Source organism: Beta vulgaris, chromosome 6 (assembly GCF_026745355.1).
Source record: "Beta vulgaris subsp. vulgaris cultivar EL10 chromosome 6, EL10.2, whole genome shotgun sequence".
In the NCBI taxonomy this organism is placed as follows: domain Eukaryota; kingdom Viridiplantae; phylum Streptophyta; class Magnoliopsida; order Caryophyllales; family Amaranthaceae; genus Beta; species Beta vulgaris.
In genome coordinates, this window is record NC_079207.1 from 17,705,611 (window position 1) to 17,777,699 (window position 72,089).

Sequence of the window (72,089 nt, forward strand, 5' to 3'; positions counted from 1 at the left end):
TAAATATAATAACAATCATTATTATTATAATAATAGTAATAATAATAGCAATAGCAATGACAACAGTAACAATAATAATAGTCATAATAATCATAATAATAGTAATAATAATAGTAATAATAATAGTAATAATAATAGTAATAATAATAATAATAATAATATAATAATAATAATAATAATAATAATAATAATAATAATAATTGAAAGTTTTAATAGTATATGAAAAGATAGTAAAAGTAATAATAGTAATGAAATACAAAGTAATAATAATATATTTTATATAGTTAAGTTTAGATCTGATCTGATCATAAAAAAAAAAAGTTTAGATCATATTAAATTGATAAAATATGGTGAACTAAACGTAGCCTAAGTATCATTAGGTGATAGATTCCGACCAATTTTCATCCAAGTGGGGTCTATTAATGACTCTTTCAGTTTTTCTATGTTCTCTACCTTATTATTTTTTGAATTCCTGATCGCAAATTCAAGCACTAAAATTTAATTAGGGTGTCAATCAAATTCCATAAATAAAAATCAAAATCAGGCCAGGAGATTTCTTATATGTGTTGGATTGCTCTATGTGAAGATCATCCAAGTAAAAGTAATATGCTAAAGGAGTAGTTATATGTTGGTGCTGAGTTTTTTATTCGAAATTATCCAGTGATCTATTTATAAAGTTGGATTTAATTTGCATCAAGTTTATGTATTTTGTCTTTAAGTATCATCATTGGGGGAATTTTTTTCAGAATTGTAGTTATAATCATAAATTGAACATATATCTTAGTACAACATGAAGCTAATCAAAGGTAAATTTTGCTATTTTGAAAAATTATCCATTTTTTGAGATAAATCCTAGCTAGGGGGAAAACAATGACTTGTTACACCTTGTAAGAACTCGAAATGGATCAAATTAACAACTAAAAGACTTAACCCAATCTTACTTTAATTTTTGTTGGAAAACAAAATAATTGTACACAAAAATTAAAGGGAAAGAAGGTGGGAAGGGGAAAAGAAAATTTGGACAAAATTTGTCATCTAGTGGTAATGACCTTATCTTTTCTTAACGAACATTTAGTAGTAGAAAAAAAATAAAATAAAGGAGTATCATTATTGGTGACCTTATTCCTTTTCTGATGAAAGTAATTTCATCTTTTACGAAAGTATTTTTTATCTATAATTAAAAATAATCGATAATTAAATTATCATAAAAAGAAATATAATCAATAATCATCGATAATACTCATATCCCTCCAAATATCTTCTATCTATAATAGTCTTTTAAACAAAATAATGTTTGTTGTTTACTTCCTGTGTATATTTTTTGTTGCACTAGCTATTTGTTATATTTAACATGCTCTAACACACTTCTTCAAACATTAATAACTCTAATTACATAGAAGTAAAAATTATAAAATATTTATATTTGAAATCCTCGCATTGAAATGAATCTAACAAGATCATATTTAACTAAAATAATTCTTATATGATGGTGAGAAAATATATTCAAAGTTGGTTGATCAATAGAGTCCAAAGATAAAATGTTGCAATTAAAAAGTATGAAAGAAGTCCATGCCAATGATCTATTTTAATTATTTAGTCTACCTAGCGATTCACCTACGATATTTGATATGTCAGGAACTTTCTTCAAAAGAATGAATAACACACTAACATTTTACTGATACACCATTATTAAAAATTACTCCTACTTGACAACAATTTATGATCATATATAATCAATCAATATAAATATTATCAATATCAATAAAGAATGAAGATCGGGCTAATTGGTTGGAGGTTCTCCAACCTTGTAATTAGGGTTGTTCAATGGCGCAGAGGCTCGTTAAAGGCCCTGATTCGACCCTATTTTTATAGGGTTCATCCCATCAAGCTATTATAAAGTGGGGCGGGCTATATAAAGCTTGACCCACACTGTGTTTTAAGGGGTCGGGACCTGACCTTTCTAGCGTTAGGATATTATGAGTAGATGACCATTTGACGTTTGGTTCATATAGTGGTATGGGTTTTGAATCAGAAATGAAATTAAGATTGTACAAGTTTGGAACTTGATACCTAATACCATGTGTTTGTTTTTATTTTGGAATGAAAGTTTTTCTTTTATTTGATACCTAGAGGTATTGGTATGAGCCATACCCACCTGCCCCTTTGGGTTTTTAAATCCCATGCCTTATGGGTTTGAAATCTATGAATATATTAAACAAACACTAGGTATGAATTTTGCTTATTTTAAACACATACCTTATGCCATAATCATACGAAACAAACGCTGCTTAAGTGTTTCACTTGATCCCATATCTTCCCAAATTTATATAGAGAAGCTAGTGTGTCACTAATAGTAACTTAAAATTTATTTCTATCTTCTACTTCTCCAATTGTCAATATCTATTGCTTTTCTTTCCCGTACTTGCATAGAGTAACATCTATTTGAAAAAATAAAGTAGTATACTTTTGGAGTTAGGTTTTCTATCTTACAGTTGGGGTTTGATTTCCTTTATTTTTTTTTCAATATTTCCCCTTTTTTCGGTAAACAAAGCACAACATTAAGTATCTTGGCGAAAAAGCCTAGTGTTGGAATATAAGTATGTTTTATGTGTTGGGTTATAAATAGCTAGTAGCTTGACTTGCCACATCAACTTTTTAAGCTACTACATTTTCAAGTTACAAACTAATCCAATGGTTAGCTATAACAAATTCTAACTTGGTTAACAAATAAACAAATAAAATTTATTATACACATGTCACAATTTAGGTGGAGATAGTTTACTTTATTTCAACCAAGCAGTGTAGCTTGTTTGGAAGGTTGCTCTTTCCAGCTGCAACTAATTTATTTTTCACTCCAATGGTAAGCTACCTACTTGAAATTTTAGTTAATTTGCAAGCAACTCCCTTTTCCATACCATTGGAGATGTTCTTGTATGATCTGCATAGAAGTCTCACTTCAATTGAGCAAGGATGCTTGTTCGTGTGGTTTATTAAAGAAAATGTTAGTTGCTGATCAATTAAAGAAATTGATTCATTTTCTTGCTAGGTTAAATCCTTCTTCTAATTAGGTTAAGGGTAACATTCTTAGCTTGGATCCTTTGCCTCCTGTTAACCGTGCCTATCATATTTTTCAGCAAATAGGGAAACAAAGGTCTCTAGCTCTTCATATAGTCCAGATTCCTAAAGTGAGTGATTCATATACAAAGACCAAATCATAAGTATGATTCTAGTTTTTCAGTAGAATTTCCAGAAAAGAGATAATGAGAAGGATAAGTTTGATAGATTTTGTGATAATTCTAAAATGAGAGAGCACACTATTGACTAATGCTTCAAAATCATTAGCTATCCTGAGAAATTTGCTTACATAAAAGGAAAATCAGGTTCTTCCGCTTCTTCTAAAGTTGCTTATGCATCTAATATTACTGAATCTGTTGGCAACTCACCTCTTGATTATGATATTTCTGGAGGATGTAAATTTCAATCTGGTCCTATTGATTCACAAGAGATCTCCGCAATATATAAAGGAGTGATGCAGATGATGCAACAGGCTTCTTCCACAAATACTAGTTCAGGCTCTGGAGAATTTGCTTATTCTGGTTTTACAGTTGCAGGTATGATCAATGTGTCTAATGTTCTTTCCTCTATTCATAATTTTGATAATCATTCATGGATAATTGACACTGGTGCAAGCGATCACATATCTTTAAGTACATCTTTTCCTTAACAAATTTACTTACACCTATTCAAGTTGGATTGCCTGATGGAACTGTTGAGAAGGTTATTCAAACTGGAAATATTCAGTTAATCATGATGTTTTTCTTAAACAAAGTTCTTTTCATTCTTGATTTCCATCATAAATTATTATTTATAGGTACACTCTTAGATCAAAACAATCTTGTTGCTCATTTCTACTCTTCTTATTCTCTTTTTCAGGACGTTTCAACTAACAAGTTAAAGGCCACTGGAAAAAAATTCCGAATTGTATAAATTCAGTAGCAACGAATCATCCTTTGATGTTCTTTCTTGTCATGTTAAAGCTGATTTAGCTTCTACTATTTCTCAAGTTGTTGATAATAATGTTGATAATCAGCATGATTGTTCTGTAAATACTACTGGAATGAACAAATTTTTTTGTCTTTGTTACATGCCAGACTTGGTGACCCTTCCCTAGCCAAAATCAAACATAAAATAGTTCCATATGATGGAATGAACATGATTTCTCTTATGAACCTTGTATTTTTTGCCATTTTATAGTAAAACAAAATCCTTTTGATCTTGTTCATATGGATATTTGGGGTCCTTACAAGAATCTTAGCTTATTTGGTGCATCATATTTTCTCACTATACTTGATGATCATACTAAAACAACTTGGACACATTTGATTCATAGTAAGCAACAAGTTCCTTCTGTTGTATCTGTAATTCTGAACTATGTGAAGAATTATTTCAATAATGACATTAAGCACATCAGAAGTGACAATGGTACAAAAATTGTTCAAGAAGTTTTTGCATGCAGCTTTATTGGCTAAGAAAGGTATCATCCATCAAAGGTCTATTTCTGGCAACCCTCAGCAAAATGGGAGGGTTGAAAAGAAGCATAAACATATTCTTAAAACTGCTAGGGCAATCAGGTTTCAAGGACATCTTCCTCTCAAGTTTTGGGGTGATTGTATTCTCTCTGCTACATTTTGAATCAACATGCTTCCTAGTCCTGTCTTGAATTGGAAAACTCCTAGCGAATTACTTCTTGGTAAAGCCCTTGATTATAGTGCTTTAAGAGTAATAGGATGCCTATGATGTCTTCTAGTTAGAATTGGTGATAAATTTGCTTCCAAAGCAAAGAGATATGTGCTTTTGGGTTACCCTTATGCCCAAAAAGGTTATAAACTTTATGACCTTGATAATCATAAAGTTGTTCTTAGCAGAGATGTGATTTTTCATGAGCATATTTTTTCTTTTGAAAGGAAAACACCTCTTTACCTAAGCATATTTCTTATCCACTTGTGAATCTTGCTGATGTTGATTTAGAATTTTCTTCCACATAGATTCCTCCCTCAATGAACCTATGACTTCTACAAACAATCCTTCTATTCCTACTTCTAATCAGGATGTCTCTTTTACATCCTCTCCTCCAACTCATAATTGTCTTTCTAATTCTCCACAAGCATCTCTTATTCCTTCCCCTTCTCTACATGTGGTTCCTATTATAAAATCTTGTAGAACTTCTCATTTGCCATCCAAATTACAATATTTTTTACTTTTTGCTCAGATTCAACACTCTACTAGTCTTTCTACGGTTCTTTCTACACCTGAACCTACTTCCTATCATCGAGATAAACGTGATCCTAGCTGGATTGAGGCAATAAACAAAGAATCATCTGTCTTAGATAAAAATCAAACCTGGGAGCTAACTACTCTACCTTCAGGGAAGACAACAATTGGGTGTAAATGGGATTATAAGGTGAAGTTGAGGCCTGATGGAAGTATTGAGAGGCACAACCCAGGCTTATTGCTAGGGGTGATAAACATATCAAGGGCAAAGATTTCAAGCACACCTTCAGTCTAGTTGCAAAGTGTACATCTATGAGGACTATTATAGATCTAGCTTCTGCTCACAATTGGCATTTACTTCAATTAGATGTAAATAATGCCTTTTTACATGGTTTTATTGATGTAGAACTATATATGACACCTTCATTTGGTTACGTAGCATAGCTTAATCAGATATGCAAGCTAAAAATATCCTTATATGGCCTACGACAAGCTTCTAGGCAAAAGGAACCTAGAATTGAGCGAGTTTCTGGTCTGTTTTGGCTTCATTCAATCTAAACGTGATTATTTCATGTTTACTAAACAAGATGGCAATCACTTCACCATAATTTTTGCTTATGTTGATGATTTACTTCTCACTGGATCTGATTTGGAAACAGTATAGAACAATAAAAAGGCTTTAGATAGTGCTTTTACTATCAAGAACCTAGGTGAGCTGAAATACTTTCTAGGTATTGAGGTTTCTAGAACTTCTGTGGGCATTCTTCTTAACTAGCATTTTTTGCACCCTATGCATGAGTGTCCTCTTAGTTTTTTTTTTATTTTCTCAATTAGTTATTAATCTTTGTTATAAAAAAATTGATTTGAAAATATATTTATAATTATTATTAATTTTTTAAATATATTTTTCTTTTATCAATACTTCATTGGTTTTTTTATTTATTTGTTCATCATTATTCGAATATATTATTGAGAGAAAGAAATATACTGTAGAAGAAAGTTTGTGCTCAAATAAAGTGGAAAAATTTGTGTATCGGGTTCAATCGTCGAAAAGAGTTTGATTTACATAATAGAGATTACTAAAGAATAATCAACATTTAGGATTTGAAATATTATAAGTATAATTATTAATATGAAATCCAATTTTTATTTTTTCTTCTAATTATGTCAATCAAGTTATATTGTCATTTTAATTTTTTTAATAGAGTCTTTCATACATAGGTTAAAAAAAGGAAATCATTCTCCTTAATTAAATATTTAATTGAAATTTCAAATTCAATTCCGTTATTAACTTATTCAATATATATGGCAAGTAGGAGAAAAAAAAGATTATTTAATATATATGACAATTTAAATTCATTAAGGGTATTTCAGACTTTTTAAAAGGGGACACTATCTTCCTCCCCCCTTCACTTATATAATACTAGCCTTCATATGCACGCGATGCGTGCGTTAATTTCAAAATTTGTTATTCTATTAGATACTCCATTCGTACTTTATTTATGATTAAACTTAAATATGAAAAATTCAACAGCTAGATGAATTTAGATATATTAATTCGGTAATGTAAAAAAATAAAAAAGGCTGTGAGTGATTGTTAACATTAATTTTTTGTGAATGAATATTGAACAGAAAGAACAAAAATAATGAGTTAGTTTAACTGAATTAAAGAGTATCAAAGGTAGTGAATGTTCAGACTTTTCATATGCACGTTATGTATGCCATCTTTTTTTATAAGGTATAAATATTTTGTCCATTTAATTTTTGATTGAAGTATTTGATGCATACACCATTTTAAACTTGTTTTAAATGGCAAGTTGGAATGAGAATTTTTAAATGATTTGCTTTTGTAATTTTTTTCATTCCATTAATTAGATTATTAAGGGTATTTTAGTCACTTCAAAAGAGGACACCACACCTCCTCCCTTGGCTTATATAATAGAGATAATATAGATCAAAGGAAGTATGTGGTTGATATGCTGAAAGATATAAAGATGGAACATTCCAAAACTGCTGCATTTCCTTTTCCTAAGGCGTTAATTCTCAATGATCATGATGGTCACAGACTGAAAGATCTAGAGACATGATAAGGCCCGATATCTATGTTGTGCAACAATTGAGTCAATTCTTATGTGATCGAAGAACTCCTCATATGAATGCAGCAATGCATGTCCTTAGATACTTGAAAGGGACACTTGATTTTAGGTTGTTTTACGATCATAGATAATATTGATCTCCAACTGAAAGCTTATGGTGATGCTGACTGGGGGTAATAATTGTCTGGCATCTGGTAGATCTTTTACTAGATATTGTGTGTTCCTTGGTAACTCTTTGATCTCATAGAAAACCAAGAAACAGAACATAGTGTCTAAAAGCTCAGCTGAAGTAGAATACAAGAGTATGAGTCACAATATAAATAAGGTTGTTTGTCTTGAAGGTTTATCAAGATCTTCAAGTGTTTGTTTCTCAACCAATTAATTTATTTTGTGACAATACCTCTACTTAACACATAGCTGAGAATCATGTCCCTACATGAAAGGACTAAGCAAATCAAGTTACATGTGCATTATGTCAGGGAGAATGTTCAAGCGGGTTTCATCAAAATACATCATGTTTCTTCTATTTTACAACCTGTAAATATTATGACCAAGGCTCTAGCAGCTGATCAATATAAGTTTATTTCTCTCAAGCTATGATTACTTCCTTCCACCTGATCCACCTTCCAGCTTGCAGGGGGAGTATATGTTAATTTATAATTTCAGTTAGTTAGTTTAGCTTTCTGTTATAAGTTTGTTACAAGTTGGTATTAGTTAGTTGTTTCTAATTTGTATTAGGTAAGCTGGAGTTTCTCTCCCTTCCTTTTCCTCTCTTATATAAATATCTTAGATCATAGTTCTGTAAGACAAACTGAACATTTTATGAAATTTTAGTTTCTTCATTCTCATATTCATGAGAATTCTTCTCTCAAATCAGAACATCATTCGTGTTCTTCTTATATACGAACAATACAAAAATATATGATAAATTCATATAAGATACAATAGTCCTAACTATGGATAATAGGTTTTAATGATCAGTTTAACATAATCCATACTAAAGATTATTAAAAAGAAAAGTCCTAAATTGAAAATATGGTAATGAATTTTTCCATTTAAAGAAATATTTGATAATTTTATGGTCACTGCTCTAATTGCGGTATTTCATAAAAAAAAAAAACTGATCACATATTCCGTGATCCAAACTTAAGGCACTTTTATTTTGGACAAATATTAGGCTTTAAATGATTGTTAGAAGCCCTCTGCCCACTTCTGTACATGCATGCTTACCCTCTGTGCCTGAAATTCAAAGTATTAAACTCCAAATCATTCATTATTTTGTGGAATATAAAGAAAAGACTAGATATATTTCCACGCTCTTTTTTTTTTAATAAAAAAATTCAGGATCCTTTTAACGTGAAATCCTTTAAATTGATAGTATGTTAGAAACTTGTCGATAATTAAATTGGTTGAAACAATTATAGAATGTGATTACCTCTTTGTCCCAATCAGATCGAATAGTGATGATAGTTAATATTACTGTTTGAACTGCAGTACCGCCAAAAATCATTCCTGCCCAAATGCCCTAGAATCATTCCAAGAAATTTTAGGTTAATGAATTATTGGTCAATGGTTACTAAACATGAATCAATCTTCAAAAGAATCAAGAGTCAACTAAATACAAGAGTGGGAAATTACCATAACACCTTGATTAAATTTCCAGCCCATCAGAAAGCCAAGAGGTAGACCGAGTAAATAGTAGCATCCGAGATTAATGTAAGCCACAGTGCTTTGCCACCCTGATCCCACTGCAACACCTACAACCAACGCACACAAAAAAAGCTAACAATCTTAATTACTTCTTCCATTGCAAAATAGATGACACGGTTTGAGTTTTACACTATTCAAACACTCTTTTTTGAACATGTTTTGGGATTTTAATTATTCAGACACTATTTTTTGAACATTTATTGTGAAAATCATGTAGATTCATCTTGGTATATACTTCTACAACATCAACTTTTTATGATTTTTACATGTAGAAATTCGAGATATTAATATTTACAGTTATGCATTAGCAAGCGTGCTTGGAGAATTGCGTAATATTTTGAAACAGAGAAAGTATTTTTATTTTTTTTTGTCAAAGGAAGCACGCATGTTATTCATATATATTATAGGATTTGATTAACATATGTATATGATGACATGACACCACATCATTTGACAAGAGAAAGATTTACGTATTGCAGATAATAAAATATTGTACGGACAATGTAAGGCTTTTTAATGATATACTAATTGTGACTTTCTATACTTTTGATATAAATACTAGGATTCGTGGCCGGTAATTTGTTAGTAATCATGAAACATATGATAATATAATTAGAGCAATAATAATTTACAAGTAGGGTTCAAAAAGAGGTTGGAGAGAAACTATACGATTGCTTATGAGATAGTTACATCAAAATAATTGAAACACAAAGGGTAGAGTTCCATTCAAATTCAATAAAAAGGATAGAGAGATTACCGGAGAGAACAGGTTGGACACTGTTAAGGAGAATCGAGAAGGCCAGAAGTACTGAAAGTTTGTTAACCTCTCCAACAACTAGTTGACTGGTCGAAAAAATAAAAGCTAATCTGTCGTGAAACATCAAAACCAGTATCCAGAAGAATATCCCAATTATTATGGATGTCATGACTGCTACAGTGGTTGCGAATTTGGCTCCTCTTCCATTTCCTGCTCCGAGCTCATTTGCTACCCTAACTCTGTTTAATATTCACACCTCCAATACCATCATTAGATTAATATAAAATCTGAGTAATTATCGTACTCTCTCCTTTCCTTATCATTGTTTTTACTTGGCATCTTGACACTCTTTAGAATTACATAGTTCTTCTAAAACACTCTCAATATAAATGATTAGTAAATACTTCCTCTATTTCTTAATAGATGCCTCATATTGACTACATGGGCACACTTGTCGATGTACGTATTTGACCATCAATATTTAATTATATATCATATAAAAGTATGAAGAAATAATATTGTGAAAACATGCATTGAGACTAAACTATCAGCAACTAATATCATAACATTTACCTTTATAAATAAGTAATTAAAGATGGTCAAAGTTGATATACAAATAGTGTAAACAAGTCAATATGATGATCCAATAAGAAATGAAGGACGTACATGGCGATTTAAAATTATTAGAGTATGGAGTTTTTTACTTTGACATATAATATGAAAAATTGATAGGAATAATCTAAAATATGACTTTTTCTACTAACATTCCCAACTATGGGTTTTTTCAAAGTAATCTCAATTATATATAGTGTTCTTTTCATCCCATGACTTTATAGTTGGGATTTTATTGGGAAGACAACATTTATAGTTGGGATTATTGTACGATAATGCATAGCTGAGATTATTAAAAAACAAAATGACAATAGTTGAGATTATTCCTATAATTTTTTCTTTGGTGATAATACAAAGTATTCCCTAAAAGAAATTATAATTTAAATTGACTCTTACTCTTGTATAATATCTTCCCTAAATAATTTATAGTACGTTCTCTTCAACTTATTTTTCATGAATTTATTTTGTTTTGTAAGCAGATGATTTAAACCTTTTCTAAACTTTTCTTCATCATTCAGAACTTTCTGCATTTTTTATCTTTTCCTATATTCATAAACTTTTTACAACTCTTGTCTACTTTTCATTAACTGTTACTTTGTTCTAAAACTTTTCTAAAAATACGTAAATATAAGAGGAAGAGAATATACTTTCAAGTAAGTGCATATATAGTACAGTTTTTCACCAAATACTCCCGAGTTTTCTATGTATTCACGAGGTACCCTCGCACTTTTCAAAATACACGGGGTACCCCGTAGTTTCATAACAATACATCCAAATACCCTGAATGACTATGGACAATTAACTCTGTTAACTGTCGTTAGTCATTAACCCTTATTTTGTTGTTTTCAACCTTAATTAACCACTAATCCTAACTCTAAACCTTTGCCCTATCTATAACCCTAACCACCTTTATACCACCCCTCCCCACCCTGCCACCACCCCTAGCAGCCCCCACCCCCATCGACTTTCGCAACCCTCCCTCAGCCAATTTCCGCATCCCACATCAGGTGGCTGCGTTTCAAAACAGAATCAATTTCCGCAGCATGAGTAGAGGAGAGAGAGAAAAAAGCAGCGTTAGTTAACCGCCGAGGGTCGGGTGAGGGGAGCCAAATTCAGAGAATGGGGGAGGGACCGAGTTGCAGACGACGACGAGCTCAGCTGTGGAATTGAGGGGCGGGAATTCGACAGGGGAGAGGGAGGGTGGGGGGAATTCGACGGGGGTGGGGGGAAGTGCTGTGGGAACTACGAGAGGGTGCGGCAGCGGCGGGATGGTGGGGGAGGGGGAACTGCTAGGGTGGGGTGGGGGGAGCGTGGTGGGAGGGAGGGTAAAAGGGTGGGTTAGGGTTTAGGTTTAAAGGTTAAGATTAGTGTTTAGGGTTAGGGTTAATTACGGTTTTAATCAGATAATTACTATTAATGACTATTGACGGTTAACGTCGTTAGCTATTAAGGGGATTTGGGTGTATTATGTTGAAACTGGGTGGTATCAAGTGTATTTTCAAAAGTGCGAGGGTATCCGGTAAATTTTTTGAAAACTCGGGGGTATTTGATTAAAAAAACGTATATAGTAGTATAAAGTATAACTATTACTGAGAGTGAGATGGTGGGCTAGTGAAAGCGCTCTCTAATGAAAACTTCATAATCTATTATTGTGATATAATGTGAGATGGTGACATATTCCCCCCTTATCATGTGATATGGTGAACTGATAAGTGAGATGGTGGACTAATGAAAGCTCTCTCCAATTATGAAGGGGGGTACGGGAGAAAGTAATAGATTTAGGATATTAGCTAGGGATATTTCAGATATTTTGGAAGTCGATGTTTAGTGAGTAAGACTTGCATTTAGTTAGAAAAAATCGATGGAACACTTTAGCCTTCTTGTGCTATTTATATAATAACTTTACATGCACGCGATTCGTGCTTAATTTCAAAACTTATTATTCTATTATATACCAACAATTATATTATAATTATAATTACACTTAAAATGATAAAAGATTACTAGTTACATACATTTAGATATATTAATTCGGTAATGTGTAAAACTAAAAAAGGTTCTGAGTAAATTTATATGTTATTCTTTTGTGAATGAATTTTGAACAAAAAGAATAGACATAATGAGTTGGTTTGACTGAATTGAATAGTATAGAAGGTAGTGAGTGTTTCGAGCTTTCAGGTAGACGTCATGTATACCATATTTCTTATATATATAAAAAAATGTCTAAGTATTCTATTAATTTAATTTTTGATTGAAATATCTGATGGATAAATCATTTTCAAATTATTTAAAAAGGAAGTTGAAATGAAAAAAAGTTCTTTAATTTTTTTTTATTTCATTAAATTATTAAAGGTAATATAATATTTTGAAAGGGAGACTCCATCTTTCTTCCCCTTCCCTATATGAGAGAGATAATAAAAGATATAGTAATATGAAGACTTGTTATATTTGTCTCGTTATACATTTTTAAAGTATTATTTGTAAATATGTTTTTAATTATTTATATTCAAACAAAAGTTTAATAGTAAAAAATATGTGTTCACAAATGTGCCAAATTCATTACTTAAAAATGAAGGAATTATATGTTCACAAGCTATTTAAATCAATTTGATTCACATTGAAGTCGACTTATATCGTGGTCCACTATCAAGCATCAATCAATTCATTATAGTAATTTTAGTCCTTGTGGATAATGGTTTGGGAGGTGCGGCAGGTGCCAATCTACTGGGTATGTCCCACTTTTCTATCAGAAGTTCTACAAGGACTTAAAAAGTAGAGTGGATAGTGTTCAATCACTTCAATGGAAGAAGATGATCTGCAAGAACGCAGTTGTGACTTGGCTAGCCATCTTGGGTATGCCTAGGACCTGTGATAATTTGTTGAAAATAGTGTCACTTGTCACCCTATGTGTTGCTTCTATGGATTTCATAATGAGTTAGTTGCACACCTTTTCTTTGATTGTGTGTTCACTGCTGTTGTCTGGACTAAAATACTCCTATGGTTGAAGATAGATCATGAGACTGATAATTGGATGCATCTCCAGATTACTCATCAGCTGAAGTCTAAATCAAGAAAACAATATTTGGTGCAGAATGGCTGTCTATTACTGTGCATCAGTTGTTAGAGAGAAATGAGAGGATTTTCCAGCATACTCAGTATAGTATTGATGTCCTTGTTAGGATAATCAAGTTACCGGTGTTATGGTGTATTGTTGAACTTTAAATTTGTTGCACATGTGAGTTATCTCACATTGGAGAAAGAGGAAAGAAAGTACCATAATATAAGCTAAATGAGCTACTCATACTACTACAAATTGGTTTTAATATGAAACTTCCTTTAGACTTGTATATGGACCAAACTCTCTTTCTTGTACATGTATACTAGGAGTTATCAATTACCTCGTTTGGCAAATATTTGTCCCTTGTTCTGTTGTTTCTTTCAACCTGTTTGGTTGTGTTGCTTTGGTTGCATGACCTGTTGGTCAGTGCTTTGGTTGTATGATGTTTGGGCTTTTGGCTTTTCCTGCCTTTTGGTATAAATTTTTTCTATTTACAAAATAATAATTTTAGTGACATTAATATATGAGTCCAAATGTCCATTTGTTTGGAATGGTTCAAGTTTAGTTCTAGCTAAGTCCAATTTTGAAAAGTTAATATCGAACCAGGCAAAAGATATAGGCAAAAGAAATTGAAGATTAAATTTGAACATTCAAAATTAAATTTTCATAAAATTACTTTATTAATTCAAGAATATTATCTATAAAAAATTCATCAAAAAAATAGTAGTTCTATTAGGAAAGATATGTTATGTATAGTTTCCTTCTTGAATTAGGGGTGTGTTTACCCTACTTTTTGTAACTTATGTATATACGTTTGTGAATAATAAAAAGTTCAAGTCGTTTACTCCCAATAATTCTCTCCCTTTGCATAATCTTAACATGGCATCAAGAGCAACTCTAATAGGGTTTCCATTTTTTTCCGATCCCTTGTGCAAATTCTTGACGTGATCTTGAATTTGTTGTGGGTGTGCGATTGTGTTGATCGTCTGTTTAAGTACCCATTTCTTGCTTGATGTTTGGTGTCAGTTGATTCCAATTCCTGCTCGTGTTCTACTGCGCCGTTGTGATTTCTTTATTAGGGGAGAAGCTAATGCCTAGCGCTACGAACTTTTTTCGGCGTATCATGTTCATCCCTCGGAAGATACAGGTGCTATTATTACTCCTATTGTTTTAAAGGGTGATAATTATGATCAATGGTTTAATTCAATTACTAATAATCTTCGTGCGAAGAATAAACTTGGTTTTGTTAATAGTTTGATTGTTAAACCCGCTTCCAAGTCTCCTGATTTGGAACAATGGGGGATTGTGAACTCTACTCTTGTTGCTTGGATATTTAATACTCTTTTTGAACCTATTCGTGCAACTGTAACTTTTCCTGATCATGTAAAGACTTTGTGGGATGATTTGTGTGATCGTTATTCTCTTCGTACTGGTTCTCCTGTGCATGAATTAAAGAGTAAAATATATGATTGCAAGCAACGTGGTCGTTCGATGTCTATTTATTATGGCGAGTTGTGTAGATTGTAGTCTAAGCTCCTGCTTGTTCGTGTTCTGCTGCGAAAGAATATCAAACTTTGCTATATAATGAATGTTTGCACAAGTTTGTGATCAATCTTGATCCTGTGCAATTCAAGACCGAGGTGTCTACTTTATTGATTATGGATCCTTTACCCTCTCTTGCCTATGCTCATGGTAAGATTTTGGCTTCTGAACGCTATACTTCAATTACTACGGCGCCTGATTCACGCCCCAAAGCTGTCAGGTTTATTGTTGCTGCCTGCTGGCGAGTCTAAAGGTCGTGCTGATGGCAGTGTCGGGGTTGTCATTTCTATAGAGGTCCTAGTGATGATAGGGTTTGTTCTCGTTGTGGCGTGAAGGGTCATATAAAAGATTTTTGCTTTGAGCTTTATGGTTTCCCTGATTGGAAGTCTGGAGGCCGTGGTAGTTTTGTTGGTAATGTGAGTAGCAACCATAGTGGTGGAGGTTCAAGTGACGTCACTAAATTTGACCGTGCTAGTATGCCTACCTTGAGTGATACTTAATTTTCTACTCGTATGACTGCCGTCAATCTCAAGGATGCCTCTTCTTCTTCCTCTTTAAATCCTCATGGTAAGATGACTTACAATGATTGGATTATTGATATCGGTGCTTCCAATCACATGTCCAGTAATATTACTTTATTCTTTGATATTCGTGATATTTCATCATCACCGGTGGGATTACCTAATGGTAAAAGCACCACTACTACTAAGGAAGGGCGTGCTCGGTTGAGTGATACTTTGATTTTGGATGATGTTTTATATGTTCCTGCACTAGTGGAAAAAATTGCAAGGGCTGCAGTGCAAGGGTTGCATTGTTTTATAAGAAACGCAACCCTTAATAGTGAAAGGTTGCAGTTAATAACCCAAGCATCGCACCCCTTCGTATATGAAGGGTTGCGGTCAATGCAAAAACCGCAACCCTTTTAGTGAAGGGATGCGATTAGCCAAAAACCGTAGCCCTATAAGTAGTGAAGGGTTGCGGTTTTTGGGCTAATTGCAACCCTTTATCATTAATTCGCGGGCTTTTTTTGTTTTGATAGGTGGGCTTTTAAATGGTTCAACTTAGCGCTAAGTTAAACAAATCTCACAAAGCAGTCAGCGCATCTCCCTCATTCTCTCTCCTCCCTTTCCTCTCCTCCTTCATCGTTCTTCTCCTCACCTTCTTCGTCGTTTGTCTCCTCACCACCACAAACCAGTCATCGTGTCTCTCCTCTCATCCCCATTTCTTCGCAGGTGAGGGTTCGCAATGAGGCAATAGTTGACTTTCTCTCTCCTCTCATTTCTTCACCGGTTGTCACCTAAATCATTCGAATTTTCTCACGTCTGAGTGAGAGTGATTTATTAATACCTCGCTTTGATTTTTATGCCTTTTTTTGGGGTTTTAGAGCTCGAATTTTTTGAACCACTATTGACTTGCTTTGTGCGTTTTCCAACGAGGTTGTCAGTGGTTCGTGCTAATCTCCATATCAGCCTTGGTCTCGAAATTCGCCAATGTTCAGTCAGTTTCCAGTGGACGAAATGCCGGCGATGATTTGTGGTAAGGCTTTTTTTTATTCCATCGAATTTTCAGCAATATTAGACACTGAATTTTTTCGGCGATAAGGAGTTGAGCGTTGCCTTCGCCGTCGCTACATCAGATCTAGAGTTTGATCTAGTTTTTATCATTTTTTTTTGTAATTTATTTGTTACTTGTGATATTTGAGGTTTACTTAAGCGTTTTATTTTGTATTTTAGGTTTTTTATTTTATTTAATTTGTGGAATCAATTTAATGTTCTTGTTGATTCGTTAATTTATAATTTCGTTTTGTTTGTTGTTTCGACTGTAAATTTCATTTTGTTTTGTTTATAATTTATAGTTTTGATTTGTTTGATTAGTTAAGCGTTGTAAATTTCTTGATAGTTAGGAGTAAAAATGCAAAAAAAAAAAAGATTTCTTAGAATTTTTTTTGGGTCAAAAGAGTTGTGGTTATGATCAAAACCGCGACCCTTTGTACAAAGAAGGGTTGCAATTTAGGCCCAAAACTGCAGCCCTTCCATATCGGAAGAGTTGCGGTTTTGAGACTAAACTGCAGCCCTCCGTTGTGAAGGGCTGCTACAGAAAGGGCTGTTGGCCAAAAATGCAACCCTTACTGTTGTTTTGACCGCAGCCTTTGCGTTTCTCTTCACTAGTGCTGCTCTTAATTGTGATTTAGTGTCTGTTTCTCAATTGTTAAAGGAACAATTGTTAATTGTTCTTTTTAATAACAAGCTATGTGTCATTCACGACCAAAGTTTGAGGAGTCTGATTGGAGCTGGGAAGATGAGTAATAGGGTCTATCTATTTCGGCCCGTTCGTCATATTCAAGCAAATAAGACAACAGTTGCCGAGTCACCAAAGTTATGGCATAAGCGTTTGGGTCATCCATCTATGAAAGTTGTGTTTTCTCTTCCTGAAGTAGCTACTAGTACTAGTGATTTAAGAAACCTTTATGACGATGATTGTCAAGTGTGTTTTTACTATTGTCTGCGCATTGTGGTGCTCATTATTTTTTTTACTATTGTCGATGATTGTTCTCGTGTTATATGGGTGTATCTTATGTTAGGCAAGTATGAAGTTGGTCAACTGATTCGTGATTTTTGTGCCATGGTCAAAACTGAATTTAATAAGAGTGTTAATAAGATTTTGCGTAGTGATAATGGTCAAGAATTTTTGTGTTTAAAATCATTTTTATGCGCAAAATGGTATTTTACATCAAACCTCATGCGTTGATAGTCCACAATAAAATGGTCGGGTTGAGCGAAAATATCAATATATTCTGAATATGGCTCGAGCATTACGTTTCCAAGCTCACTTGCCTATTGAGTTTAGGGGTTTGTGTGTTTTATCTGCTGTGCAGCTTATAAATAGGACCCCTACTCCTCTTTTAGAAGGTAAAACTCCGTATGAGATCTTATTTGGGAGTTTATGTTATGCTGCTCATAGATCTCGTGTCAAAGATAAGTTTGTTCCCCGTTCCCGACGATTTATTTTTATGGGTTATCCGCATGGTCAAAAAGGCTCGCGTGTTTCTGATTTGGATACGTATGATTTTTTGTTAGTCGTGATGTGCAATTCTTTGAGCATACCTTTCCCGTTGCGAAGTTGGACGCTAGTAGTGATGAGGTGCGGGTTGAGAATGTGCCTCCTCTCATATTTGAAGATGAGGCTGCTGATTTTTTTACCTCGAACTGTTCTGCATGGGGGGCGTCAGGGGTCCGGGCAGCAGCCAGACAACCGCAATTAGGCTATGGACAGTCGTGCCCAGTCTGCTTCTCCTCCTGATGAGCGCCGCAAGCTGGCGGTGCACTAGCCCAACAGCCACGGCCAGGCTGCAAACCAGCTTGCCACACCGCCAGGTAGGCATGGTTGCGATAGTTTGGTATATGTTGATGGTGATACGCATGTTGACATTGCTCCTCCTCATATTAGTGATGGTTCTCGGATTGTTGTTGGGGATATATGGAATTTGTTACTCCCTTGCAATTAAGGGAGAGTAAGGTGGTTCAAGGTGCTACAGAAATTCTTCGTCGGGGTCATCGTGTTCGCAGGCCAAATTCAAAATTCAATGACTATGTTACTCACACAGTTGCTCACAAGATCGACCCCCTACTACATATCTAGCTTTGCCTTTTCAATCACGACGCTCCTCAGGTACACAGTTTAATGGCGATTGGCAATGAAGGAGGAGATCGATGCTCTAGAACGCAATGGTACGTGGACTTTGGGGATTTGTCGCCTGGTAAGAAAAATATTGAAAGTGGTTGGGTGTAAAAAATTAAATATACATCTAGTGCTGAAATTGAGCGCCTTAAAGGTCGTCTAGTTGTGCATGGTAATCGACAGGTTCCAGGAATTGATTATCATGAGACGTGTTCTCCCATTGCGAAGATAGGGACAGTTCGTATTTTCTTAGCCGTTGCTGTAGCATGAGGTTAGGAATTGCATCAGATGGATATTTGTAATGCTTTTCTCCACCTTCCACCTGGGTATGATAGTCCGGTTCCTAGAAAAGTTTGCAAACTACGTAAGTCATTGTATGGCTTACGTCAAGCACCACGGCAGTGGTTTGCTAAACTATCTACAGTTCTTCGTGATTTTGGTTTTGTTCAGTCTTATGTTGATTATTCTCTCTTCACTTACACCAAACGGAGTGCATCCTTGCATGTTCTTGTTTATGTCGACGATTTGATAGTTACAGGTTCTTCTCATGAGGTAATTTATGCTTTTGAACAGTATTTGTGTACTTGCTTTCATATGAAAGACTTTGGCTTACTGAAATATTTGTTAGGCATTGAAGTTGCTAGGGGAAAGGATGGTTTATTCCACTCTCAACGCAAGTATGCCTTAGACGTTTTGAGTGAGACAGATAGGAATATTGGGATGTAAGCCAATTGATGCTCTGATGGAGCAAAACCAAAAACTTGCTCATGTTGAGGGTCGCCCGTTTGCGCGCGCATCATGATTAGTATAGGTGGCTTGCTGGTCGGTTGGTGTATTTATCAGTTACTCGTCATGAGCTCAGTTATTCTATTCATATTTTGTCCTAGTTTGTGATTAATCTGCCGGTCGATCATTGGGATGCTGCTATTCGTGTTCTTCGATATATTTAATGGAGTCGAGGACAAGATATTTTGTTACCTATTGTGAACGATATGTGTCTCACTACCTTTTGTGATAGTGATTAGCGCTTGTCCTCTGACTCGTATACGTAGGTCTTTGACTGGCTATTTGTGCTTCTTGGTCTTTCTCCTATTTCTTGGAAACTAAGAAGCAACCTACTATTTCTTGCTCTTTTGCAGAAGCTGAGTACCGTGCCATGGCAGTGACGACTTGTGAGCTTAAATTGTTAAAGTATTTGCTTTGTTCTCTTGGTGTTTTGCACTCTGGCTTGACGAGATTATTTTGTGATAGTCATTTTGCTCTTCATATTACCCAAAATCATGTTTTCCATGATCGCACAAAACGTATAGAGGTGGATTGTCATTTTGTCATGGATGAGTTATAGAATGGTAATATTTCTACCGCCTATGTTCCAACAGGTCATCAGTTAGCTGATGTTTTGACAAAGGTGGTTGGTCGTCAACAATTTCATTATTTTGCGCAAGTTGGGCATTTGTGATTTGCGTACTCCGACTTAAGGGGAAGTATTAGGAAAGCAATGTTATGTATAGTTTCCTTATTGTATTAGGGGTGTGTTTACCCTACTTGGTGTAACCTATATATATAGGTTTGTGAATAATAAAAGGTTCAAGCTGTTTACTCCTAATAATTCTTTCCCTTTGATCTTAACACGTTGTATATAGAAATTATGTTCTATATAATATCTTAGAAGATTAAGATAGGAAATTTTTTTAAGAGAAATTGACATATGTCTTCTCTGTTTCTGCTTTAGTGCATTGTAATTATAGATACTAGACAGATTAATTTTTTGCCAAATCGAGGTATTCTTTCTTTAATAGCAAAGGGAGCTAGAGAAAGTGAGAGTGGGACTACGAGAGAAACCAAGACACCAACTTACCCAGCACCAACAAAGAAAGCTAAAGGTATCATCATCTCCCATCCGTTGATGTTCATGCTGACAAAGCCGAAAGAAACACAAAAAACAAATGAGGTAAGGAGAAATACTCAAGAAAGATTACCTTCATCAAAAGATAAATAGTTCAATACTCAATTAGACTCAATTAAGTATCCATTAAACTTTCAGTCTTAATTTTACACCATCTTACAGTTCTAAACCATATATATTATATTCCCCAGATAAGAACTGTAGAACTGCATGCCAATTTACATAAAATTTATGGTAAGTATCGGTACCTCAACTTACAAAATTTTGAGTGCAGGTGCCAGGTATTCAAAGGTAAGACAAACTCCGTTGTCTGGATCATTCACTCGAGGAAGCAGAGGGGTAGATGAGGGTATGCAAGGAGCCCAACAGCATAGGGCCCCCAAAATTATAAGGGCCCAAAATATTTTTTGAAAATTTTACTTCATATTGGAAGAAATCACCCTTGTTTCCAACCCTTAATAAATTTGTCAATGATAAATCTTTAGATTTTCAACTTTCTATATTTAGAACTCTAACCTTCCATTTTTATTTTTTATAAAATTAGGGGCCCAATTTTCATGTTAGAACCGGGGCCCCAAAATCTGCAAGACGACCCTGCGAGGAAGACAACGCAAAAGAAAAGATTACGAGAAAGAAGGCAATAAGCGCAATTGTAAGGCGACGAAGACCAATTGAACAAGGGGCTCTCGAGTCCAATCCTAGGTGTAAAAGACAATATAGGAAAAAGATCAACAAAGGTGACATCCCTCATGTCTGATCCAAAAGGAAAAGCAATGCTCCTCTCTCATCGGACCTCCCGTATCATGTTAGGAAAAAATATGTTAATTTTGTTTGTTATTGTTTTAATGTTTGTGATTGTCAGTGTCTTAGTCCAATTGAGGGATCGACAAGCATGTGTTTCGAGCACAAATGTCATGATCTCCTAAAATATTCTTAGGCTGTAGTCCGTTTTTTTCATTAATGCACGTTTTTTCAATGTTAAAAAAAAAAATTTAAGACAGAGAATATAAAGAGTATGAATATACTCGAAAAAGAAAAGTCATACCATATGGAAACAGCATCTAGGGCGATCTGTGCATTCTTCATATTTCCAGTCAGAAGTATCAGTATTTTGTAGTACCAGTTTTCCAAGCTATTCCAAATTAAATCATATATACTTAGAGATATAGATAAACACTGTCAAAAAAATTCATTCACTTCTGATTAACATTAGTACATTACAACTTTATAAAACAATACCAAGAAAAATAATAATTGAGATTTCATCTCAAGTTATGGGTGCCATCCCATATGACTTTATCAAGTAAGGTAATTAATATCTATTTAATTTTACCCACGAAGATTATACAAAGAGAATAAGAGATATAAAATTTTGTTTAATTTTCTACTTTGAGTAGATTCATATAATTGTATTACGACCAGTCGTTGTTAGCTCTCTTGCCTTGCTTTTTCGGGGGGTCCATTCTATTTGATTCGCTCATTTTGGAATGTTGTAGGTTGTAAATGATTTTTACTATGATATACTCCCTCCATTTCTTTTTAATCTATACATTTTCCTTTTTAGTTTATTTCTTTTTAATTTACACACTGTTGTTTTTTCTATTTTTGGTAACATATCACATCTATTTTCTACTCTTTTTCCACCCATGTCATTCACTTTTTGATATTTTAACCCACTCTTCAGTTTCTCTCTCTCTCTTTTCAGTTTCTCTCTCCACCTTTTCAGTTTTTCTCTCATACTTTTATACTTCCTCCTTAGTTCTCTCCAAAAGTGAAGCGAGTAAATTAAAACAAAACGGAGGGAGTACATTTTAATTCTTCCTTATCAAAATAATAAGAATAATTAACATATACATCTTCACCTTTAGATAAAAGCCTTTTTTTTTTGAGAAGTTTAGATAAAGGCTATTTGTTGAGGTTAAGTTCGATTATGTATTCCGCTCCGTTACATATGTATATATAAACATATATATGGAGGTGGCATCCGCTAAAAACCAATATATTAACTGTGTGGCACATTACAATATTTACTAATAGTCTTCAAACGAAATGCATGAATTGCATAATATTTCCAATATTAGGACTTTATGTCTGTATATAATTTTCTATGCTTTAATAATAAAAGATTGGCAATACTAGATGGCAAAAAATAAACAAAACTGATAAGGTACTGGAACTACTAGTCATATAGGTTTGTAAAGTTAGAAATTTTAACTTATCAATTTCAGCCATTTTGAAACATATGAAATTTATTTTAGGTACTACCCATATAAAACTAATTATTATAGTAACTAAAATATGTTAGCAACTTATTATTTAAGGTAACTAAAAGTAATGTCTATCACACATGCACAAAGCACTTTACAAAAGGTCCTGTTTGACAATTAGAGTTTATAGTTTAGCTGTTAGAGTTTAGAGTTTAGAGTTTATTGTTTAAGTTTTTAACCTTTTTTTCAGCAGATTTAACTGCTGATTTGACAACTTTTTTGTATAAATATCTTTGACAACAATTAACTGATTGCTAAATGATTATTGCCATATGTTTGTTTGAAATGACATTTATAGACAATTTGATACATATTTATAGTATTATTATTACAGGCAAAAAAGTCATTGAACATTCTTTTACCAAATCCTCTAAAGAAAAAGCTCATATTACGAGATTTTTCATTTTTAGAGTTTTTATTCCAAAACTCTCTTTGAGACACACGCCTTTTATAGTTTTTGATTAGTCAAAATTCTAAAAGTGATCTAAAACTTTATTTTTATTCCAAAACTCTAATTGCCAACCACCTAAAGATTTTATCATTAAAATGGATAGAGAATTACCAAAGCATGACTCCTGAAGCGGCAGATAATTTGAAAAACTCCCAAAGACCAGAAAAGGCCTCAATGGATAAACCATTCCAAGTAAGTGGACATCCACCAAAAGCAGTATAACCATACATTCCTAATACCAACACCCACCATCCACAGTTCTGCGTGATGGCAACTCCGATGATTCCGAACTTAAGCACGGAAACCAACAACCAGGCCACGGTTAAGTGCACCACCAGCGCTATGACTGAGACACATGCCACGACACCAGCCTTGAGCTGGCATTGCAGGAACCTTTGTAGTGGGAACTGAAAGGCAAAGCTGAAATGAACCGGCAGCATCCAAAGAGCCGCCGTGCCAGCTAACTCGGCGACATCATCTGCTTGGCCTAGGAGCTTCATTAGAGGAGAGGCAAATATATACAAGGGTAAAAGTAGGATGCAACATATGAATAATACAATCCATGACCTTTGCATGTAAATTCCCAACATGTGGTATTTCTTTGCTCCATATGCTTGCCCACATAGTGTCTCCAAAGCACTCGCCATTCCTAACTGTGTAGCAACACAAAGAAGTTACGGGGCCTACCAAAAAATTTTAGCCACTCGAATTGTTCTATATCTAAAGATCAGATAAGCAAAATTGGCTTAACATCACAGATTATGGTGCCAGTACAACCAACGCTACCAACTTTTTGACTAGTAATTAAAACACTACAGAGTATTGGCCTTGATACAGCAAAGTGTCTTAAATGACGTTTAAGCTAACCTTTTCCGACACATGCTCATTTGACTTAGGCTTCTTATTAAGAAAAAAAATAGGATAAATGAAAGGAAAAAGAGGAAATTGAAAAGAAAATTATTACGGATTCCACGCTGCCAGCAAAAAAGGTGAGTTTGAACATCATTTACGATACTTGCTGCACCCAAAACAACAGTTTGTGGCATTTTGGCTATTAGTCAAAGTTGGTAGCTGGTGCTAGGTGCACTGGCGCTATAGTTTGTGGTGTTAAGGCCGATTTTGCCAACATTCAAAGATAAAGGAAATATTTAAAATTCAATTCTGTATACATGTAATGAATGTTATTTATTTTTTAACATCAACAAAATTCACATTAATTTTATAATATAATTCAAGTTTATACTCCCTCCATTTCTTTTCTTTTTTCCGATCGAGTTTAGAGTGTATTGATCGTCGGTAAATAAAGCTTAAGCCTATAAGATCTGATTCGTTCCAAATATATACTATTAACTTCTATAACTTTTACTATTACGTAACTAAAGATATACCTTATGTATATACATTAAAATTGTCTAAAAATCAAACAATAGAATTTCGAAATGAAATGAGTATATGCTAAAATTTATTACTGGATCTTATATTACTACCTTCATTTTATTCCTAAAAACATTAGCTACACACTTTGCTTTCATATAACAAAAGACAAATCCCCTAAATTAAAAGAGAGAAAAACAAAATCGTAAGAGTTATGTTTGAAAAATACAAAATTAAAATAAAATATTTGAGGAGAGAGAATATGTAGTAGAGATGAATTGAAAATGTGGAGAAAAAGATATAGAAAATGTTAGCGATTAGAGTTTTTCCTATACGAGACCGACTATGTCTACTTTTATATTAAAATTAGACCTTTTTTTGTAATAATTTTTGTAACAATTATAGATAAAATAAAAAAATATACATTATAAAGAAACTACCTAAAAAACAAAAGCCAATTCAATAAAAAGAAACAAAGGTAGTATTTGAGAGTACCATGAGACCAAAATCAAAGCCAACAACGATATTGCAACTGATGGACATGGCAGCAAGCTCAAGGTCACCAAGATGACCGGCGAATGCTTGGGTTGCAATCAACAAACTGTAGGAAGCAACTCGGCTAATGATAGATGGGCCGACGACATGCCATAACTTGTTGGATTCAGCCCATACTCTTTTAACAAGAGTAGTATGTTCAACAAAACCATCACCATTTCGATCTCCATAATTAGTAATGTATCTATCTTGCAACAACTGCTTTGTTGATGGAGGAGCTCCATTATCTGAATGATTGTAGCTCTCCAACAATGGAACCTTTTGGTTTTCCAATTTCTTGGAACTAGTGTCACTAGACATAACTTTTATGATCTTACAAAATTGCTTATCTTCAAGGGAAGAGAGAGGAGGAAGGTTGTGGAAGGAAGATAATTAGAGAGAACAAAACTAAAACGTGCGTAATATATAATTCTGCAATGTTGCAGAAACTGCATTTTTTTTTTAGGGGACCACCTCACGGAAGAAAGTGAAATGATCCAATTCAAAGAAAATTATATGCCATATGCCACGAATAATAATAATAATAATAATAATAATAATAATATTAATACCAATAACAATAACAATAATAATATCAACAAAAATAATAATGATAATTACAATAAAAATAAGGAAAAATTGACAAAAATAAGTCAACCTTTACCCGGTCTTCCACATTTAAGTCAACCTTTTGAAAATCCAGTGATAATACAACCTTTGCAGCATTTAAGCCAAATTTAGGTCAGATTACCTATAACTTGTTCGTAACCGGTGAAAAATATTTTGATTTTTTTTCCCTTTTTTCTTTAATTAATCTCCTCCTTCTTTCTTCTAATCTCCTCTCCATCTCTCTCTCCTCCTCCCACTTCATTCGACATCACCACCACTTCTTAATCTCCTCCCTCTTTGTCTCTTCTCCTCCCACTTCATTCACCGACACCACCACCAACCACTGTCATCAATTTATTCTCTCTCTTCTACCACAACCACCACCATTACTGACTTCTCCTTTGTAATTTCGGCTTGGTGCAGTGGGTGGAAAACGGTGGTTTCCGGCTAGGGGTTTGGGTGGTTATGGTAGATTCCAAATTTGGGTTTGTGTTGGATTTTGGGGGTTTTGGGCGGGTTTGGATGGTTTCCGTCTAGGGGTTTTAGGGTTTAGGGTGGTTTTGGGATGGTTGACAATGGTGGTGGGACTGAATTGACAGTATGGTGGGGCTGGGTTTGGTGCTGGTGGGGGCTGGGTTAGTAGTGGTGATGGTGGGGTTGGGTTAATAGTGGTGGTGCGACTGGGTTGGTGTTAGTGGGGTTAGGTTAAATGGTGGTGGGGCTAGGTTAGTGGTGTTGGGGTTGGGTTATATGGTTGGCGGTGGTTGGTGGTGGGGTTGGGTTAATGGTGGTAAGTGGTGAGGTTGGGTTAGTGGTGTTAATTAATCATAGGAAAAAAAGGAAAAAAAAAAAATTATTTATAATAAACCTGCTGCAACCTGTGCTAGCAGGTAACAGGAGTCCCCTGTCCTAATATTGGTTTAAATGATATAAAGGTTGTATTAACTCTGGATTATCAAATGGTTGGCTTAAATGTGGAAGACCGAGTAAAGGTTGGCTTATTTTTGTCAATTTTTCCTAAAATTAATAAGAAATTATTATTATTATAAAAACAATAATAGAATATAACGACAATAGAAATATAAAAAATAAAAAATTAATTTTATTGTAATTATAATATTAATGACAATGACAATATTAATAGTAATATTCAAAATAAAAATAATAATTAAAATATTAAATAAAATTGAACTGAAATTAACTGAATTGAAATTAAATTAATTGAACTGAAATTAACCAGAAATGAACATTTAATTAAAATGGGATGAAATTAACTAAAAATAATCAAGAGGGCTTTGAAGTATATAACAAACTTGAGTTACGCATAACTTTGAATATTTGACTTTATAGCGATATTATTCAATTGCAATTAGAAGTTAGAAAGCTATATTTCCCTTATATCTGCACTTATATATTATGTATTTTCACTTTTTAGAAATTGAATAATATTGTTTTGTTCAGCATGAATTTTTGTTAGAAAGGAGTGGCAAAAAATTTCTAATATTCTTTTTTTCGGAGTTACATCACTTTTTCATTAGTGTTACATCACTTGTTCATTAAAGTTATAGCGCGTAAAATCCATTTTCATTTCTCATGTCAGTATACATTCTCATATGAACTCACATCTATATATACTAGCAATTTATGTACGCGATGCGTGCCTCGCTTTTTTGAACATAATTTATAAAATTTTTTTGGGCATAAAAAAAGGAAAAATTTGAACATTAGACATGTTGTTTGGGCTAGCTAATTTTGTTGATTAAGCCTATATCACTTAACCAAACCCGTCTTTTATTATCTACTTTATTTCTACTTTCTTTAAGATTTTTTAAATTAAAACTAATGAGCGATAAAAGAATATTATGCAGATTCATTAAGTATTTCTTTTATTTTTATCAACAAAGTATTTTATTTTAATTAAATCATTTCACTTTATTGATTGATTGTATTTTCCTTTTTGGTTTATTACTTGATTGTGTATTGATTGATCCAATATTTGATTAATATAATGTTCTTTGTTAATTTTTTTATGCTATATTTCAGTTTGATTTTCTTTCATTTTTATTTTGGTATGAGTAGTGGATTTACCAAGGGGTAATTAAGTAAATTTACTGGGGGACACCATAGCTCACCCCTTCCCTTATATAATAGAGATGTAGAAGTGACGGCCTGTTCTTTTCGGCATAAAACAGCTGAACTGAACTGAACTGAACTGAACTGATTAGAGCTGAACTGAACTGAACTGAACGTATTGGAGCTGAGCTGAACTGAACTGAACTGAACTGAATTGAACTGAATGGAACTGAATTGAATTGAACTGAATTGAATTAAATTAAATTAAATTGAATTAAACTGAATGTAATAAATATATAAATGATATTTTAAACAATAATAATATGAATATTAAATAATAATTATAATGATAAGTAATAATAATGAATAATAATAGTATTTTGGATATTTTTAAATGATAGTTATAAATAAAAAATATTAATAATTATAAATTAATAGTAATAATAATAATTAATGATAATAATGATAATTAATAATAATTATTTTATATTATTTGTATTAATATATTAATACTTGATGATGATATATAATAACAATAATATCTAAGAAGTAAATTAATATTACTATTTTAATAATTAGATTTAATAATATAAAAATATTTAGTAATAAAAATAATGATTGGATTGGACCGCGAAAATTACATCATAAACCGTCTTGATGCGATTTGATTGGTTATGGGCTAAAAAAAGTGGGTTTATTTGTGCTTTGACCTAAACCATGTTCCTCCTAATAATAATAGTAATAATAATGAGTAAAGCTATAACAAACAAAATAATATATAGAAACAACAACAATAATAATAATACTTAATAGTAATGATATATATTTAAATAATAATAATAATAATAATAATAATAATAATAATAGTAATGATAATAATAATAATATTAATAATAGTAATAATAATAATAATAATAATAATAATAATAATAATAATAAAAGTAATTAGTAAAATAAATTATACCAATATAATAATAATATTTAACAAAATGGTTATAAAAGAATGGAGTTGAACTGAACTGAACTGAACTGAACTGAACTGATCTGAACTGATCTGAACTGAACTGAACTGAACTGAACTGAACTGATTGGAGCTGAACTGAACTAAACTGAAAATAAGCTGGGGAGAACAGGCCCTGAGTTCATATGAGAAATTTGTCACAAAGACCCTGAGACTCGTCACGATGCGACAATAGTTTAGGGTTAAGTCCTGCAGTAGAAACGATGTAAGAGTAGTGTTAACGACACGACATGAACTTAAAAAGACCGAAAATAAACATACCTTCGGTATTCCAGCTGCTAACCAAAGATGTCCCAGCTTCCCCTAGCGACGACCTCTTCACAAACACAAACCTGTTTTTCCAACCTCTGTCATTCGACTGGACTCCCCCGACCAGAGGTTCGAACCTCGCCTTCGCATGTAGGGTTATTCTATTTTTTGCCTTGAACCTAATTTCATAGTGTAACAGTAGGTCGTGGAGGGTGAAGGCTTCTTCCCACGACGCCGTCACCCTGTCGATGACGCTCAGAATCCGCCAGACCTGAGCATAATTTGCCCAGGACTGATCTGGTAAATCTGCATCACGTCCCTTGCTAAGGGGGTGAAGGAAGTCTTAGACCTATCTTGAAAAGGTACTCGTAGAGCACCACCCATTTGGGGGGACATAATTCTGGTGGTTCGTCAGACTCAGCGTTCCTAATGACAGTACTTTCGGGCAAATTCCCTAAGTCTAAAAACCTTAATAGATCTTCTTCTGACATCGTTGACAGTTCATGTTCATTTTCTACCCTTTGTTCTACAGTTTTCTCTTTCCCTCTCGATTTTTCTTGGTTTTTTACGAATGTTCTAATACTGCGTCCGCTAGGAGCCATAAGTGCAAGGAAGAAAAGAACTACGAATTAAAGAAATTGATGAGCGGAGAAGTATGCGAATTACCTGGAATCACTGTTCGGTTTTCCGGCGGAGAGAATAAGGAAAATTATAGAAACTACCTTACTTAAAGAGAGAGAAAGATTTGAAGGAGTTGAAATAAAAGTTAGAATCCTTAACCCCCCAAGATATTTATGCCATCAAGAGTAATCATGACATTGTGCCAACGGTTAGAATTAAAACGGCTATTTAAAAAAGAAAACTACCTTTTGTATTTTGAGACCATTGGGCTACCAAATATAACCGCCTAAAACGGATCTTCCTTCCTTCCTTGTGTCTCCTTGAGGAATTTTTTCTATAAATTGACAAAAGCGAGATTCTTCATGTGATTTTTGATATCTTGATAACTTGGAAAGAATTTCATTTGATTTATTGATTTCTCTTAACAATTGTCTCATGGGTTTTGTGTTACCCCGATTCAACAATTGGGGGAAAACTGTTATGGATGAATTTTTTAACAGGATGACATTTGACGCAATGACGTGATGACTCGATGACATGATGCCATCTGACATGATGACGAAGTAACTATGACTTAAAGACGCAGCAAAGAACGCGAGATTGGGGCAGAGCATTAAGTGGTATCGGTTTAGCTAAATAAGGAAGGAGTGTAATGAGCCGTTGAGGAGCAAGGATCATGACGTTGGAGCGTGAATGAGAAACATCTCCCATGATTGAAGGACCAAAATTGATGTAATAATTAGTGAATTTATTATGTATTCGTTGAGAAAAAGCCAAGGAAAGAAAAAAAGGCGTACAAAAGAGGGTAGAGGATCATTAGTGATTTTGTACGCAACATTATCAAAAGAACACTTGAGAGAAAAATACTTTTGTAACGTCAGTCACTCACTAAGAAAGACAGTGAGTCATAGTAGATTGGTTGATCTCCATCCACCCGCGGTTTTTACCCATCTTCATTGGGGTTTTCCGCGTCACCATTTTTGTGTGTTCATCCCCTTTGATCCCCGTTGCATTCGTTTGTAGCATTGACTTAAACATAATCTGGTTGAATCGTCCCAAACTTTAATTTCGTCGTAAGTGATAAATTTTAGCATAAATAGTTGTGGGTGGGGGGATTCGGGTTTGTTGGATCTCTGGGTGAGTGCCCTATGCGAGGGCAGCCCAAAGGAAATTCAACTTACCAAAGGGTTCTCGAAAGAGGGGCCCAAAAAAATTATAAGAACACAACTAGTATATTTTGCCCGGGCGATGCCCCGAACAGTTATATTTATCAAATATATTATTACTCATAAGTTTAATACTTCCTCTATTCCAAATTAAATGCAACAATTTGGATGACACATTCTCCTAGGCCAAATCTCTTAGGGTGAGATTAAGAAAAAAATAAGGGCTTGTGACTAAGTTAATAAGGAGAGAAAAAGTGGGATCACATAAAAAGTAAGGGAATATGACTAAGTTACTAAGGCTTAATTAGTTTAGTAAAGGTATATTCGTAATTCGACACTCAAAATCTTTACCAAGAATAGAAAGAAGTAAAATGTTGCATTTAATTTGAAATTGTCGTTTTTAGAAATTGTTGCATTTAATTTAGAACGGATGAAGTAATTGATTTTATTAGCTTTTATAATTTTATTTCTAGTGTGAAATTTAAAAATGAACGTTATAGCATGATAAATTGTTTTAAAAACTTTTCAAGAAATTGGGGATAAAAATAACAATGTCAATGAAATTGGGGATCAATTATATTATTACTAAGTTTCATAATTGATTTTATTAGCTTTTGATTATATTTTTCTTTCTAGTACGAAATTGGAAAATCAACGTTATGGCATAACAAATTGTATTAGGGATCAAAAGGGTTTGTCTATGTCTTCATAGTTACATTGTAAGACTTTATTATGTTTTACTTTGAAACATTAAACATTAACGTTGTTGTAAATTGGTGGTTAAACTCTCTCATTTTATTTCAAATGTCATGTGTTCGACTCCTAGTAGCTTGTCACCGTTCCTTTTATAAGAACACCTTTTAATATATTTATATAAATATATCCTACATAATATTGTATTCTACCATCATATGAAAATCAGGTTAATTGGTGTAAATCATTCAAGCAATAATTTGGTTATCCCGGTGAAGTTTTAGGCTTAATTAATAGATGTTCATTTTCTAAATACCAAATTATGGCCTTAAGTTTTTTTGATACCAATTTGATAAAGGCCATGTTTTTAACACCAATATGATAAACTGTTTCTACCAGACAACAAGGGTTGGGACGTTAGGAAACTCTACAACCTTTTCATTCCATCTGATGCCCGGCTTATTCAACGAATAGAGTTGCCCTCTCGACCCGACGTACCAGATAGGATCTATTGGCCTTTGGCTCGTTCAGGGGAATATACTACAAAATCAGGGTATGGCCTACTCATTCAACAACAGCAACAAGAAAATCATAGCATGACTCTCCCAAACTACTCGGAATTTTTTCGTCACATTTGGGGGTTGAACATCATGCCTAAATGGAAACTATTCATCTGGAAAGTGTGGCATAATTGTTTGGCCACATCTTCTAATCTTCATAGACGGGGTGTAACAGACACCAACCAGTGTTCAATTTGCTTGCATGATGACAAAGACGACCAACACCTCTTCAGGTTTTGCCCCCTCGCTCTAGAGGCCTGGCACAGTTTTGGACTTCAAATTCCGTCGTCGGACGACCCTTCTATGTCGCTGGCTTCTTGGATCGTGTTTTGGCTCGAAAAATATATAAAAGAAGACGGTTATAGGGGACTACGAGTGCCAATGTTCATTGGCACACTCTGGGCTATTTGGAAGACAAGAAATGATCAAGTGTTTCGTCAGATTAGAGCAACACTTGAGGGGTTTCATGTTTACGTTACGGAAAGTAGGCACCATCACGATCATTTCCTTGCAAATAATAACCCGCTAAGCAAACCTCCTCCAGCTCCAAACTGTTTCTCTCCCCCGGGGTTCCTCATGGTGGATCTTGGCCAGGAGGAGTTGGAAGAGGTGGATCTTATTATACAAATAGACGGGTCTTGGGACCGATCCAATGGTCATGGTGGCGCTTCATGGGTTGCCACACACCACATGAATCATATCCATAGCTCCGGTAAATTTCTGCATGCTTCTTCAGCACTACACACTGAAGTTATGGCATGTCTCTCCGCACTTTGGTGGGTCATCCCCACAAGCTTCTCCAGTATTCTGATTATGACAGACTCAACACTACTAATACAAAACCTGGAGCCCGGTGCAACAGCAGATATCTCAATTCTCCACATGGTCTCTGATATACGTGCGACCTCGGGCTATCTTCGAAGCTGCCGCATTATGAAAGGTAGTCGGGCTCAGGTTCGTCAAGCCCACGAGATCGCAAACCAATGTCGCATGCATAGGGTAAATATAGGGTAATTTCTTTTGTGGTCTTTAGTTTTCTTGCTCCTGTATGTTTCTTCGATGTCAAAAAAAAAAAAAAAAAAAAAAAAAAAAAAAAAAAATTATGATAAACTGTTGATGTAATACGCCTACTCGGTTAGTATACGAATGAGGTTTCCGCTAAAGTTGTATTAATCTTTAATTAGTAATGAAGCTTGATCGGTTACAGTTCTGACAATTGAATTGCTTACAAGATCTCCAAGAGCCTCATTGTTGGCCTAAAAGAAATAATTGTATAACAAAACTTTAATGTTGCATTGTAATTTGTAAATATGTTTATATGCCCTCTGCCCACTTCTGGACGTGCACGCTTGCTCTCTGAGCCTGTAATTCATAGCATTAGAAGTTCCAAGTTATAATTCATAATCTTGTAAGAGATAAAAAAAAAACATATACCCTCTTCACAGAATAAGTAAAAGTAGTGAGCATTTTAAAATACTTGCAAATTGCAAACATATAGATTTGACAAATCATATACAAGACCAATTAAGATAATTTAGACCCCAATAAGAGGAAAACTAGTTTGCTAAGGGATGGAATTATGCGATTGATATGTCTATTTACTTTATCTATCATAGTTTAAATTGTGTTCTAATAAACTTGATTGCGAGTAACTTGAAACATAAAAAGTATTTAATTAACGAAAAAAACCACAAAATATGTGAAGTTATTTGAAAATAGGCAGGCAATACCAATAGCATCATGTGTCAAGGGTTACTCTTTACTTTGTTGGGGTTCTTATAGACTAACAATTACCACTTAACCTAAGAGTTTTTATTTCATTACCTCTTTCTCCCAATCACATCGAATTGTGATGATAGCTAATATCACTGTTTGAACTGCAGTTCCGCCAAAAATCATGCCACTCCAAATTCCCTGTAATCAATTAATTAAATGTTAGGTAAATTATAAGATTAGACAAATCACCTAAAAGTGAGATAGAGAAAAAGAATATAAGGAAATCATTACCATAACGCCTAGATCAAATTTCCAACCCATCAAAAAGCCAAGAGGTACACCAAGCAAATAGTAGCATCCCAAATTAATAAATGCCACAGTGCTTTGCCACCCTGATCCCACCGCAACACCTACATCCAAAATCCACAACTGTTAAAATTGAAATCATATTACTTCTAACTCCTAACTCCTAACTCCTATTTCATAATAATTGTTTTGAAAAGTCCAAATCCTTCTATCTCGGCCCACAATATTTAATTTTTAAATTCTTTTAGGCCTTGTTTGGTTGACAAAATAAATCATGGGAAGTGCAAATTCCTAGGAAGTAGAAGTATATGAAGTTGTTTGGTTGACAAAACCATGGGAATTTGCACTTCCTAGGAAGTTCTACTTCCTCCAAAATGGAGGAAGTTACTTACCTAGGTCCCCCTAGGTAAGTAGAGCTTTCCATAGGAAGTTCTACTTCCCATTATCAACCAAACACAATTTTACACTTCCTAGGAATTTCAAATACATGGAAAAAATAACTTCCTAGGAAGTATGACTTCCTATATACAACCAAATAAGGCCTTAAAATGGGAATCAAATCGTTTGCAGTTTGCACGTTTCGTTTAAAATGAAAGGTGTCCATGAGATAGATCATTCAATTTTAGATTCGATTATATTCACGTTTAGGCGAAAAGGTTGAATCAAATTTAAAGAGGATACATGTGGGCCTACTATGGTCTATGCCTCTATGGTTAATACTTTTCGAGGCCTTGTTTGTTGTACATATAAATTGTGAGACATGGGAAGGTACAAGATAAAATAACCACCTTATTAGTTTCGACTACTCTTCTAATACCCAATTATCTTTTGGATAAAAATCTCTTTTGGGTTTACAAGTGTCCAACTTCTCCTGCTCCTTGGACAACCCATTTTTCATGTCATCAAACTTTAACAGATTTACCATCTATCCACTACTATTATTGTCATGTGTATTGTGATTGTCGACATTTCATTCTTCAAGTAAGTACCCAATCACCATATTACTGTGTCTATTTTTGACAAAATATCAACCCAATATAATTCAGTTTAAATTTAATCAGTTCTCTCACAGTTTCAATTAAGTTATATTCAGTTCAAACAAATTAAGTTCAATTTAAAAAAATTAAGTTTAGTTCAAAAAAAATTAAGTTCAATTCAAATAAATTAAATTAAATTGAGTTTAGTTTAATTCATTCTAAAAGACCATAGCCTTAGTCATCTTAAATTAATCTTAGCCTAAGTGGAAAGAAAAACACAATATCCTATTAGTGGTGTTTCAATATTTCAACACTCCTAGTAGTTAGTTGTCCTTGTGGGCTTTTTTTCAAAAAAAAAAAAAAAAAATATTTTTCAGACTCCTAGTATGATTCTCTCTACTCTATATTAATACTTCCTTCAATCTGTTTTAAATAAAACGTTTGTTTTTTACGCAATCCAACGTGCTTCTTTAATCATTAATATCTTTAGTTGTGCACACGTAAAAAATATATAAAAAGTTATAATTTGATAGTATGCATCGACAAATCTAACAAGACCTCGCTTGACAAGGTTTTTCTTTATATAATGACAATAAATTTGAGTCAAAATTGGTCAACAAAAAGTGTCATTTGACCCAAAGTTTCATTTAAAACAGAACGGATGAATATATTATTCTTTAATGTTTTAGGAAAATCGTCCAATTACTTAAAATAGTGATAATCATAAAAGGTCAGTGGTAATTGCTATATATTCGCATTTTGAATTATTAGAAAGATTATAAGAAATAGCAACTATAGCAAATGTTGTTTCATTAAAAACACAGCAATATTTGAAATGGTTAATTTGAATAACGTAAGAGCTATATATCTAAACAGTAGGAATACTAATATTAACTGAGTGTTGAGACTTAAGAGATTACCGGATAGAACAGGTTGTACACTATTGAGGAGAATGGTGAAGGCCAAGAGGACAGAGAGTTTCTTAACCTCCTCAATAACAGGCGGGCTTGTGGAAAAAATAAATGATATTTTCTGGTGAAATATCAAAACTAGCAGCCAAAAGAATAGCCCAATTGCAATAGACGTCATTACTGCTATTATGGTTGCAAATTTTGCTCCTCTTCCATTCCCTGCTCCTAGCTCATTTGCCACCCGAACTCTGCTCATATTTTTCACACCATCATTAATATGTTTCATCAAACGATAAAAAACAGAGGAAGTATGTTATTAATAAATTTACCAAATCAAACACAAGCAACAAGTTAGATCACAAATTATTTACGTAGTTTTCTTTAACTTTTAAGTGTTTTGTACCTTTTCAACTATTACAGTTTCCATATATGACTTTGTTATACAATAATTATTTTATCTATTTGGAAGTTCTACTGTTCAATTAATCACATTTTTCAAACAAATAGAGCATACCTTTAGTAACGTTTTGATCTTTATGCAAGTATTTACAAGATGTTGCAGTTATCAAGAAACAAAAGAATACTGTATATATATAATCGGAACCTATAAGAGAATCTTCAGAAATCACGTATACTTAAAGTCTTTAACATATGCTGAAAACACATTAGACAATGCAAAAGAGGAAACAGAAGAGTACACCAACTTACCCGGCGCCAGCAAAAAATGCGAAAGGAATCATCATCTCCCATCCGTTGATGCTCATGCTGACAAACCAAGAGGTTACAAAACAAAACAATTGTTAAAAAGACGAAACAAGACAAACTAGCTAGTCACGAGTTACGACTTGATAGTTGATACTATCAAACAAACAACTAACCCTTGTATTGATATTTGATAGGTAGGCTTCATTAATTAAGAGTAATTAATTAGCTGTTTCATTTATTCCAAAAATGACGTCCTCTTGTAACAAGTTAATAACTCCATATAAAAGTACATTATATTTTACTCCTCTTAGAAATAGGACTGGCAAAAACTGACCCAACCTGATAACCCGACCTGAAACTGACCTGAAAATTCTGGGTTTGGGTTGAGATTTTCGACCTAAAAAAAATGGGTCGACCCAACCCGACCTGAAAATATAATGGGTTAGGTTCAGGTTGACCTTTTCAACCTGAAAATAACCCGCAATGACCTGATTTAAAAATAACTTATATTATGTTAAGTTAGCCCTTAGCCGGTTAGGTTATAATATTGGGCCAAGCCCAACTCACTTCAACCTGAAAATTCCGACTTTGAATGTTGAAACTTAAATATGTTACATGTACATTCCCTTTTTGAATTTAGTTGGCAGTTTTTTTATCATTGGATATTTAGATTTTTATTTCAGGTCATTTTGGGTTGGTTTCGGGTCAATCCGAAAAATATAAGGTCGGGTTTGGGTTGAGATTTTCAACCTGAAATAAAATTAGGTCGGATTTGGGTTAAGGGTAAGTGACCTGAAATACAAATCAGGTCAACCTGAAACTGACCCAACCCGACCTGATTGCCAGCCCTACCTAGAAAGTTGAGATTAGAAAGACAAACCTCAATTATAGTATACGAGTACAATAACAAAAAAGAAAGGCATACCATATGGATAAAGCATCTAGGGCTATTTCTGCATTCTTGAGATTTCCGGTCATCAGTATCAATATTCTGTAGTACCAGTTCTCCAAGCTGTTCATAAGATGTAATCATAAGTACAAAAACTTAACATGTTTGATATAAGCGTGTGATCAATCATGCTTTTCTTCTTTGGGATTTATCGACTAAAATATTTTGTCTTGAATCAGAGCTCAAGTCCCAACCAGCCCCGATAAATGATCCACCCCTAAATATCTATGAATATTCAAATTACCAACTTGCACTTATCAAAAACTTAGTTGCATTTTCAAAGACATAATTGTTCACTTGGGATAGTCTTTTTAATGTTAGTTACCTAGTTGTAGACAAATAGCATAACTCGTAATTATATTAAAATCTAACTAGTAATACTACAACTTTACAAATCTACTAGCATATTTTGTCTTCCCTTGGTAAAAATAAATAAATATAATGCTAGCATATTTTTATTAAATAAGCCAAGGGAGGAAGTGTGATTTACTCTTTTAAAATAAGTATAATATCCTCTAATAATTTAAAACAACGTTTTCTTTTCATTAAAAATTAAAATATGAGATTCAATGCAACTTGCCATATGAGTAAGTAAAAAATGGAATTGCAATCAGCATCAATAATTTGACAAAATAGTTGACACAATCAATTCAAGAAATTAACTAGAATCTTCAATCAAAAAAGTTAGGGATATATAATGACAACATAATACTTCGTATTTACAAAGTTCAAACAACATGGTTTATTAACATTTATAATCATTAAAGAACTATACTAAAGTCGCTGATAAGTAATTATTAAACCGTCGACCAAATTTTTCAGTGACAGTATTGAATAGTTAAAAACCAATCATTTTTAATTTAAAAAGGTAATAACATCTACAGAAGAAGCACAATAATTTACATCACTACTAAAATAATTTTAAATAAAAAAAAATATGTCCATTCTGTATAACTACATAAGATTTTTGGGGTGCGTGTATATGCAACTAGTAACTGGAGTATATAATTGAGGCGACAAGACTAATTGATGTGCATCATTTCAAAATCAAATTATTGGATAATAGTATATGTAAAGGGATAATATTATATTGTAAAGGGTAGAAGGGTCCTTTTATAGTCATAGGTCTGTATTATAAACACTATATATATTGAATGCCAGGTTAACCTACAACAGGTTAACACAATTATTCCCACACTTGTACATGGTATCAAGAGCCTAAGTTTTTCTAAACAGAAAAACACAAAAAAAAAAAAAAAAAAAAAACACAACAAAATTCCCAACCACCGATTTTTGTTCACCGGAATTTTGATTCTGAAGCTTTTGTTTTCACGCTAAACGACAAACACAAACCAAAAGCACGTTTTTTTTTTCTCTTTCACGTAAAAGAATTAATTTTTTTTTTCCTTCTTCTTTTACGTAACTTCTTTCCTGGCCATGGATTTCCCCACAGCCTCTTCCGCTGCCTCTGCTGCTCCGGCGCCGCCACCGCCGGCCATATCCTCTGCCGCGCCACCGTTCTCGTCGCCGTCAGTCTTTGCCGCGACGACAGCAGCATCTTACGGCCTGCAGCTCAGCGCTGCCACTTCCTTCTCGCGGCCAGTTTTCACCGCCGGGCCCTCTGCCGCCACATACTCCGGCCTTGACGCCGCCTCACCGGGAACCTCCTCCCGCACACCTCTGAGATTTCCGCCTGGTTTTATGGTGCCCCAGCCACCACCGCCGTTGTTCTCGGCGTCCTCCTAACCACCAATCATTGGTTTTCATCAACTTTCGGCTCCGAATCTTAGTAATTTGGTAACGATAACTCTCTCTTCACCTGAAGATTATTTATTATGGAAAACCCAAATTACTTGTTTATTACTTTCTCATAATCTGCTTGGTATGGTTGATGGTTCTGCTATTATTCCCCCTGCAACTGTTCTTGATGAACATGGTGTTTCTATTCCTAATAATCAGTTCTATGAATATTTGCGTGTGGATCACAAATAAAATCTTGGATTTTTGCCACACTTTCTAGGGATTTTGTAGATGTGCATGATTTATCTACTTCTGTGGAAATTTGGACTAGATTACAGACTAGATTTATGCATGCTAGTATGGCCGATCAATGGAATTAAAGGGACGTCTTACTCGTATTAAAAAGACTACTTCCCAGACCATGGATGGATATTTACGTGAGATTAAGGTGATTGCTGATTCCCTTACTGCTATTCAGTGTCCTGTGTCGAACCAGGATTTAGTGCAGTATACACTTTTTGGTTTAGATCGTGATTCTGATACGATCATATAGTTACTACTCTCCTGCATTATCCATTCCCATTAGTTTTGATGATTTGCGTCCCAAGTTTACTGCATGAACAAAGATTGATAAATTCTAAGGATATCTGATCATCGTCCATCATCTTACTTGCCGTTAAATCTACTGGTACTGGTTCAAGTTCCTCCTCCCAGACTAATTCTGGAGGGAGAAATCGGGGAAGGAATAACAGAAACAGAGGTGGTAATAATAATCGTGGGGGAAACAATGCTCGGAATAATAATGGTGGGAATGGTGGAACAATAATAATCGTGGCCTGGAGGAAACAACAACAACAATGGTAATCGGGGACGCTCAAATGGTATAAGTAAATTTTCTAACTTGTCATCCTATAGTATGCCTGGCTAGATTATATTACTAATAATTTGTCGTCTGCAGGGAGTAATTCATCAAATAGTAACAATGTTACCTCTACCCCTACTTCCGATACATGTGGTTTGTGTTGGTTTCCAGGTCACCAAGCTGCCTACTGCCCCAGCGTTTAATCATAGCTTTGTTCCCTCCTCCTCAGAAAGTGTCACTCGAGCCTTAGCTGCACTGTCTGTTGGTGGTGAAGCTAATGACTCAGTCTGGTACCCGGATTCGGGAGCTGCTTCTCACATGACTCCTCAGGATGGTACGTTCTCTATTAAAACTCCTTATACTGGGTCTAGTTCTGTTGTAGTTGGTAATGGTACCTTACTCCCAATAAAAGTACTGGACATTTAACTTTAAAAACGCAAGTCGTCCCCTCCGTTTATCATCTGTCTGTCATGTCCCTAATTTAAAACATAATTTATTATCAGTTAACAAGTTGTGTCATGAAAATGATTGTGTTGTGAGTTTTGATAAAAATTCTGTTTATGTTAAGGACCAGATAACGGGGGAAGTTCTGCTTCAGGGAACCAGTAAACAAGGTGTCTACCCTCTTCAGCCCACATTGTCCCTCCTGAGCCTTCAGTTCCTGCTTTCCTAGCCATTAAGGAGTCGGGTGACGTGTGGCATGCTCGCCTGGGTCATACATCTTCTAGCATTATAGGAAAATTATGTTCAAATAAATATATCACATGTACCTCTAAATTTCATGATGATTGTGTAGGCTGTAAGCTAGGAAAATACACCGTTTACCTTTTGATTCTGTTGAATATCTTTCTACATATCCATTATATAAAATTCATAGTGATCTTTGGCAATCTCCTGTTTTGTCAAATCAATTATTTCGCTATTATGTTGTGTTTGTTGATGATTTTTCGCGCTATTCCTGGATTTATCCTTTACGTCGAAAATCGGAAGCTTATTCAAAATTCCTTATGTTTCAAAAGATGGTTGAAAATCTTTTTAATTGCAAAATTAAAATATTTCAAAGTGATGGGAAGGGAATTTGACAATTCTCCTCTTCTTCAACATTTTTCTGACAATGGTATTATTTTTCAAAAATCTTGTCCCCACACTCCAGCTCAAAACGGTGTTGCAGAACGCAAACATCGTCATATCATTGAAATGGCTCGTACTATGATTATTCATTCTGACTTTCCTGCGGAATTTTGGGTTGATGCATCATATACTGCCACTTACACTATCAATCGATTACCCAGCTCGGTTTTAGGGGGTGTTTCACCTTTTGAAAAATTATTTCATCGTCCTCCTTCCTATCAATTTTTGAAAACATTTGGATGTGAATGCTTTCCTTTGTTTCTGGACTCTAAAAATCACAAACTGCAACCTAAATCTAAAACTGTGTTTTTATTGGATATGCATTGGAATATAAAGGGTATCGATGTTTTGATCCTACTACCAAGAAAGTCTACACTAGTCGTCATGTTCTTTTCCATGAACATAAGTTTCCCTATCGTGCTCTTGTGCGTGCTCAACCCACCACTCCTTATACGTCGCCTCAAGTATTAGCCATAGATTGGACTCCCACGAATGTTGTGTCTAGCATCCCTGTGCCCCCTTTGGGCCACTCGAGTCTTCCTCGCTGCCCAACCCAACCCGTAGGGTGTCCTCTCTCGCCCTCGGATGCTCGTGCTCGAGCTGCTCCCTCCCGCCCCCCTGCTGTCTCCCCCGTTCCTGCAGGCCCAGCGGTGCTGCGCGCTGACCCAGCCGTCTCCCCTGCAGCTCCAGAAACTCCCATCGCTGGCGCTACAGTCGCGTCTCCCTCGCCCATCGAGTCGTCTGCCTCCCACGCTGGGTGACCAGCGCACGTTGGCATGCCTAGCGACACCTCTAGCTCGCCTACGCCCCTTGATCCCTCACCTCCCGTGTCACCGAGTCCTGTGTCCCCCCTGTCACCCCTCCTCCCTCGTCGTCCGTAGCTAACCATCATCCGATGGTTACGCGTCTCAAAGTTGGTGTGTCGAAGCCTAAAATATTCATGAACTTAAAAACTGATATAACTGAGTCTGAACCTACTAATTTTAAACAAGCGTCTAAAGACTCACGTTGGCGTCAAGCTATGTTAGATGAATATAATGCTTTGATTAAAAATGACACATGGGAGTTGGTACCTCGCAACTATGATAAGAATTTGCTTGGTTGTAAGTGGGTCTACAAGATTAAATATCATTCTGACGGTTCTGTGGAGCGGTTCAAGGCCAGACTTGTTGTTTTTGGCAATCATCAGCAGGCAGGTATTGATTACTTTGAAACCTTTAGTCTTGTTGTTAAACCTACTACTGTTCGCTTGGTTCTTACTATTGCTGTTTCTCTTAAATGGTCTATTCGTCAGTTAGATGTCAAAAATGCTTTTCTTCATGGGTTTCTCAATGAAGAGGTTTATATGCGTCAACCTCCGGGTTTTATTCATCCATCTAAACCTACTCATATATTGTCGTCTTCGTAAGTCCATTTATGGTTTGAAACAAGCTCCTCGAGCTTGGTTCTCCAGGTTTAGCAACTTTCTTTTATCTATTGGCTTCAAGTGCAGCAGTTGTGACACTTCTATGTTCACTCTCAAATTTCGTGGTCATCTCATTATTCTGCTCTTATATGTAGATGACATTGTCCTTACTGGTAGTAGTCCTCCTCTTGTTGCCAAATTCATCTCTGTTCTTTCTTCTCAATTTGCTATGAAGGATTTAGGGGATCTTCATTATTTCTTAGGTGTACAGGTTGTGCGTACTCCCTCTGGTTTATTTTTGTCCCAGCATAAGTATGTTTCTGATTTACTTCGTAAATTTCATCTGCATACTGTTAAACCAGTTACCACTCCTGTTGTCTCTAGAGTAACATTGTCTCTGCTTGATGGAGAACTTCTTGCTGATCCCACAGATTATCGTAGTATGGTTGGTGCATTGCAGTACTTAACTATGACTCGTCCTGATATTGCTTATGCTGTTAATATAGTGTCTCAGTTTATGCATGCTCCTCGTACTACTCACCTTCATGCTGTGAAATGAATTTTCAGATATCAGCAGGGCACTCTGGATTACGGATTATATTTATATAGCAGCAGTTCTCCTACTGTTGTTATTGCCTATTCTGATGCAGATTGGGCAGGATGTCCTGACACACGGCGTTCTACTACTGGATATGCTGTTTTTCTTGGGAAGAATTTAATTTCCTGGCGTTCTAAAAAGCAACCTACTGTCTCCAAATCCTCCACTGAAGCTGAATATAGGGCAGTTGCCTACACAGCTGCAGAAACTATTTGGCTCAAGCAACTTCTTGCTGACATTGGCCATTTTCTCCGTCGTCCTGTGATTGTCTATTGCGACAATGTCTCTGCTACTTATCTCACTGCTAATCCAGTTCATCATGATCGTAGCAAACATATCGATGTTGACTATCACTTTGTTCGAGAAATGGTTGCCAAGGGAGGTCTTATTGTTCGACATGTTCCTACACAGTCTCAGGTTCCAGACATCTTTACTAAAGGCCTATCTACTGACTTGTTTACTAAACATCGTACCAATCTATCCGTTGTTTCACCCCGTAAAGATTGAGGGGTGTATTGGATAATATTATATGTAAAGGGATAATATTATATTGTAAAGGGTAGAAGGGTCCTTTCATAGTCATAGGTCTGTATTATAAACACTATATATATTGAATGCCAGGTTAACCTACAACAGGTTAACACAATTATTCCCACACTTGTACACAAATGTTTAACACATTAGCTCTAATTATGTGCATTTAATACTCATTTAGTGATATGTGACATTGAGTGAGACCCTCGACAATAGTTATGAGACAAGTGGGTGTTCAACATAATGGTGAGACTCTGTCAAAAAAAACATAATGGTGAGACATTTTACATGAAATTGTTTTTCTCTATATATATATATAATATTTATAAAGATTATTGACTCGATAATAGTGAAAATATAGAGTATATTTTCCATAAATGTGTAAAATTTAATCAAATTGCTTTTATATAGGGAGTACAATATGTTAGATATCTAATAGGTTCTGAAAAGTTCAATTTATTAGAAAGTATGATATCTTACATATATTGTTCCGACGCTAAAAATGACGAGATCTCCTCTAATATAATTGTATCCATAGGTGGACCTTGACTATTACTATTATACTAAATATATAGATGAGAGTAATCAAATCACAATTATATACTAGCAGTTTATATAAGCAATTTCAATAATTTTCAAAAAACTAATAGTGGTGTCATGATTAGGGATATTAATAAGACAATTCAATATAAGCCTGTATTTGGGGTTGCTAGGCCGGACCTGTAACACTTGCACTTGAGCTCAAGTAGAGTCTCGAGTTTGGCAAGCTCAAAATTTCAAGTTCAACTTAGCTTTAAACCTAACTGGAGTTTGGAGACTTTGTTATAACTAGATAGTGAGTGTCCCAAATGATGCCCGGCTTGTTACTTTTCGTAACTTTTTGTCAAGTGTGGAAAACTGACGTAATGACATGATAAATGATTGCATGATTTTTGAAAAATAATGAAAACAATTGCTTAATTCTTTCTACAAGGAATTTGATTAAGAGTTTATGTGTATAATATTCTCTTGTTATTATCATATAAAGGTTAAGTATCCAACTACTTGTACAAATCTTTTAATTAGATATAATTATAAGACCTTATGATATTTTATTTTGAAATACTAAACAATGGTGTTATGGTGAATTGATGGTTAAGCTTTCACTTTTCGTTGCAAAAGTCACATGTTCGATACCTTGTACAACATTATTTTTTTAATTGAGGGTTTTACTTGAAAATAAAGCATTTGCATTACAGCTTTAGAGGAGAGTGTCACGTGGCATACAAACTTCCTTATGAACATCTTTTAATATATTAGTATAGATATTCTAGTAGAATAATTGCTTATTGTTGCGGTTGAATTGTTGCGATTTTATCCATACGCAACAATAAACCACATCAAAAGAAAAGAAAAAATCGAAAATCAACCTATTGCTGCGGGAACCGCAACTACAGAAGTCAGAGAAATTTTCAAAATGTTCCGAGTAAAGTTCCAAAAACTATTCTATCGATCAAAGAAACTGCTCAAAAATTATTGAACTAAGGTTAATTTGTGTCTTTTATTTGTGGGTTTTGTAACTTGTCATTTTTTTGTGGGTTTGTTTTTTGGGTGGATATTGCTAACCTATTTTTTTTTGTAATGGAAGGGTTTCTTCAAATACGCTTGCCGTCAAATATGCTCGCCGCTCTTGGTGTTCATCAGAACGGCTTGTTGTTCAAGAAAATCGAGAACACTGTCCAACATCACCCATGTTAAATTTTTTTTACTTTTTTATTTTTTTATTTTCTTTGAGTTAAATACCTTAGATTCGATAAATATGATGGGTTGTTTATTGAGATTATGGCTATTGTATTTTCTTTTGTAATTTGAATATTGTGTTCAATTTTATTTTGATTGATGATTTTCAATTTATATTGTTGTACAATTTAGGGTAGCTTTTCACTTTTATTTCCTATCTTGTATTGATAATTTTGTATGGCTTTGCGTTTTTTCATTCATATAAAAAGGCAAAAAAATATATATGATGACCTATACATATTGCTACGGGTTCTTGTAACAACCGTAGCAATCGATCAACTTATTATTGTGATTCATACCCAAAACAGCAGTAATATGGTGTATTTTTTTTTAAAAAAATACACTATATATATTGCTGCGGTTTTGGTTATGAACCACAGCAATGGGTTGATCTATTGTTGCGGTCAAAAATCGCAGCAATAAGTAATTACTTATTGATGCTCCCTTAATTATTGCACGACCATAACCGCTACAATAGGCCACTCAATGGCCGTCGTAATTAGCATTTATTCTACCAGTGACATTCTCATAATTGAATTTTTGCTAGTTATTTGAGCTTGTTACAAGTACTATGTACAATTTTACTATTAGATTTTAAACTTGTTTGTGAACTTCTCAAGTTAAATTTTCATTATGCTCAGCTTGACCTTGAAAATTTCAAGTCAACATCGCATAATTTACGAACTAGATAGGTTCATTAACATTCCTGATTATCATACGACTTCCTATCAACACAAACTTCTATTTTTTTATAAGAGGCAAAAGTAAACTAGAAAAAGGGTGAAATTGAACATTCAAGAAAATTTAGAGAAAAAGGCTAGTCGACAAAAGAATTTGTCACACTCAAAATGATTTATGGAACAAAAAATTTAAGTGGGGTAAAGGCGTAAAGCTATCTACCCACTTTAGAAGAAAATATGAGGTAATAGCATTTATATAGTCAGTAACAATATTTGTGAGTGCGACGTCAAAATAAAAATATAAAAAAAAAAGGATATTTGTGAGTGTGATATTCGAAGAGTGGAGTGCAATAACTATACTCCCAATAAAATAGCATAAGTTGCACTATACTCACAATATATTTGCTATTTTGCACTATGCTCACAATATATTCTGAGTATATGATAAATGAATTAAAGTTGGATAGAAGATTAAAAAAGAAGTTACCAGAGCATGACCCCGGAAGCAGTGGAAAGCTTGACAAAGTCCCAAAGACCAGAAAAGGCCTCCATAGAGAAACCAGTCCAAGTGAGAGGACAACCACCAAAGGCAGTATAACCATACAGCCCAAAAACCACGACCCACCATCCAAAGTTCTGGGTGACGGCAACACCAATTATACCGCATTTCAGCACCGAAACAAACAACCAAGATACGAATAAGTGCACCACCAGAGCTACTACTGAGACCCATGCCACAACGTTAGCCTTAAGCTGGCATTGTAGGAACCTTTGTAGTGGGAACTGAAAGGCGAAGCTGAAGTGAAGCGGCAACAACCACAAGGCCACCACTCCAGCCATATCGGAAACGTCGTCCGGTTGGCCTAAAAACTTCATCAATGGGCCGGCAAATATGTACAAGGGTAAAAGTAGGATGCAGCATACGAATAATACTATCCATGATCTTTGCATGTATATTCCCAACATGTGGTATTTCTTTGCGCCATATGCCTGCCCACATAAGGTCTCCAGAGCACTTGCCATCCCCAACTACATAAATGACGTAATTTTGTTAGTCATCAAAATCCTCACTAGCTATGGCTCTCAACTTAAATTTGGGAAAAGAAACAAAAATTCCTAATTTGACGGGTAACATATAAAACTTATCTTTTCACATCTAACATAAGACACGTACGAACATTCTCGAGTTCAAACTAAACGACAATCAATTTAGTTGGTTAGATGGTACATATAATCTGTTTCAAATCTCTTTTAAATCATTGCTGACTAACTATAGCTCTCTATAATTTATAGAAAAGAAGAAAATAGTTGTTCTACCTATCAAGAACACATAAATTAAATTTCATAGTCAAAGAAATATTATTTAGTAAATAACATATCAAATTAGCATTCATCATAGAGAATCTAAGGTGTTGTTTTGGCCGTGAGTTTGCTGTAAACAATAATCAATCAACATACTATGGATTGACGACCCACCATCTTAATTATTATTAAAATTGTAATTTACCATTAAAAAGAAAGTCTATATATACATCACAAATTTTTACTAATTATCTTAACATAATTTCATTTAGTAGCATTCTTATTGATCCAAATATGTTAATTATAGTGCTTATTTGGCTGACATAAAAAGTGAAAATTCAAAAAATTAAAGTATTTTTTTTACTTCATAAGAAGTTGCACGTACATTCCATAAAATAGAGGAAATAACTTAACTAAGAGGTAAGTAAGTAGCACTTCCCATCACAAAAACTACTTCCATACTCAATGAAGTATTTCTTTGGCATTGTATCTTTTTAAGAAGCTATACTTCATATACTAAACCAAATCACAACTAATCAATTATAGAACCTCAATTCAATTTATACTCTCTTTATCCCTTGATGATCATTATGCTTCCTTTCTTCGTCTATATCTAAATGATCTAGACCCTATTCCTAACTTGGGATAAACATTTCTTACTTTATATACCAACGATTGTTTTTGAGTTCGAGCCCAAGAAATATAACATCACTTGTTGGAAGAGCTTTTCCCATGCTAGCCATGTCCAAGCTAAGCTTGAATCAAAATTAGTCGAAGTCTAGTAACCCACTATATCATTGCGAAATTTCTCACTTTTACCCCTTTAAGACACACCAAAGTAAAACTAAAAGCGGAAAACATAAGTGGGATTTCCCCACTCTTTCTTACTATATTTGCATCAATTCCTTGTTAACCAAAAACATAAAAAGACCAAGGTAATGATAATTAGCTAGAGTACCATGAGACCGAAGTCGAAGCCAACGATAACATTGCAACCGATTGAGACAGCAGCAAGCTCAAGGTCACCGAGATGGCCAGCGAAAGCTTGGGTTATAACCAACATAGTATATGACGCAATTCGGCTGATGATCGAAGGGCCGACGATGTGCCATAACTTCTTGGATTCAACCCAACTTCTTCTTATAAGAGTGCCATTTTCAACCAAATTATCATCTACATAATTAGGAGTTGTATGTTGTAGTACTAATTGTTTTGATGGTTGAACAACACCATTATCTGAATGATTATTGTAGTTCTTCAAAAAGGGAACGCTTTTTTCGTCGAAACTTTTGGAGCTATTGTCATTAGACATAGTAACTCTTTTCACTATAAACTCCAAGTTTCTAATTCTAGAGGACTGAGAGATGAGGGGTGGTAGAGATATAGACTAAATGAATTGAGAGGACGAGAGAATTACGTATTGAACTTCTTTTAAAAAGGATATATTTTAGCATATATGAAGTTAGAAGTATGAGCCAAGTTGTAAAATTTTAATGTTTTTCTTAAGAAAGGTACATAGGACAGTGACCAGAGTGCAGACCCCATTTGCTTAAAATAAGGCTCTAAACTATTAAAATTGATAAGAAAAGGCAAATCCCTATTGTACTTGCTTATCAATCTGTTTTAGCTGTGATATAGTCGTAACACAGATGTGAGTATCTCATATTGATAAAGAAAAACAGACATGTTCATTTTATAAGGTAAATGAGTTCCTCTTTTATTACCATATATTCCCTTCGTTGTTAAATAGAATATCCATTTTTTTCGGGGACAAGTATTAAGAAAAAATCAGGAAATGAGGTTGGCTCAAGTGGTGAGCATTCCCATCTTTCCTAACAATGTCTAAGGTTCAATTCCTACCCAAGCATTTGCTTGAGATTCAAGGGGGGAGGGGGGTCGGAGGTTTCTGGCTTGTAATGGGTCTCTGGGTGGGGGCCCCCTGTACGAGGGCAGCCTAGAGGAATTCGACTTACCAATTTTTTTCAAAAAAAAGTATTAAGAAAAAATCATATGTAAAACCTTAGCGGCCAGTTTGATAGTCGTTAATAAATTGCGGTAATGGGAATGAATTTTAAGTGAGGGAAGCACCCTTAAAATTTCCATGAGGAGGCATTTTTTCTCCATGGGAAAACAATCTCACCCGTAAACTTGGGTTTTTGTCTCCAAGGGGAAGCAATTTTCATTACCACTCATTACCACCTACAAGGTGGTATTGGATGGGAATGAAAATTCAAGAAGGAAAGTTGACACTTTAGGATAAATTAGCATTACTACAGGAATGGACAATGATATTCTTGACAAATTTGCACACAAATTCATTCCCATTACCATCATTTATAACTAACTACCAAACGGGTCGTAGTTGTATTAAATCATAATTAAATACAAAAGTTGATATACTTTTTGCAAATTGTTTATTAAGAAGAGATAAGAGCACTCTTAACAATGAAAAAAAAATGGTTCATGAGGATGAACCTTTTTTTTTTTTGCTTAATCATAAACTGGTAAAAAGATTCGTGCATGGGCCATATGGGAAAGTGGGTGATATTATAAAAGTTGAAAATAAAATAATATTTTAATTGGTGGACTCATACCAAATAAGGAAATGAGAAACTTATTGGGACAAATATAAATGGATAAATGGGCACTCTATTTAGGGACGGAGGGAGTAGTTTTAAGGTGAAACTTCTTTGGACTTGTTTCTAATTTTTTAATTAGCTCCTCCGTCTCCATTTATAGTTCAGGTTTTATTTTCAGCACGGGAAATGGAAAGAATATTATGGGACACCCAAAATGAAAAACGAGAACTATAAAATGAGATCGAGAGATTATACACTATTTTAAAGTGTCATGGGACAGAGGAGTATACTGAGGTGACATGACCCACTTTTGAAGCGGGTTATGTAAAATGACGTCACATGACCCATATATTAAAATAGGACGTAGGGAGTATACGTTATTCAAAATTTTACATGAAAACTTGTAAGTTGTAACAACATCACCCACATTTAATATTTTTCCATACTTTTTACATGAAAAGTTGTCATCAAATTTAATATTTGTACGCTCCAATGCATATGTTTATCTTTTCAATGCAAGTATTACAAATAATTAAATCAAATTATAATTTCCATAATTTTTGTACAAAATGGGAAACAACTACTAAAAATTGGGACAGCTGGAGTGGTATTCATAAATCGCAGTAGTTTGCTTCTTCTAACTTTCAATTAGTGATTGGATGTCAAAAACAAAAATACTACTATAAGATGAATATTGTTCGATAAAACAACTTTTTGGGATAATAAAAGAGAAAAAAAAATGAATTATGTTTTATCTTTGAAAGCTATTCTTACCTGTTTTTTCAATTTAACTTTGCCTGTCAGAATTAATTTGATTTATTAGACATTGTTATTACTTATTAGACCTTAATTTGTGAATATAAATATAAAATCTTATTTTATTGAACTAAAACTTATCTGAACTTTTAGACCTTAATTAGTATTTATAAAAATTGAAAATAAGTTGAACAAAATTAGATCTTAATGACTTAATACTACCTCTAACTAAATAATCTTAAAGACAAATTGTTCACATCTTCAAAACATTCCTTTAACCACTCATTATCAAACGATATCTGTTGTAGAATTTTACAGATACCGGAGTTTTACACCTGTAAATAAAAGTTATATCAAAACGTTCTTTCCATGAATATAATTTATAAGCCAGAAGGAGTAGTACTTATTCCAACCTTTCTGTTCTATAAATATATGGATGAGAATATTAGTGAAAGTAGGCGAACGTCATGGATGATGAATGTGCTAATTGATTTTATGTGTGAGTCGAAAATGGGTAGCTGGACTTGGTAGTACTAGTCGCGGTGTCTGTGTTGCATGCAAACTTGTGGTTTTCCATCTTACATGTCCCTACGTTTGTACTCCTGTGACTTTTGTCTTTGTTAATTCATCGATATCTCATTACGGTTCACAATAATTCATGCCCCAATCTTCCTGATGCTTTTTTTTAATCACTGGGCTAAAAGAATTTTGTTTGCTTTTGCCTACTTCTCTTGTCATTTTATGCGTGCTTTTATCTTCTATATTTTTGGGTTTATGTGGAGTATATAATTAATAAGATTTCCTTCTAGGGTAATCCAAAGCTAGCTGCACCTGCAGCGTTTCATCTTTCTGTTTCATTGTATATTTGCATTTGGATCGGAGTTCTCAAAGGATCAACATTGCCATTAATTTTTTATTAAATGGTTAATATTGCTCAACCTCTACGACTCTACCTTATAAAGTTATTTTACAACTCTAGAAGACCCAAATACATTATAAATATATATTTCTTTATTTGTATTTAGTAGTTTAACTTTTATATTATTTATATTATTCACTTTGTTTCTTTTACCTATCTACAATCCTTATTAAAAGAATAAGTTCAAATAATTAAGTTCAGATTAGCAAACATGCATAAGCACAAATAAGTTTGCTAACAATAAGTTCAAATAAGTTTAGACAAGGCCTAATAAGTTTATATATATTCAGATAAGTAAAAATAAGTTCAAAAGAACAAACTCTAAGTAGTATCGTCTATAAGGCGTCATTAGATTGGTTTCTATGTATATTTTCATTATATTACCATTTCATAATTTTTTACTATTTAATTATTGAAATACTAGTGGTCAAAGTTGTGTATAGGCAAATGTAGAAGTCAAAGTAGAACAACTAAATAAAAATAGAGCGAGGGAACACAGTTCATGTGTAAGCCGATTAATACTTGCTTTATTTTTAAAATAATATTCTCTTTATTTCTCATTAGTTAATTTATTCTTCTTTAACTTTTTCAATTGGAATACGAGTATTTTTGGCCATTTATATATTTTATCAAAGAGAATAAAAAATGATATCTAGAAAATATATTTTGAAATTTACTTTGTTTCTCAATGGTTACAATCTATTGACACATTTACTTTTGTTAAAGTATACTTTGACTATTAATAAAATCAAAATCAATAATAGATAAATAGTGCAAAAGTCAAGATATTGCAAGTATACGATTATTGGGAAACATAAGAATTTTGTTATAACTTTTATCATAATTACATGTTTTTTTATATATTTGTATGAAAATATAGCAATATAAATTATTATGCGATCTGCGACAAAAGTTTGAAGGTTAAAATTAATAACAAAACAGATATTCGATAAGAGGAGAAGTTAGTGAAACCTTCACTCAAGGGTATGGTTGTATCTGACTATAAGGCTAAGCCTAAATATGCGTTCTCTTCACCTTAATCTTTCTAAACATAGTTGAACTAAACTTGTTCTCTTCAACGTATATATCCTGATCAAATATTGACTTTTTTGAAATTTGTAAGCTTTTCTTAACTTTCTGAATTTGAAAAAAAAAACATTTCTTAACTACTTCTACTTTTCCATTATTTCAGGTCTCTTATTAATTTTTGTGAACATAGTACTCACTCCCATTTCTTTTCAACTTACATATTTTTTTTGGTCTGTTTCTTTTAAATCTACATGTTGTTTCTTTTCTATTTTTGATGACATTTCTAATCTGCCTTTTTCTCTTTTTCGACCAATTAATATCATTTACTTTATAATATTTTAACCCACTTTTTACTTTTTCTCTCTCATTTTTCAGTTTCTCTTATCACCTTTTCAGCTCATAAAATAGAAAGTATGTAGATTAAAAGTGAACGAAAGTTGTACATAGTTGGGGATGGAGTAAAAGAAATTTTGTATGTATGAATAGATGTTAGAGCATGCTCCCCAACTAGTTCTCAAACTAGCTCTCCAAGGAGAGAGAAAACATGGAGAGCCACCTGTGTCTTGGATGTCTCTCCATGGAGACACTTTGTAAAGTGGCTCTTGGGGGGAGATACCATTTGGGTTGAAGGAGAGATGACTCTCCAATATGTGGAGCCCATATACTATTGCAATTACGTAAATTTTCTTCTTGCAAACATTTATTGATCTTTTCTATAAAAATTTTTTTTAAAAAAGATGTTAATAATTTCTATCCTAAAAACTATATTTTTTTCTTTATCTATAAAGCGAGCCTAATATTGGATATATTTGATAAACAAAATCTACTATCTTTTTTTAATTTATGACATTAAATATTAGCATTAAAAATTTAAAGTTTAAAAAACCACAATGCATAATCATGAAAAAGATAATTTTTTTGTAATTATATTTAGTTTACATGAATAAAATTATTTATATAACTAGGGCCCCCCACCACCCCACCAATAGCATACCACGGAGGAGGTAAGTCGCGACATTTGCCTCATCTGGGAGAGGAGATTATGTTATTTATTTATATAACTTTGATCATAGCATGAAATCGGGTTCACTTATTGATATGGAGACCACAAATAATGAAAAGTTGAATGGAGAGCTCTTTGAAGAGTTTTATTGTTGTTGGATATTTTTAAATATAGTTCTTGAGAGTAGCTTGAAGAAAGAGAATAGATGAGAGAAAGTGAAGAGCTAGTTGGAGAATCAAGTGTAAGTTCTATTGACTATCAATCTAGCAAGGAATAGAAAACAACAATAGAACAACGAATAACAAAGCAATAAAAGACAAACAAGAACTTTTACTTGGAAACTCAAGAACTGGGAGAAAAACCACGAATCTGCACTAGGAATCGATGAATGTTCAAGAAAGATTACAAAAGCACTCCAAGAACTCTCTCTCTAGCTTTTTTTTCTCTTGAATACGAGAATATTAATGTAGAGTATAATTATATGCGTTTCCACGTCATTAAAGCCAAAATAGGCCACTGCCTGATCGGGTCGGGCGAGAACCCCCGATCGGGCGACTAATTCCCAACCTAAAATGCACGCAGGCCCGATCGGGCGAGGAATGCCCGAGTCGTAGTTTGCTCCATCGCCCGATCGGGCGAACACGCCTGATCGGGCGAACACGCCTGATCGAGCGAACACGCCTGATCGCATCGGATGTCTGCTACCACTAGTAGAATAAATGCTTATTGATGCGGTCATTAAGTGGCTTATTGCAGCGGTTTTGACTGCGCAACAATTAAGGGGCCAGCAATAGGTAATTAATATAGTGCTGCGGTTTTTGGGAAAAACAGCAGCAATATTAGTATTTTATATCAGAATAATAGTGGCATATTGCTGCGGGTCCTAGGGAAAACCGCAGCAATATGTTGTATTAAATAATAAAAAATACGCATATTGCTGCGGTTTCTTCCTAAAACCGCAGCAATAGACGTCGGGCAGGTAAAATAATTTTTTTTTGTAAAATTCTCGAGGCTTAAATTTTTTGTGGTTATAGTACTATTATTATAATATGTTACATAGCTACAACAATTCACTATTACAAACACCCAATATAAAAGAAAAACTAAAATGAAAAGACTAAGAAACAAATTAAAACTAAAAAAAATTAAGAAACTACCAAATTGAGAAGCTGTATGAAAAAACTAAGAAACATGAAAATCTGAAAATCGAAAAAAAAATCTGAAAAAACTACTAATGAAACTGTAACTACAAAATCAAACAAAAAAGCATAAAAATATATTACAACATCTGAAAATCGAAAGAAAAAAAAAAAACATCACCAAACCTGAGGAAAACAAACAACCGTCGACCAAATGATAACCAAAAAAACGAAAAAAAACGACAAAAAAGGAAAGAAAAAAGCAAAGAAGAACTCGTCAGAGGCGGCTTGTCGCTTGCGGTCGACGAAGAAATCTGGATGACGGGAGCCGGTGCGCTTGGCGGTTTCGTCGCGTCGCTCCGTTCTAAGGATGGCGGGAGCAGTCGAGGCCGGTGGACGACGAAGAAGAACGCCGATGGTCTCACGTTGAGTGGTGACGGTCGAGAGGAGATGAGAGAGAAGAGAGGTTGAGAGAGAGAGAAGGTTGAGGGGCTGAGAGACGAGAGGCTGAGTGTCTCGCGTGTGAGCCGTGAGGTTGGGAGGCTGTGAGGTTGAGAGAGGGAGAGTAAGGGAAAAAACCCTATTGATGTGTTTTATATATTTTTTTAATGATATTGCTGCGGTTTTTGGCAAGAACCGCAGCAATATATTAAAATATTAATTTTTGTTATTTTTTTAATATATTGCTGCTGTTTTTGACAAAAACCGCAGCAATATGTCTGGTCAAATAGTCAATTTTTTTTTCAAAATTTTTTCTGTTGATATCATATTGCTGCGGTTTTAGGCAGAAACCGCAGCAATATCTTTATTTTATATTTTATGTTTCTTTTTACGTGATATTGCTTCGTATGGGTAAAACCACAACAATAGCACCGCGACAATAAGTAATTATTCTACTAGTGTATGAACCAACTGCTGCTAACATAGTCTCGGGCCCGATCGGGAGGCCACCACACGACCCAATCGGGAGACGCTCTTTAACAACCATTTGACGTCTTTTCCTCTACACACCCATACACTTCCTTGAGCCCCATATTGACAATATACCCAACAATCTCCCACTTGCAAATAGGTGCAAGTGAAGAAACCTCATACCTTCATCATCCTCTCATTCATCTCAACTCCTAATGCACTACTTTCCTTAACAATCACCGAAGGCGAACTAAGGTCCTGCACAACCTTAGTTTGTCACAACTCACACTCTTAGTGAGCATATCTGCTGGGTTCTTAGCACCCAACACTTTCTCCAAATACAACACATTCTCCTCTACTAAACTCGTGATGTAGTGAAAGTGCCGACGAATGTGCTTAGTCCTACAATGATACATGGATTCTTAGCCAAATACACCGCAGTTTGACTATCACTTTAATGCCCATATCCTCAAGAAAACCAATAATTCATTCCATCTCCTTACCTACCTTCGACATATAGCCACATACTCAGACTCTATAGTGGACAAAGAGATACACTACTATAACTTGGACATCCAACTCACAGAAGTACCACCGACAGTAGAGACATATCCAGACATACTTTTGCTTGTATTGATATCTCCACTGAGATCATCATCAACATAATCCTCAAGCTTTACTCCTCTGCCAGAAGCAAAGCCTCATACCTGAAGTGCCCTTCAAGTACCTTAGTAATCACTTTACGGCATCCCAATGTTTTTCACCTGGATTAGAAACCAATCTACTAACAACTCCCACTGCAAAAGTAATGGCTGGCCGTGTGCACACCATGGCATACATCAAGCTACCAACAGCTGAAGCATAGGGAACAGTGGCCATCCGCTCCATTTCTGCTTCTATAGTTGGTGAATGCTCCCTTATGAATTTGAGATCGCTAGGAAGCGGCGAGTTTCTGGGTTTTGCATCTCCCACATTAAACCTCTTCACCGCATTAAGAATATATTCTTCCTAAGACAACTTCAACATACCAGTAGACTTGTCCCAGAAAATCTTCATGCCTAAGATTTGTGTAGATTCATCCAAATCCTTCATCTCAAATACATGTGACAGCTTTCCATTTCACACTATGAAAATAACAACAATGATCGCTATCAGCTCTTTTGAACCCATTGCTACACATGAACGTGTCAAACTTTATGTACCACTGTCTTGGAGCCTGCTTCAATCCATATAAGCTCCTCTTGAGCTTGCACACTAAGTTCTCCTGTCCCCGAACTTTAAAGTCACCCGGTTGCTTCATGTAGATCTCCTCATCCAGATCACCATGTAGAAACACAGTATTAACATCCATCTATTCTAGCTAGGAACAAATTTTCAGCAGCAACAATAGCCAACCAGATACGAATAGTAGTCAACTCCACAATAGGAGAAAAAATTTCATTGTAATTTATGCCTCCTATTTTAGGAACCCGTTTACTACCAATCTCGCTTTATACCTGACACTTCCATCAGGCTCTTTTTTCAGTCTAAAGATCCACTTGTTGCTCAGTGCTCTCATACCTGCAAGTAATGCAGACAACTCCCATGTCTTCTTTTCCAGGGACTGCATCTCATCTTTCATGAGTAGCTCCCACTTAGATGAGTCAGTAGAATTTATTGCTTCCTTCTTGTATGATTCTGGTTCACCTGCATGAGTTAGTAGCAAATAGAACATAGAAGGTGAATATCGATTAAGTGTTCTGGGCACCCTTGCGGATTTTCTCAAGTCAATTTGAGAGACTATTCTCCCTGTACTAGAATTGGAGCCTCTTGGTGGTGTGATAACAACACCCTCTTAATTACTTGGCTGTGAGATATCTGACTTATCTAAATCAGACCCTGCAGGAGTGTGAGCTTCATCTCTAAGTTGCTAAACCCCTACTGGAACAATGAATCTCTTACATCAATGGCTACAATCTTCACATACTTCTTCTCCTGAAACTCCCACTATCTCAGTACTCTCAGATTTATCACCATAAACATCCTTATACAACTTACAACTACTACAAAAAAGCCTAAAGAGACCCCCTAGAATCTCATTTAGAGACCACATGAGAGGTGGTCGGTCTTCATCTCATAAGTCTCTCAGGATAAATAACCACTTATTGCGGGTGGTTTTTTAATTTGATATAAGAGACCGCTTCCTTAAAATAAGTGGTTATTTATGAATTCAAATAGGGAAAAAAAGAAGGATAAGGCGCCACATTTTACAGATATGTGGTCTTTTTTTATCTTACAAAGAAATCATTTATAATATGTAGGTGGTCTTTTTAATCATTCCCGAAAATACCACTTGAAAGGAAAAGGTGGTCTCTTTAACCTTATTTTTTTTAAAAGGGGTAAGATTTCAATATTATACCTGTGGCTTTCCCAATCTGTTTTACCTGCTCCGTGTGTGTCTTTCACAATCTACAAGTAATTTACATATAGAACATATATGCCCTTGTATTGAGATAATTCAAATAACTTTATAATTGGAATACCTTTTCATTCATTCAATATCATTCACTATAAAATCACATGCATATCAATATAATCTTAAAAGACTCCGAAAATTCAACTAAGTTATAAAAAAAATAATTGAGCACCTAGTCCGTTTCTTCCAATTCATGTGCACAAATTCCATGTTTTTCACACAAATTTGAAGCAGATTACAGTTGATGCCACAAACATAATGTGCTATCAGTTGATGTAGAAGCAAGCTCATTAGCAGACAAGAATTTAACATATGAAAAAACTTTTCTATGACCAGAGAAGACATGAACATGCTGGGTAATACTTCTCAAGTGTCTCAATATAAGAAGCTGAATCATCATCTTCACATGTCACAAAGGTAACATTCTCATGTGAATATTACTACCAAACTCAAAAATCTACTATGAAATAGAAGATGAACAAAAATACAGCAAAACTCACTTGTCGAACTCAGACACCAAGATGGGATAAGTGTGGTAGCTCTTGCAGAAATATCACACCAACTATATTAGTCCCTATAGTCATCACCTGCCAAATATCCCTAATGTTCCCCATACAATTCAGGATCTTCAATTCTATGTGCTAAACACATTCAGAGATCTTTCACACCTCTTCATCTCCATAAGCTTTGCAAACCACGAGAATTACGGGCCCTGTTACAGATGAAGGAAGTGACCCAGGTATTATGTTGTCAAACTGAGTTAGAAATTATAACACAGAAGGAGATCCACTGTTATTTAAATATAACAGTATTAAATGCTAAACCCAATTTTAGGGAAAATGTTACGCTACAATATAAATGAAAGATCTTTAAGGTATAGTGATTCTAAAGTATAAGAGTTGAGCTCTATTTGAGGATAACAACTACCCTAAATGTCCAAAAAAAGGGTTAATGGTTCCCCATCCCTCCCTCCATCCTTGTACCACCATTATCTCATAATCTCATCCCCTTAATCACCCCTATACAGATATATGCTCCTTTGTTTTCCTCAATTTCCTGCCTCGGTACCCCTTTTTGCATTGGCCCATCTAAGCTCGCAACTGTAAATTTTCAAAAGAGATACAACAAAGAGTAGTTGTGTAATAGGTTGACACCGTATAGAAGAATGACTGAAAATCTGACTCAGGTGCTAGCAGGGTATGGTAAATATACGACATTGCCTTAGGCCCTTCATTCCACCCATAGGTATTTGCGTCTACAGTTTCAAAATCCCTCTAAATCCATGCTAGAGGTAATACAAAAAATAGCCTTTTCACTAGACAATTAACTCTACAAATCATATATACATCAAATTGAGAAGATAAGCATACAAAATAACCTATGATTAGATTTTCCTGCATAAAGATATGATCTTTATGTGATGAAACACACTAAAAAGTAGCATAAAGACATAAGCTTAAGGTTAAAAGGGGCAGCAATGCGAGTACACCAATATTTTTCAACTGTGTTTTTCAACTCCTACTTCTTCTCCGTTGATCAAAATCATAATAATTTTAGTAAGAAAATGAAAGAGATGATGAGAGAGTTTTGAAGAAGAACTACCAATATTTAAGAGGATTAAATGTTTTTACCTGTATGTACTGTAGTTGTTTCGGTTATGAAACGGTGACGGGATAAAGGTTTGTCCGTCAGTACCGAGGGCTGCCCGGGAGTGGTGATCTGCACAAGAACAAACATGAGCTACTCTCGGGATGGTTGTGAGGAAACCCGTTCCGACGCTCAAGTCCGCTAGTGTCCGATAAGGATTAGAGAGAGAGAGAGTTTAGAGAGAGATAAGCTATTTTTAGTATGCGAGAGAATGTACTGCAAAAATAGTACTATTGGGCGATTTATAGATGTACTATTTGCCTAGCAGGATAAGTAATCATTCGACACATGTATGGCTGTAATGAATCTGTCAGAGGGAAGATTCCCTTTATTTTGTCCTCTTCGATGGCCGCGACGGCAGTCCCGGTCTCATATTGAGGAGCATCAGTTTCCTTCTCATGAGTTTGCGTCCTGGACATTTGTTGTCGGTCATGATAAATGTCCGCCAACAGACTTGGGTAATACCATACAACTAGCCCCCAGCATTGTTGACGGTCGTGACCGTCAGCGGTGTTTCTTTTGATACGTCGACAAATTTTGCATGCCTTTTTTATCACGCCCTTGATGTTGCCACGTTTTGACATGGGATGAGGTGTGAATTTCAAAAAGTGTAATCATTACTGCTTATGGAATCCCGCTCGTTTTTCCCCTTTTTACTAGGGTGTGCTACGTGGTGACACTTGGCGTCAATGCGTGGTAGCAGTTCATGAGTTTTTTTTTAATCGCCACCGCTCGTTTTGATATTTAAAAGCGAAATTTTCTTTTATTTATTTTCCATTCAACTTATTCGTCTTCTTTAACCTTTTTCTCTTGTTTTTCCATTTCTTCGAGAAAGGCCATTTTCTTGCATTTCCTTCCTTCGTTTCGAAGGATTTCCATAAATTTCGGCTCTTTTTTCCCGGGTTTTACCCGAGGTGTTGGTTTCACTTTGACACTTTCTTCGGCGAGTCCTTGGTTCACCTACTGCATTTCAGGGAGCTTTCTTGGTACTGTGTGGAATTTGCTTCGTCTTTTCTAGCCATTTTCCGACGAAATTCTCTTAGGTACCCTTTCGAAATCTTTTGGTTTTTCGCTACTTTTTCTTTCTTAGAACTATGTCAGACCATTCAGATAGTCAGAAAACTTTGAGTAGCAAATTTATGTCCGAAAGGGAACCTTCTTCTCCCTCGCTTGATAGCGCACAAAGTTCGTCTAGTTATAGGCTTAGGGATGGGCGCACTCGTCTATAAGCTGACCAGCCCCTTACGGCCGACATGGCAAAAGAACTTCGATCAAAATTTTTTATTGACCGCTCTACCCCTGAGCAAGAAAACTTGACTAGTCAATATTTGTCCACTAGGATGAGTGGGGATAATCAGACGCTTAGGGACTTAAGGCACCAGATTCTATCACGTAGGGTCGTCAAGATCCCTCCCCTTATGCCATTCCCGGCCTTGATGTCCACCCTTTGAGGGAACATGCTTGGTTAGATGGTCTAGCCGACGCCGTGGTGGTACCGGACGCTAGCTTTTACGACCGACTTGCCCGTGATTTTGGCCCCTCTCATCCTCTTCTTGTTGATTTAGGTTCAGACAACGATTCTATCTCCAGGATGGATGAGGACGACACTATCCCTTCTACTTCCGGCGCGAGGCAGCTGTTCGCCGTACCGAGATCATCATTGGCGAGAGTTCCAATATGCCTCCTTTTTCCCGTCCAGAGCCTATTCCTGATCGGGATGATGTTCTTCATTGTGGGATATGGCTTCCCTTAGATTATAGCAACGGTCCTAAGAGCATCGTTATTTGCAAAACTTGGCGGGCTGCCGCTTTGGAGCTAAATTATTGCAAGGTTGTTGAGGAATTGTATGCTCTCCCGTCCGACTATAAACTTGTAATTCTGGCCGAGGGGTCGAAGGGATTGATTGTACGGCAGGGCACATAGATGTTTACGCCAATCACTTCGAATTTGGGTTGGCTTCCCACTAGATCTTGTTTTGGTGAATATTCTTTTCGGAGACCTTAACTCTTTCGTCAGCTCCATTGGCTGCGACGGAATGGTTCTGCTGAGAAGGGCTGGGTCTTTGATGACGGCCAAAGATAAAATGATCGTTTATCCAAAGATGACTGAGTTTAAAGGATGGCAGGCAGCTTTCTACTGGTTGACGGTCCCTGCCAACTTCCCTCTTTGCCAACACTTTACAAACCCGTACCCCAGGATGGAGGACGTGCCCTCCTATGGTTTGTCTGAGACTGAGCAAGAGGCCTTCGACTATTTGGAGTCTGAACTGGTGGTTGGGGGCGAAGAAGAGTCTGAGACACGAATTCCCTGCACTTGGCTTCCACATGCCAATCTCGGGAACGAGCCTTTGTCTACCCTCTTCTTATGCCGAACCCACCCAGAAGGTGTGTAGCCTGACTTTTGGTTCGACATAATTCTTTGTGAATGTTTAATTATTTTGTTGTTCTTTACCCTTGACATTGATCTGTTTTTATTCTTCTTTTTTATAGGTGCCGACAGCATGGATCTCGGGGAGTTGGGTTTGGACGAGAACTTGAAATCTATGTCGAAAACTCCAGAAGAGCCAATCTTCGATTATGACACCATTCACGGCCTCACTAGGGGTCCGCAAGGTGCTGACCGCAAAGCCGGTCACGGTGGTCATACAGTTGGCCGAGTTACTCGCCGCACACACAAGGCCGTACTCCTGGCCGGGGGGATCATACTCCCTCCCGATCCGCTGTTCAAGTCCCGATCAATAGGGGCGGTGGCAGCACCAACCGTAGGCATCCTCGGGAGCCTGAGGCTGAAGGCCACAGAAACGTTAAACTGTAGAAGTTACTTCTACCGAGGTGCCTGCTACCGGCGTTGAAGATCCAATTAGTTCTCCCGTCCAGGTGTGCCCACCACTGTCATCCCCCGGATGTCTCCTCTTGATGCTACTATAAGTAGCATTGGGACGACACTGGGGTCCGGCTCCTCCATGCGCCAGAGGATCTACGAGATCCTTAGTGTTGCGAGTTTTCTCTCGGATGTGGGCTTGGAAATTTACTCTCGGGTCCGAGAAAGGATTGAGACGAAGGAGGTACTTCTCTCTGCCACTGTTAAGGCCGCCTTCTCTCGCACCCCAACTACTCCCGGTCAGTTGTACCGGCCAAATTGGGATGGGAGGGAGGACGGGTCCCTTTATGCAGACATTCCTGCTAACGCCGGCACCCTAGGGTATCACCTTCTCAAAGGGTTCCAACTGCCTATAGACTATCCAGCTGATAAGTTGGTGGCGCCTGCGGCTCAATTGGCCCATACTTGGCAATGGTAATTGACTTCTTCTTTCGTTTTCTTTTTTTTTTAATTAATTTTTCCTCTCCTTTTCTCTTTTGCAGGCCAATAACTTTGTTGTGGAGCTGACAATGTAGTATGTTGAGTATCAGCGCGTGGCCGAGAGCGCTGAGCTAGTTGCAAGAGATCTTGAGGCTGCTCGCGATGCCGCTGTTTCTCAGGCCAAACAGTTGCAAACGGAATTAAAATCTGAGAAAACGGCCAAGTTCGAGGCTGACAAGGAGTTGGCGGGCCTGCGTTTGTAAGCTACACAGCTAGAGGAGGTCGAGCAGAAGATAGAGGAGCTGGAGCTTGCACTGAAGGCTGTCAAGGACGAGATGGCTATTGCCGTGGAGAATGCAAAGGCCGATGTCGGTCGTCTTGCCCTAGCAGAATTCAGGAAATCTGGATGACGGGAACCGGTGCGCTTGGCGGTTTCGTCGCGTCGCTCCGTTCTAAGGATGGCGGGAGCAGTCGAGGCCGGTGGACGACGAAGAAGAACGCCGATGGTCTCACGTTGAGTGGTGACGGTCGAGAGGAGATGAGAGAGAAGAGAGGTTGAGAGAGAGAGAAGGTTGAGGGGCTGAGAGACGAGAGGCTGAGTGTCTCGCGTGTGAGCCGTGAGGTTGGGAGGCTGTGAGGTTGAGAGAGGGAGAGTAAGGGAAAAAACCCTATTGATGTGTTTTTATATTTTTTTAATGATATTGCTGCGGTTTTTGGCAAGAACCGCAGCAATATATTAAAATATTAATTTTTGTTATTTTTTTAATATATTGCTGCTGTTTTTGACAAAAACCGCAGCAATATGTCTGGTCAAATAGTCAATTTTTTTTTCAAAATTTTTTCTGTTGATATCATATTGCTGCGGTTTTAGGCAGAAACCGCAGCAATATCTTTATTTTATATTTTATGTTTCTTTTTACGTGATATTGCTTCGTATGGGTAAAACCACAACAATAGCACCGCGACAATAAGTAATTATTCTACTAGTGTATGAACCAACTGCTGCTAACATAGTCTCGGGCCCGATCGGGGCCACCACACGACCCAATCGGGAGACGCTCTTTAACAACCATTTGACGTCTTTTCCTCTACACACCCATACACTTCCTTGAGCCCCATATTGACAATATACCCAACAATCTCCCACTTGCAAATAGGTGCAAGTGAAGAAAACCTCATACCTTCATCATCCTCTCATTCATCTCAACTCCTAATGCACTACTTTCCTTAACAATCACCGAAGGCGAACTAAGGTCCTGCACAACCTTAGTTTGTCACAACTCACACTCTTAGTGAGCATATCTGCTGGGTTCTTAGCACCCAACACTTTCTCCAAATACAACACATTCTCCTCTACTAAACTCGTGATGTAGTGAAAGTGCCGACGAATGTGCTTAGTCCTACAATGATACATGGGATTCTTAGCCAAATACACCGCAGTTTGACTATCACTTTAATGCCCATATCCTCAAGAAAACCAATAATTCATTCCATCTCCTTACCTACCTTCGACATATAGCCACATACTCAGACTCTATAGTGGACAAAGAGATACACTACTATAACTTGGACATCCAACTCACAGAAGTACCACCGACAGTAGAGACATATCCAGACATACTTTTGCTTGTATTGATATCTCCACTGAGATCATCATCAACATAATCCTCAAGCTTTACTCCACTCTGCCAGAAGCAAAGCCTCATACCTGAAGTGCCCTTCAAGTACCTTAGTAATCACTTTACGGCATCCCAATGTTTTTCACCTGGATTAGAAACCAATCTACTAACAACTCCCACTGCAAAAGTAATGGCTGGCCGTGTGCACACCATGGCATACATCAAGCTACCAACAGCTGAAGCATAGGGAACAGTGGCCATCCGCTCCATTTCTGCTTCTATAGTTGGTGAATGCTCCCTTATGAATTTGAGATCGCTAGGAAGCGGCGAGTTTCTGGGTTTTGCATCTCCCACATTAAACCTCTTCACCGCATTAAGAATATATTCTTCCTAAGACAACTTCAAACATACCAGTAGACTTGTCCCAGAAAATCTTCATGCCTAAGATTTGTGTAGATTCATCCAAATCCTTCATCTCAAATACATGTGACAGCTTTCCATTTCACACTATGAAAATAACAACAATGATCGCTATCAGCTCTTTTGAACCCATTGCTACTCATGAACGTGTCAAACTTTATGTACCACTGTCTTGGAGCCTGCTTCAATCCATATAAGCTCCTCTTGAGCTTGCACACTAAGTTCTCCTGTCCCCGAACTTTAAAGTCACCCGGTTGCTTCATGTAGATCTCCTCATCCAGATCACCATGTAGAAACACAGTATTAACATCCATCTATTCTAGCTAGGAACAAATTTTCAGCAGCAACAATAGCCAACCAGATACGAATAGTAGTCAACTCCACAATAGGAGAAAAAATTTCATTGTAATTTATGCCATCCTATTTTAGGAACCCGTTTACTACCAATCTCGCTTTATACCTGACACTTCCATCAGGCTCTTTTTTCAGTCTAAAGATCCACTTGTTGCTCAGTGCTCTCATACCTGCAAGTAATGCAGACAACTCCCATGTCTTCTTTTCCAGGGACTGCATCTCATCTTTCATGAGTAGCTCCCACTTAGATGAGTCAGTAGAATTTATTGCTTCCTTCTTGTATGATTCTGGTTCACCTGCATGAGTTAGTAGCAAATAGAACATAGAAGGTGAATATCGATTAAGTGTTCTGGGCACCCTTGCGGATTTTCTCAAGTCAATTTGAGAGACTATTCTCCCTGTACTAGAATTGGAGCCTCTTGGTGGTGTGATAACAACACCCTCTTAATTACTTGGCTGTGAGATATCTGACTTATCTAAATCAGACCCTGCAGGAGTGTGAGCTTCATCTCTAAGTTGCTAAACCCCTACTGGAACAATGAATCTCTTACATCAATGGCTACAATCTTCACATACTTCTTCTCCAGAACTCCCACTATCTCAGTACTCTCAGATTTATCACCATAAACATCCTTATACAACTTACAACTACTACAAAAAAGCCTAAAGAGACCCCCTAGAATCTCATTTAGAGACCACATGAGAGGTGGTCGGTCTTCATCTCATAAGTCTCTCAGGATAAATAACCACTTATTGCGGGTGGTTTTTTAATTTGATATAAGAGACCGCTTCCTTAAAATAAGTGGTTATTTATGAATTCAAATAGGGAAAAAAAGAAGGATAAGGCGCCACATTTTACAGATATGTGGTCTTTTTTTATCTTACAAAGAAATCATTTATAATATGTAGGTGGTCTTTTTAATCATTCCCGAAAATACCACTTGAAAGGAAAAGGTGGTCTCTTTAACCTTATTTTTTTTAAAGGGGTAAGATTTCAATATTATACCTGTGGCTTTCCCAATCTGTTTTACCTGCTCCGTGTGTTGTCTTTCACAATCTACAAGTAATTTACATATAGAACATATATGCCCTTGTATTGAGATAATTCAAATAACTTTATAATTGGAATACCTTTTCATTCATTCAATATCATTCACTATAAAATCACATGCATATCAATATAATCTTAAAAGACTCCGAAAATTCAACTAAGTTATAAAAAAAATAATTGAGCACCTAGTCCCGTTTCTTCCAATTCATGTGCACAAATTCCATGTTTTTAACACAAATTTGAAGCAGATTACAGTTGATGCCACAAACATAATGTGCTATCAGTTGATGTAGAAGCAAGCTCATTAGCAGACAAGAATTTAACATATGAAAAAACTTTTCTATGACCAGAGAAGACATGAACATGCTGGGTAATACTTCTCAAGTGTCTCAATATAAGAAGCTGAATCATCATCTTCACATGTCACAAAGGTAACATTCTCATGTGAATATATTACTACCAAACTCAAAAATCTACTATGAAATAGAAGATGAACAAAAATACAGCAAAACTCACTTGTCGAACTCAGACACCAAGATGGGATAAGTGTGGTAGCTCTTGCAGAAATATCACACCAACTATATTAGTCCCTATAGTCATCACCTGCCAAACATCCCTAATGTTCCCCATACAGTTCAGGATCTTCAATTCTATGTGCTAAACACATTCAGAGATCTTTCACACCTCTTCATCTCCATAAGCTTTGCAAACCACGAGAATTACGGGCCCTGTTACAGATGAAGGAAGTGACCCAGGTATTATGTTGTCAAACTGAGTTAGAAATTATAACACAGAAGGAGATCCACTGTTATTTAAATATAACAGTATTAAATGCTAAACCCAATTTTAGGGAAAATGTTACGCTACAATATAAATGAAAGATCTTTAAGGTATAGTGATTCTAAAGTATAAGAGTTGAGCTCTATTTGAGGATAACAACTACCCTAAATGTCCAAAAAAAGGGTTAATGGTTCCCCCATCCCTCCCTCCATCCTTGTACCACCATTATCTCATAATCTCATCCCCTTAATCACCCCCTATACAGATATATGCTCCTTTGTTTTCCTCAATTTGCCTCCTGGTACCCCTTTTTGCATTGGCCCATCTAAGCTCGCAACTGTAAATTTTCAAAAGAGATACAACAAAGAGTAGTTGTGTAATAGGTTGACACCGTATAGAAGAATGACTGAAAATCTGACTCAGGTGCTAGCAGGGTATGGTAAATATACGACATTGCCTTAGGCCCTTCATTCCACCCATAGGTATTTGCGTCTACAGTTTCAAAATCCCTCTAAATCCATGCTAGAGGTAATACAAAAAATAGCCTTTTCACTAGACAATTAACTCTACAAATCATATATACATCAAATTGAGAAGATAAGCATACAAAATAACCTATGATTAGATTTTCCTGCATAAAGAAGATATGATCTTTATGTGATGAAACACACTAAAAAGTAGCATAAAGACATAAGCTTAAGGTTAAAAGGGGCAGCAATGCGAGTACACCAATATTTTTCAACAGTGTTTTTCAACTCCTACTTCTTCTCCGTTGATCAAAATCATAATAATTTTAGTAAGAAAATGAAAGAGATGATGAGAGAGTTTTGAAGAAGAACTACCAATATTTAAGAGGATTAAATGTTTTTACCTGTATGTACTGTAGTTGTTTCGGTTATGAAACGGTGACGGGATAAAGGTTTGTCCGTCAGTACCGAGGGCTGCCCGGGAGTGGTGATCTGCACAAGAACAAACATGAGCTACTCTCGGGATGGTTGTGAGGAAACCCTGTCCGACGCTCAAGTCCGCTAGTGTCCGATAAGGATTAGAGAGAGAGAGAGTTTAGAGAGAGATAAGCTATTTTTAGTATGCGAGAGAATGTACCTGCAAAAATAGTACTATTGGGCGATTTATAGATGTACTATTTGCCTAGCAGGATAAGTAATCATTCGACACATGTATGGCTGTAATGAATCTGTCAGAGGGAAGATTCCCTTTATTTTGTCCTCTTCGATGGCCGCGACGGCAGTCCCGGTCTCATATTGAGGAGCATCAGTTTCCTTCTCATGAGTTCGCGTCCTGGACATTTGTTGTCGGTCATGATAAATGTCCGCCAACAGACTTGGGTAATACCCATACAACTAGCCCCCCAGCATTGTTGACGGTCGTGACCGTCAGCGGTGTTTCTTTTGATGACGTCGACAAATTTTGCATGCCTTTTTTATCACGCCCTTGATGTTGCCACGTTTTGACATGGGATGAGGTGTGAATTTCAAAAAGTGTAATCATTACTGCTTATGGAATCCCGCTCGTTTTTCCCCTTTTTACTAGGGTGTGCTATGTGGGTGACACTTGGCGTCAATGCGTGGTAGCAGTTCATGAGTTTTTTTTTAATCGCCACCGCTCGTTTTGATATTTAAAAGCGAAATTTTCTTTTATTTATTTTCCATTCAACTTATTCGTCTTTCTTTAACCTTTTTCTCTTGTTTTTCCATTTCTTCGAGAAAGGCCATTTTCTTGCATTTCCTTCCTTCGTTTCGAAGGATTTCCATAAATTTCGGCTCTTTTTTCCCGGGTTTTACCCGAGGGTGTTTGGTTTCACTTTGACACTTTCTTCGGCGAGTCCTTGGTTCACCTACTGCATTTCAGGGAGCTTTCTTGGTACTGTGTGGAATTTGCTTCGTCTTTTCTAGCCATTTCTCCGACGAAATTTCTCTTAGGTACCCCTTTCGAAACTCTTTTGGTTTTTCGCTACTTTTTCTTTCTTAGAACTATGTCAGACCATTCAGATAGTCAGAAAACTTTGAGTAGCAAATTTATGTCCGAAAGGGAACCTTCTTCTCCCTCGCTTGATAGCGCACAAAGTTCGTCTAGTTATAGGCTTAGGGATGGGCGCACTCGTCTATAAGCTGACCAGCCCCTTACGGCCGACATGGCAAAAGAACTTCGATCAAAATTTTTTATTGACCGCTCTACCCCTGAGCAAGAAAACTTGACTAGTCAATATTTGTCCACTAGGATGAGTGGGGATAATCAGACGCTTAGGGACTTAAGGCACCAGATTCTATCACGTAGGGTCGTCAAGATCCCTCCCCTTATGCCATTCCCGGCCTTGATGTCCACCCTTTGAGGGAACATGCTTGGTTAGATAGTCTAGCCGACGCCGTGGTGGTACCGGACGCTAGCTTTTACGACCGACTTGCCCGTGATTTTGGCCCCTCTCATCCTCTTCTTGTTGATTTAGGTTCAGACAACGATTCTATCTCCAGGATGGATGAGGACGACACTATCCCTTCTACTTCCGGCGCGAGGCAGCTGTTCGCCGTACCGAGATCATCATTGGCGAGAGTTCCAATATGCCTCCTTTTTCCCGTGCAGAGCCTATTCCTGATCGGGATGATGTTCTTCATTGTGGGATATGGCTTCCCTTAGATTATAGCAACGGTCCTAAGAGCATCGTTATTTGCAAAACTTGGCGGGCTGCCGCTTTGGAGCTAAATTATTGCAAGGTTGTTGAGGAATTGTATGCTCTCCCGTCCGACTATAAACTTGTAATTCTGGCCGAGGGGTCGAAGGTGATTGATTGTACGGCAGGGCACATAGATGTTTACGCCAATCACTTCGAATTTGGGTTGCGCTTCCCACTAGATCTTGTTTTGGTGAATATTCTTTTCGGAGACCCTTAACCTCTTTCGTCAGCTCCATTGGCTGCGACGGAATGGTTCTGCTGAGAAGGGCTGGTGGTCTTTGATGACGGCCAAAGATAAAATGATCGTTTATCCAAAGATGACTGAGTTTAAAGGATGGCAGGCAGCTTTCTACTGGTTGACGGTCCCTGCCAACTTCCCTCTTTGCCAACACTTTACAAACCCGTACCCCAGGATGGAGGACGTGCCCTCCTATGGTTTGTCTGAGACTGAGCAAGAGGCCTTCGACTATTTGGAGTCTGAACTGGTGGTTGGGGGCGAAGAAGAGTCTGAGACACGAATTCCCTGCACTTGGCTTCCACATGCCAATCTCGGGAACGAGCCTTTGTCTACCCTCTTCTTATGCCGAACCCACCCAGAAGGTGTGTAGCCTGACTTTTGGTTCGACATAATTCTTTGTGAATGTTTAATTATTTTGTTGTTCTTTACCCTTGACATTGATCTGTTTTTATTCTTCTTTTTTATAGGTGCCGACAGCATGGATCTCGGGGAGTTGGGTTTGGACGAGAACTTGAAATCTATGTCGAAAACTCCAGAAGAGCCAATCTTCGATTACGACACCATTCACGGCCTCACTAGGGGTCCGCAAGGTGCTGACCGCAAAGCCGGTCACGGTGGTCATACAGTTGGCCGAGTTACTCGCCGCACACACAAGGCCGTACTCCTGGCCGGGGGATCATACTCCCTCCCGATCCGCTGTTCAAGTCTCGATCAATAGGGGCGGTGGCAGCACCAACCGTAGGCATCCTCGGGAGCCTGAGGCTGAAGGCCACAGAAACGTTAAACTGTAGAAGTTACTTCTACCGAGGTGCCTGCTACCGGCGTTGAAGATCCAATTAGTTCTCCCGTCCAGGTGTGCACACCACTGTCATCCCCCGGATGTCTCCTCTTGATGCTACTATAAGTAGCATTGGGACGACACTGGGGTCCGGCTCCTCCATGCGCCAGAGGATCTACGAGATCCTTAGTGTTGCGAGTTTTCTCTCGGATGTGGGCTTGGAAATTTACTCTCGGGTCCGAGAAAGGATTGAGACGAAGGAGGTACTTCTCTCTGCCACTGTTAAGGCCGCCTTCTCTCGCACCCCAACTACTCCCGGTCAGTTGTACCGGCCAAATTGGGATGGGAGGGAGGACGGGTCCCTTTATGCAGACATTCCTGCTAACGCCGGCACCCTAGGGTATCACCTTCTCAAAGGGCTCCAACTGCCTATAGACTATCCAGCTGATAAGTTGGTGGCGCCCGCGGCTCAATTGGCCCATACTTGGCAATGGTAATTGACTTCTTCTTTCGTTTTTCTTTTTTTTTAATTAATTTTTCCTCTCCTTTTCTCTTTTGCAGGCCAATAACTTTGTTGT

General features: G+C 36.0%; 3 protein-coding genes across 3 annotated transcripts; 1 reads left to right on the forward strand and 2 right to left on the reverse strand.

Moving 5' to 3' along the window:
- Nucleotides 1-8,155: 8,155 nt before the first annotated feature.
- Nucleotides 8,156-25,709, reverse strand: LOC104896050 (protein DETOXIFICATION 27). The gene is made up of 8 exons (XM_010682735.4): nucleotides 25,218-25,709; nucleotides 23,460-24,001; nucleotides 21,676-21,762; nucleotides 20,583-20,639; nucleotides 9,835-10,073; nucleotides 9,006-9,124; nucleotides 8,803-8,892; nucleotides 8,156-8,606 (listed from the first exon to the last, which is right to left on the reverse strand). The coding sequence occupies exons 1-8, from the start codon at nucleotides 25,575-25,577 to the stop codon at nucleotides 8,559-8,561; spliced, it is 1,542 nt and encodes a 513-aa protein (XP_010681037.2). The 5' UTR covers nucleotides 25,578-25,709; the 3' UTR covers nucleotides 8,156-8,558.
- A 6,629-nt stretch (nucleotides 25,710-32,338) lies between these two features.
- LOC125498849 (uncharacterized) lies at nucleotides 32,339-33,262 on the forward strand. Its single transcript, XM_048647146.1, has one exon. It carries the CDS (start codon nucleotides 32,339-32,341, stop codon nucleotides 33,260-33,262), a length of 924 nt encoding a protein of 307 aa, XP_048503103.1.
- A 121-nt stretch (nucleotides 33,263-33,383) lies between these two features.
- LOC104896051 (protein DETOXIFICATION 27) lies at nucleotides 33,384-49,473 on the reverse strand. The gene is made up of 8 exons (XM_010682736.4): nucleotides 48,802-49,473; nucleotides 47,029-47,570; nucleotides 37,789-37,875; nucleotides 36,867-36,923; nucleotides 36,168-36,406; nucleotides 34,256-34,374; nucleotides 34,073-34,162; nucleotides 33,384-33,610 (listed from the first exon to the last, which is right to left on the reverse strand). The coding sequence occupies exons 1-8, from the start codon at nucleotides 49,153-49,155 to the stop codon at nucleotides 33,563-33,565; spliced, it is 1,536 nt and encodes a 511-aa protein (XP_010681038.2). The 5' UTR covers nucleotides 49,156-49,473; the 3' UTR covers nucleotides 33,384-33,562.
- Nucleotides 49,474-72,089: the final 22,616 nt, after the last annotated feature.

Bases quoted from the DNA above. Each gene is read 5' to 3' on its own strand.
- LOC104896050 (XM_010682735.4), bottom strand. From the start codon at position 25,577: ATGTCTAGTGACACTAGTTCCAAGAAATTGGAAAACCAAAAGGTTCCA. The intron at 20,640-21,675 runs GTATGACTTTTC...CGGCTTTGTCAG, and splicing joins CTAGATGCTGTTTCCATATG to CATGAACATCAACGGATGGG. The intron at 9,125-9,834 runs GTAATCTCTCTA...CGTTGGTTGTAG, and splicing joins TGTCCAACCTGTTCTCTCCG to GTGTTGCAGTGGGATCAGGG.
- LOC125498849 (XM_048647146.1), top strand. From the start codon at position 32,339: ATGCCTAAATGGAAACTATTCATCTGGAAAGTGTGGCATAATTGTTTG.
- LOC104896051 (XM_010682736.4), bottom strand. From the start codon at position 49,155: ATGTCTAATGACAATAGCTCCAAAAGTTTCGACGAAAAAAGCGTTCCC. The intron at 47,571-48,801 runs GTACTCTAGCTA...TCATTTATGTAG, and splicing joins GCTTCGACTTCGGTCTCATG to TTGGGGATGGCAAGTGCTCT. The intron at 33,611-34,072 runs GTAATGAAATAA...TATGAATTACAG, and splicing joins GATGTGATTGGGAGAAAGAG to GCTCAGAGAGCAAGCGTGCA.